Source organism: Coffea arabica, chromosome 10c, assembly GCF_036785885.1.
Source record: "Coffea arabica cultivar ET-39 chromosome 10c, Coffea Arabica ET-39 HiFi, whole genome shotgun sequence".
NCBI classification, from domain to species: domain Eukaryota; kingdom Viridiplantae; phylum Streptophyta; class Magnoliopsida; order Gentianales; family Rubiaceae; genus Coffea; species Coffea arabica.
In genome coordinates this window covers 48,233,681-48,305,769 of record NC_092329.1, presented here as the reverse complement: position 1 = coordinate 48,305,769, position 72,089 = coordinate 48,233,681, and the positions used below count along the sequence as shown (strand labels likewise).

The following is a 72,089-nucleotide window of genomic DNA, read 5'->3' as shown; positions in this document are numbered from 1 at the left end:
ACTGTCCATTTGGAGCATAAAGTTTGGATCAAATATCTTACCTATGGACCCCACCCCTCCAGTTTTAATGAAAATTTAAATATACAAATCCATAACGGATTAGATACATATGAGAGAAAAGGTTGGCATAAACTTAAAGTGGGATTTCCTAAATGGCATTCTCTCTAAAATTGATGTATGATGCTAGTTTATTAAATCGAGTAAATATGCGATAACGTGAATTAAATATGACCTAAAGGAACTCTTTTTATATGCCAAGGTTGGCGTAAAAATGAGGTGCAATATTAAGGTATTAAAATGCAATAACTTATAATTCAAATGTGTAAGAATCTATCTACCAAGGTTGGCTCTTAAAAAAAATCATGTCAGGACTCTTATTTTCTAAAGTTTGTGAATGCAAAAAAAGAGAAAACAAAGAGAAATTAGTTCAATAAATAACACATAACACGTTGGAGTAAGAAAATGATATAAAAGTATAAAGTAACGAAAGAGGGTTAGAATCCCTACCCTTGTGTCTAGTGTTACTAATTGGGTAAGATTGATTCTATCTTAGGTAATTTCTAATATGGATGCATGAGATTGGGTTCACTAATGTATCTAAACTCTTTAAGGTCTTAGACTCCCAAACTTTCAGACTAAAGAGCAAAGAGTCATTAATTTCAAATCCTTCAAACGGTGGGTCAAGTGATCCCTCAAACATTACTACGAGCACATCATGCCACGGCCTATATCCAAGTGGATCGATCATAATTCTAATAGAGAGGAGTGTTGTGACAACCACGAAAAGAAAATAAAATAAGGGTTTAAAAGAAATAACGTATTACGTATGAAGTGCTCTTTTGAGATGAGAGATATTATTAACTACGCATGAAGGCTCTAGGGTGACACTCCCCCACCTCAAATGCAAAAGTAAGATAAATGAAAGTAAACAAGTTATTCATCACATATACGGAGAGCGGGAGGCGATTACGTGTGTGAAATGTAGAAAATCCTAAGAAAAAAAGAAAAATGTAACTTAAACATCCCAATGTGATATATAAAAAGGTTAAAAAAAAACCTACTAAATCAAGTGCATGGACTCTCTTGGGGAATTCCCAGTGGAATCACCATCTCTCGCACACCATTTTTGAAAAAATAAATTTTAGATGTTGAAAAATGAGATTTTAATTTTTAGGGGCCTAATATGGGACTTAGAAAGTGCGATAATTTGAACCCAAAATAGTAGTTTAAAAAGAATTTTTTAAAAAAAAAATAGGAGTCACCACTTGGTATTGAATTTAGATGTACCAAGTCATCTAAAATATATTTTTAAATAAATAAATAAATAAAATTCCTTTTAGACGACTCCAAATCTTTGAAAATAAGAGAAGAGGATTTGGGAGTAACAGTTGAAAAAGGGGAATGCAAAGATTTGGTAGGTTCAAACTTAAGACACCCTTTCAATCTAAGCAAAGATAATTGCAAGATTTAGTCGAAAATTTTTCTAATCTAATTTATAAAACTTATCACATTAGAATGTTTCTATATGGATACGAATCTAGGCATAGGGGTATCGGAAGGGTCGGGATGTCTCTTCAAAATTTAGTTGATATAAATCACATTAATTGCGACGCCTAAGAGTAATTCCTTGAAGATGTTACGAATATGTAAAAGATAAAACTCAAAAGAAATTATAATATATATAGATAAATATATATGACCTAGAAAAATAGCATGCAATACAACGAGTACTGGATGTTAAGATTCATGACTCAAATTTTCCTTCTTATAGAGGGAAAAAAAGCGTGTTAAGCTTAAAAAGTCATACTCGTTCATTCTCCATATTTGAAAAGTGACTTCTCATAACCTAATCAAGTAAATGGACTATCATATTTCTAATTTCGTAAATGGAATGCAAGTCTAAATGTCATGTTTCGCGCACATAGGGATAAGGGAGATAATATATAGAGGAAAGATCATGCAAGATGGGAAAAGAATCCTAAAAATAAAAATATGCATGAAATACAATAAATGTCATGCAAACATGTGATTCTAGCGTATAGATGGTCCTAAGGATCTAGCATTGGACTAACCTATGTCTATAAGTTCTCACTAGCGTTCGACTAGTGAGAAATCAGAAAGAAAGGCCGCAACTGACATAAAATTAGTGTGGTAACATCATGCATTTATTATAAATAAATAAAACACATAAATTATAATTAAAACAAATAAACACTTAAAACATATAGAGCACATTATCACATAGGCATGATATCTAGATACAAAACTCTAAAGAAAACGAATAAACATATAAACACACAACCAAAGCAAATCAATTAAAGATCTAACTATTATATTTGAAACCTCAACTACAATCTAAAGAGGGAATTTGAAAAATAATAAGTTAAATATTACATTCATCTAATTAATTATATTTTAGGCAAAAAATAAAATCTATCTATTACAGAGCCTAACTAAATACATTTCTTGAACATCTATTTATTATAATTTGGCATTTAAATGTCCTCCAAATAATCATGAAAAATTAAATATAATAAATGACAATTTAAAATGAATAGAAATGAGTAAATACCAAAAAAAAAGCACTCAAAACATGCAATCACACTTAAAAACACATAATAGCACATAAAAGGATTCAAAATAATAATAGAAAGTACCTCCCTTGAAATAATGGTTAAATAAGGTAGAATTTGTCCTATTTATACTCCAAAATGAACAAAATAGTCAGAGCACCAATTTAATTAACAATTAAAAAGAAAAATGTAAACATATAGCAAATTCACTTTTACTATAAAGAAATATAAATAACCCTAAGACTCCTAAAATTTTACTAATTAAATGCATTTAAATGAGACATGATTAACAATTAAAGAAGATAAACAACTTATATTTAAGAAATCAAAGCTGTTAAGGATCTAATTGCAAAATAACAAAATTTTTGAGATTTATAATTATTACAAAGATTAGGGGTCAAAATAAAAAAATAAAGTTTAGGGATCAAATTGTAATTCAATTAGGGACCTAATTGAAAGAAATTCAAAATTTGTTGGACCACAATGAAATTATTCAAAAGGTCATAGGCTAAATTGTAATTTTTGTAGTAGATTTCTTTTAAAAAGAAAGGCCACTTGGGCCATTCTTCATTATTTCTTGGGCCAGAGACCATCTTGGCCAAACGAAAGTCCAGAAGCAGAAGAACGGGCTAACCCATCCTTTTACCCAAACAAACCCAACCAAAAAGCATGGGTTTTATCCCCCAAACCCATACCACAAACCCCAAAATAATACCGAATCCTTTAACAAAATCCCAATCAAAATAACATTACCCAAATCCTAACTCATTTTACTAAAACTCAACAAGACATTAAATCTACCAAAAATTATTAAACCTTAATTATGTCCCAAAATCCAGAAATAATTTGCTAAAAAATATGTTAAAAAAATATATAAAAGAAGATCAAAACTTGAAAATGGCATATTTGTTTCATTTTCGCAAACTTTTGAGCTTTAGTGCAATCATGCAAAAGTTGGGGGACGAAAGTGAAATTTTTCTAAGTTCCATGCAAGAGCCAACGAAGGGTTCTGCATTTGGAGGTTCACCAAACCAGCAGACATTCGGGACTGATTTACGCAGTTTTGGACAAGATTGTTCAACCCAAACAATCAATCATCAAATTTTCGTTTCCAAATACAAGATCCAATAGCAAATCATGCGGCAAATCTCAACTAGTAGGCTGCCATAAGAGGAAGAAAAACAGCAAAAGTAGAGAAAAGAACAAAGTGCAGCAAAATCTTTAGTACATCTAGTGAAGGTCTAGGTTTGTGAAGATGAGGAAAACAAAGGGAACTACCTTTGATGCCTTGAACAAGCGTGGTAAACCTCAAAAAAATAGATCCAAAAGCTGATGAAGGAAACTGATGAAGCTTTGTTTCAGAGCTCATGGGTTGTGAGGGTAGCGAGTTTGGGCCTTGATTCAAGAGATTTACAGGCATTTTTTCTAAAAATTTTATGAACAAAAGTTGTCCCTTAATGAATGTAGGTAGTGCAGAAATAAACAACACACCTAAAGGACTAAAATCAAGATCAGATTTTGCTCACGGAAGAGGCAGGATACTCAACCCTAACTCAAGGTTTTCTTTCTCTTTTTTCGGCTCCCTTTTTCCTTCTTTTTCTCTCTCTGTTTTCTCTTTTTCGGCCGTCTCCCCTTTCTCACTTACTCTAATGGCCGCATTTGATGCTATTTAAATGGAGTCAAAACCCCTCAACCCTAAGAATAAAGGTACATATGAAACTGGATTTTTGTGGTTCATTTGGGGTCATTTGATCCAATTTTTCTAGATGTTTCTTGATGATTCTTGTAGAGATTACGTGGCCTTGTACTGGCAAGGCTTGGGGAAGAAGAAAAGTAAAAAAAATCACTTGAAATTTGTTCAAAAATCCAGCTGCAATGTACCATTTCTGGTATAAAAATGCAACTGGAGAGGATCCCGCATGCATATAAAAAATTATTTTATTTTTTTTTACAAAAACTACAGTTTCTCATTCCTATTTTCTTTCTTTTCCTTTCTTCACTTTTCCTAAAAAATAATCAAACAAAAAAATGATTTTGTTTAAATAACTTATTCTTCCTTTTTTTTAAATAAAAGGTAACAATAATAATGAAAATAAAAATGAAATAACTGAAAATAAAAAAAATGAAAGAATTAGCTAAATTTTTGTGTCTATAAATGTCGATTCGAGGGGTGCTAAGTGAAATTTTTTGGATAATTATGCAATAATATTTGTAAATTATAATAAATTGAATTTTGTTTTCTTTTAGTTTTTGTGATTGTGATCAAGCGAGGTATGACTATGCAAGTGTATTTGTTTTTAAATATCATTTTTACTTTTCAAACTTACAGTTTTATGGGGTATAGCATTATGATATAGTAGCACTACAAGAGATTATGTAAATGATGATGGTATTTTTTGAAATGAACAAAGTAGTTTACGAATATTCTTATTTAGTAAGCAAAAGGGTAGGTTAGAAATTTAAAAAATGTTGCTACACAAATAACAAAAGTAAGACAGGTGGGTGATATTTTTAAAACTTTACGGGTGTCAGGTGATATGCAGAGAAACCTCAGGGGAGATTTAGGATATTGAGTTATTGAATACACTTCTTTATGCCACAATACTCTTCTTACTAATTATATTTTTTAACTAAATTACTAATTACACATATTTTAAAACTTCAATTTGAATTGCTATTAACGACATTGAGTTGATGTGTTCATAAATGGGAACTATTTTTTTAATACTTTAATTTGAATTTGGTTTAAAGACATTTAGTGGAGTTTGGACGCATGTTAAGGCACCGATTGATGTATCTTCACACGTACACCTACTGATCACCCTTTGACAAGCGTTAAAGACCTCCAGTATTGCCACCCCTACACACATGTGAAGGGGCAAGGGCCATCACATTTTTGCTCAGTTTAGAGTGCAAAACCTATCCCATTGGAAATGCCACAGACATGTGGGCCAACTGTCATGCAACGCCATTCATGACATCTGGCAGTATTGTTCGATTGAATGGGCAACTACAAGTGACGTTAGCAAATAGAGTGCATCTTCTCCAACAAAAACCACAATGGCACCAAACTTCATGTTATCAGAACACCCAGCAATTGTTACCCATTGTCCCACTAACCAAGTTACACCGACTCAATTCCCGAGTTTGGTAACCATAGTAAAAATTAACCCAATAGCACCTGACCAATCCCCGGACCCTAACTCAAATTTTCATGTCCATGCACGGTATTCTCTCCTATAAGAACTTCACACAAGCGCCTTCGCTTGTGCATGACCATTGAATCGCACCTTCAATTCCTTTCGCTTGGGATTGAAGGAAATCACCTCAAAGCCACAATCAGCTTCTAACTCAACAGCATACCCTCCCCTTGTGTATACACAACCTATCAAGCAAGCCCCCCTCTTTCACTTTTACACAACCTCTCCATAGACACCGCCGGCCATGGCACTCGGATGATTTCTAGAAATCCATGTCCTAAACAATGGTGGAATCATGGGCTACTTTCAGGATGAGCACTTACCACTTCATCACATAGGGGTGAAGTGGATTGTTGAGAAAGCACTTGTGAGGTTGGATAGGTTTTCCGGACAAGAGTTGCCGCAGACCATGTTGGTCTCCTGTATCCCCGTTCGCAGCTCCATAGCCAACGAGGCAGTCTTTCAGTCATTGGTGGAGTGGCACTGTTGATCACTCCTAATTATGCACAAGGTTAAGGCATTTTAGATTATGACGTATAATGCTTCGTATGTGGCAAATGATGAATTTATAGAACACTACCTGGGCCTCAAACCACTGTTGTACACTAACGTGTGGATATTGTTCAAAGCCAATTTCGAAGATTAGTCAATCACCTAGTTTATGGCTGATTAGAGCTACCACACCATTATGACCTGCAACGTGGCCATTGGAGACAACGTGCATACCGCCACTGTTTGCTGGAATCCAATAGCTATCGAGATAACTTTCGAAGAGAGGGATGCAACTGATAGCCTCCTGTTGACTATGAGGCGCAAGAAATACCAGAGCTTTATTAGGGTGGCTGCCACGGTTGCCACCATTAACCCACTATTTGGTCTTATTGTAGAGCGATTTGAGTGAACGTTCATAATTGAAATGGTGTGCTCTTAATTTTGCTTTGCTAATGTTTTGCTGATGGGTTGTTTTTTGTTCGTGGCCTTTGTGTTAATGGCCTTAGGATGGTGGGTTGTACTTGTTAGAGCAAACGGGCATACAGGTTAGGGGCTGATAATATATAATGCTGAAAAATTATGAGTGCACCATTTAGTAATATTGTAAGTGAGAAAAAAATGAAGAACAAATTAAGAAGTAAGTATTTAACTCGCAATTAATACCGTGAGATTTCAATGTTGTTAAGCCTTCTAAGTGTGTTGTTATGAGATCTGGTTTTCGAAGAATTAAGATTTCATTGGTTACTACAAGAACCAGAGATCTGCCTTACTTATTCTTTACATTCCCACTCATACCAGCATTGATTCAAGTATTTCATAACCGTAGAATTCTGTTTCACAAAGCTTTTGGGATAAAAGGGAGAAGAATGGTAAAAGGAGCGCATGAGTAATGAAAGTCCCAGACGTATGTGGAAATCGAACGAGAAAACTTCCCCTTCTGCAGTACCTCATTTCATAATAATCCTTTTCCTGGTATCTGAACTACATCTATATCATGAAGTTTACTTGCAGTTTTGGTTTGTAGAGGAACAAAAAAAAAGTCAGCATAAAATTATTCAGTTCTGATTCAAATATTTTGTGCTGATACAAAAGTCTACCATAACCCAGGAAATGTTAAATAGATATCATGTTCCATCTTCGAAGACATCTGGAACTGCTAAATACTCTCATTACACGATATGGAGAAAGAGCACTTTACTTGTATGGCTAAGCAAGCATTGGCAATTTACATCAAAGCCTTGGCTTAGAGTCAATAAACAATTTCAAAGCTGAATTGCACTTATTTACACGAAGTAAAGCAAACTCTAATGTTCCGAATTCACATAAGCACACACAATTTAAGGGAAAAAATCAATAGGAAGTGAAGATAGGAAACATAATGCACAATATAAAAGAATAGAAAAAGCCATTCCCTCTCGTCATTTCAAGCAATTATACATCCATTCATTGGTTTCCCAAACACATATGCGCCAGTATCCGCCAGAGGAAGAAGGAACAAAAGCCACTGATAGAACACTAAGAACAAAAGCCAACAACCTCCAAATTAAGTTAAATGCCTATTCAGCGTAGGGACACAATATTGGAGTAATGTACAAGAGGAGGGGTGAAATGAAAGCAAACAAAATTAAACCCATTCTTGTAACTACTGACACAAATGACTTAGTAAACCATGTTTTTTAATAACTACTAGCATGTCCTTTTGTAGGCACTTCCATCTCCCTTATTTTGAGGCATTGTCTATCCTGCGAAAACCTTACATCACATCGCCAACTTCACTTCCCAACCCCTACCCCCGTCTCCAAGCCGGAACAAAGCACTTCACATTTTCAAAACCAAAACTACGAGTACTGTCACAACTGCAACCACAACAATGTTAAGGATCATCAGATTAGTTTGCATGCTTTTCAGTTCTGCGACCATGCGGGACAGCTCCGCCACAGATGCAGTTGTGACGAGAGCCTGACTTTGGGGGGAAGGGGACGGGACCGGGAACTTGAAACTCCGTTGATCGCGTGTACTCATCACACCAGGCAATGAACGTGCGACAAGGCCTATGCAATAGAATTATCTTAGAAATGGGATTATTATCTGTGCAATAGAAAAAGCGATTCACTTACCTGGGCATTGGCACACCGATAGTAGTGTCGGCCCCTATTCACTTCCGACTTCCACATAATGCAAACTGCACGGCTGCAAACACAATGGCAATATAATGTCGACCATAGCGTGCTATTGACCGAGCCTGCAGATGAGGATGAAGCCATCGTCGATAATTTAATCTCCTCAACTAAACCGTTTTGGTTGCTTGCCTCAAACACAAGGACACAGCGCTCCTTACTGCCCAACTTGGACACCTTTAAATAAAATTTTGGTTTTGGAGGGAATAGGTTTTGTCCTTTGTCATAAATCAAACTCAAACAAAGGCGGAGATACGTATGCATTTCACAACAAACAGCTTTAAGGTGGATTTTTTTTATTTATTTGCACTTTACTCCCTTATTTTCCATGAATCAGAATGGATTACTTATAAGTTGCATTTGCTTACCTTTTGCTTTGGCTAATTAAAAAATTAGGCATAATTGTAGAAACCTCCTACAAGTTTCTGACATATTCAGAGGCCTTCCCCTAATGTTTGCAAAAGTATACAAACCTCCGAAGAGTCTAAGGTGTATTACAAATTTAGTCCAAGGAAAAAAGTAACATTAAAAAAATTACTTTACATGGGGGAGTGAAGTACAAAAAAGGGAGTATATAAATATCCCTGAAATGTTTATTCAATAAATATTCCTTATACATGTATGTAAGTCGAATTTGTAAAATAATAGAAATAATTTTGGTGTAATAAACCATTTATGGATAACATTTTTTTGGAATTGGACTAAAATTGTTATCAAAGCGTTAACCTCATGGGAGTTTTGTGTAACATTTGAAACTTTGGACAACGCTAGTCAAATTGTCAAAAAACTTAGCAGAGGTTTCTAAAATTACCCCTAATTTTGCATCTATGTATTTTGGCTGAATACCTAAATTATCCATACAATTGGCAGATTTACGTTTAATATAATACTAATAGTAATAGAATTACTATTATTATTTATTAACAAAGCACAATATTATTACGATTCCCTTCTATGTTTTCTGTTCATGCAACACTTCCTCTCGACATTTCTATACTCTTCATTACTCTCTTCTTTGCCATCTTGATCCAAATGGGTATGCGATTTTATTAGTTTCAAATGGGTAATTGAATAAAACTCATTAGGGGGGAGGGTTGGGTTGGGTGGTACGGGGGAAGGAAGTGTAAGTGAGAGGTTTCGGGTTCGAGTCCTCCTACTTACACTAAAAAAAAAAGGCTTATTAAAAAAAAGAATAAAACTCATTAAATAGTGGCTATTAAATGAATAGATTTGGACTACCTATTTATAATTAATTCAATTAGACGTAAATTCAAATTGATTAGTAAGCAAATTAAAATCGCAACCAATACAATAATTATATCATACTTTTTGCAAAGCCATATTTATCCAGTATTTCCTATTCTTTAATTTTCATTTATTAAAAGTTTTGTTAATTTTCATCCTTCTTACTCCCCCATTTCTATCAAAATTTTAGTTAACTCATTCAGTATTAATTGATTTATTGCATTCATACCAAAATTATTTTGAGATTCTTATAGAATACAAAATTTGAAACGCGTCACTATTGGTTTTTTGTTAAAATTTTTAAATTTTTTTCGATAAATTTAAAATATTAATATAATAAGTGAATTTTGGTTCATTACAATAACTTTGGTAAAATACTACTAATTTTTTTTCACGACCACCCAACATTATTGTTTAAAGTAATATTTGTTTTAAAATTTTTATTACGTACTCAACGAACACCCATCCAAATCACCCTATTATTAATTTAAAATTCATATACAAAATTTATTTTATATGCACATTTTTATATACGTGATATGAAAAATTTTGCAAATGGAGTTTTGCGAATGTAAAAAATTATGTACATTATTGTTTTTTTTTGGGTTTAATCACACTTGATAATCAAAATTTGAGAGGGACAACCACTTGATCATGGTTTTTCTGAGCAACAACAACAGTGTAATAGACTATTTCTTCCATATTCTTATTGAAGTCTGTAAATGGGAGTAATTTTTATTCATCTTTTGCATACATACACCACTCAAGAAGACTAATTAATTATCTGTTGCTTCAGCTCTTTCAAATATAGAAACATCTACTTCTTTGACCTGAGATTTCTATCTTAGTTGATCAACTTGGCCGACATGATACATTATAATGTTTGCCTTGGTATTAAAATTCTTTATCAATCGCATGATTAAAAAACATGACTAATTGCATTATTTGAATTGGGGTTGATTACAATTTTTATTAATCAAGAAGTAAAATGGGCTAAATAATAAACTAGTAAAGAGGGGAATGATTTTAAAATGGGAGTAATCAAAGTATCCAAAAGCATTTAATTTTCTTTAATTTTGGAAGCAAAATTGGTTACAGTAAAACAAACTATCAACTATTTATTAAGCAGTCATTTGAAACTATTTTCAAATACCTCTGTCCGCCTAACATTTAAACTAATTTTTTATCATAACTTTTTATTATTACCACACCCATTCGGTGTGCCTTAACCACTTCTCATAATAATTTTGATTTTTCCACCAGAACACACTGTGTCTAACGTTAATTGTTGGGGTTAAATGCAATAAAATCTCTACAAACTATATACCTAGTTGTAGTTTACCTCCTAAACTATATAATAAGCTTTTTCCTCCCTTGAATTATATGTTTAGATAACACTATTGTTATTATCGAACATTTTTTTCTTTTTTTAAATTATTCCTTCTTTCCTTATTTTTTCCACTTTCTCCGCTTTCTTTCTCCTTTTATTGTCTTCTTTTTTCCCCTTCTCTCATCGAACTAACCAATGTTTCCCTCCAATGCAAAAATACTTACAAAGAACTTTGTAATAATTTTTCATTTGCTTTTTCAATTCGTTTATTTGTTCATTTCATTCATAAACTCTTTCTAATTACAAATACATGTAGCTTACATCATCAAATATACTAATCTAGTAATTCAACAAGTGAAGTACCTATAAACCATTTATTATGATACAAATACTCAACTATTTATAACAAAAGAAGTTTATTATATATCACATAACAAAGAAAAGTTAACAATTGTTATTTGAAGTGAAATAAAAAGATAAGAATAAACAATAATAGTAATTAATTTTTTGTTTGTTATTAATACTATATTTCGTAAACTGAAATATTTTTTGTATGCCTCCATATTTCCATATTCCGTATGTCTATCTTTGCAAACTACAATGGACATTACCCCAGTTTTAACACCCAACACACAAAAAAACTTACATTATTTCCACCTCAATGTTAACATGGAAAATTTTATTTTGCAGCATAATAAGCTACGACAGCGATTCCAAATTGTCGAATACCATTTGGCCTGCTCACACTCAAAACAAATTCATATCCAATATACCTGCTGCCACTTCTACAATTTCCCACATGTTTGATTCAACATCCATTTTTGAATACATATTAAGGCCTTTGTAGTTGGGGTACCAAACCACAACTGGCTGTCTGATACATCCCTAACTATAAACAAAATTATTCCTTTGGCTTAACTTTCAATCTTTCAGTCTTCACACCAACCACCCTGCACCCTCATCCATGTTTTCAAACATGGACTGTTCCATTTTGCTCATCTCCCCAATTGCATTGATGAATCTATTTCCCTTCTCAAGTTTATCCTACATACTCAATCATTTATTAGTGATACCATGAGTTTGTTTGGATAAGAGTTTATTTGGATGATTTATTTGAGATAATTACTGTAGCACTTTTTGTGATGTGATGTATGTGAGATAAAAAGGTGATTGGGAAGATAAAAAGGTGATTGAAATTTGTGAAGTAAATTATTTTATTTTAAATCTTGTTTGTCCAAACACACCCATTAAATATCAATGAACGATGTAATTCATGATGAATTAACAACTTTTTCAAACCTCAGCATCGCAACTCATTATTTCTCTTTCTCCTGCACTTCTTTGTTGGCCACTTGTGTCACTTCCATTACTAGCACATCGTTCTACCATAAATGTTTTTCACCTCTATTCGCCAGACTCGCTCTCCCCCATAAGAATTTCAAACGAATTTTCCATCGATTTATCCAAAGAATTTTCCATCCAATCAGGACATGCTACTGAATTGTGCCATTTTTTTTTGTATGGGCATGTTCATTGGTTGTGGCCTGCCTACAATCTTCCGACCAATTGATAACATGTTAAATTATTTATGACTGCAAGTAATCACATCAACTAAGCTGTCAAAACGCTAACATTACACCATTTCAATTTTCTTGCATTGTCCCTAACTTAGTTTACTTTGTATGGATTTTGGATTTAAATTTACATTTTAATTCAAATAATAACATGTTTATAACTACCTATTTTTTCATTATTACCTGCAATGTTCGGTTCATGCTTTAAATCAAATAAGTGTATAACTACCTACTTTTTGGTTACTAGCAATGGCCGCACTTTCTTTTCTTCTTTGCTTCTGGTTGCTTGTGATCACCTTTAGCCCGAGTTAGCCTCAGGTCTAACACTCCAAATGTTCTCTACTTCTATCAGTCCTCACTCTTGAACCCATTACAAATCCGTCTACCCCGTATCCTCTATTAATCCATTTCTCCTTCAGCTCTACCAAACGTTTGTCAAACATCTGCTCCAGTTCATTAAACTCGTCATCCATGTAGGAGGCATAGTACCACATATTATTACAGCTGGACTTTAAAGTACCATATTTGGAGACTTGTGTCATCTGTTCGAGCGCAACAAATGCTATCCTCCCATTATTATTTCTCACTCCCATCGTCCACCGTTTTGAAATACATGATTCTGGGATCCTATGTATTCCTTCTACTACCATCACGTGAAACATTTGAGCACTAGGAATTCCCTTTGACTCAAAATTTCATGCAAGAGCAGATTAGCTTCTCCGTGGACCTATCATAATCCACCGTCCAACTTATTTTATATCCACAACATTTTGAGTAATAATATGTGCGACTTTCTCCTTCCTCGTTCCAACCCTCATAAATTAGAAGCCCTTGCCTGTTCAAATGCTTCCTCACCATGAAGAACACACACCTTGTAAACACATCCGCTGCGCTGCTCTCCAGTTCGGCCAGAATTGTGGTTAACACTGGTTTTGCGTTTTTGCTTCTGTGAACTACTTTGCTCTCAGTATATCGAAGCCATGCTCCTGCTATTGACAAATCAAAACTTCTAACGAATCATATAGCCCCATTTTATCATTCAAGTACTCGTTCAAAAAAGTATTCATTTTCTCACACCTTTGAATACTTCTCATACATGCAAAAAATTGCCCGCGTAAATAGGCCTCTGCTCATAACCTTCTCCTGCGGTACATCTTTTTTACCCAGTCATTCTCTCCTACTCAACATTCATTAACTAAGCTAACCCGCTAATCCTCAAACTTCTGTATGCTACATTTTTTTGCCATCAGGCTAAACAACCTATCATTGAATTCCTCACATCGAATATTGCTCGATGCATTTCTATGCAAGTGCCACAAACATAGGCTATAACAAATGTCAGGGAGAAGATTCTTTATGGCTCTTAGCATTGCATTGTCCCTATCTGTCATCACTACTACTACCTTTTTACTATTCGTAGCCTCTATAAATGTACTAAGGATCCATTCATATGTTTCAATCCTCTCATCTGATAGCAGTGTACATCCAAAAATAGTACTATTCAAATGGTTGTTTACTCCTGCTAGTATAACTAGTGGCTTGCAGTATTTATTTGTTTTGTACGTCACTTCAAACACCAAAACATCTCCAAATGTACTGAAATCAACCCAAGATTTAGAATCTACCCAAAACAACCTTGCCAATCTTCCTTCGTTATCCACATAATATTTATAAAATAACATGTCATCACCATCCTTCTTCGCTGTCAAGAATCGAAGTGTGCTTTCTGCATCACCATTAAAAATATCTTTTCTACGTTTCTCATCCATTCGATTATACAGATCCTTAATGTAAAATCCCATATTACCGTACCCTCTGGCTTGGATAACAAAATGTTTCATTATCTGATAGATTCTGGCCCTAACCATCTTCAAACTTTGGCATGAGCATAGTCTGCATCACTGATTTTTCTATGAGACCTAATATGTTGCATACTTGTCTCTGATGCCAGTGGATAATTGTGCTCTATAATGAACGATGTCACCACATACTTCAGCGATTTTATGTCATATTTCATGCGAAAGCAAGCCCTACACCCGATTTCTTGTGATTGGTTTTGCTTCCTTTTAGCGGTCTTCATACTTAAACAAGTTTTCATCCCTATATCCTTCACAACAACATAGCCATTTTCGAAATCTTGAAATGCCATCCGCATCTCGTTTGCCATTACTTTTACGAATCCCAAATCTGCTTAGTTTTACATACAAAATATAGAATTTCTCAACTTCTTCTTCCGTGTCAAATGTTAATATCATTACATCATCCACGCCTATTGCACCCACCAATTCATCTGCCTCCTCATTTTGATGTCCTCTACTTGAACCACTACTTTCTAGGGTATCTATATCTCTATCACATTCAAGTTCCAGATTAAGGTCAAATAAACTTCTTTTGCCAGCACCGTCCATCCTTAGGCTTCCACCCTGCGTTTCCTCCACCATGTCACAAGTTGGAAAAATAATCATGCCAAATGGATGGTGCACATGTGTGGTTTATTGTTTTTTCTAACGATAGTCAATGTACATTTTTTAGAGGTGCTGGGCTTGGAGAAGAGTACACAATGCTCGGTGAACAAATAAGCAGGGATAATTTTCTTGTATCATTTCTTCTTTGTTCAAAGGCGTTAGGTCTTAGGGCAGCATTTTTTAATCCTTATTTGTCTATCATTGCCATGTTTATGTACTTCAACGGAAGGTCTTACCACAAACGTAACCTTCACGATGCTAGACGTTGCATATTTTATTCGTTATTTAAATAAATTTCCTATTATTAACCCTTCCTTTTTACTATTTGAAAGTAATGAATGAGAGTACTCACATTTGATTTCTCTTCCTCTGCGTTTACACTATATCGGCGCATTCAGCCATTCACTGCAGCTTTTGTTGCTAACTAGCAACCTTGAAACGTCCTTGCTTTATCCACTGTGACCACCTCCGCCTGAGGTTACGCCTACTGCTACCCCCGCCTATGTATTTTGCTTTGCTTTCTTCTTTTCCAAATTGTTTCATCACTTCTGTGCTCACCATTTCTTTTCAGACAAACATACTATTGTTGGTCCCAGCAACGCCGTGTTTAGTACTCCTTACGCTACTTTTTTTATATTTTAATTTTCAACGTCTTTTGCTTGGCCTACTTACTAGGCCCTTTTTATTTACGTCAATTCCATCGCACCCCTATACATTGCCAGCTTCACCAGTATGCCATACGGTCATTGGACCCATCAACAGTTTCAAATCGGCAACACTTGTAATGGACGCATCAACACTTGCTATTTTAAAAATCTTTCCTTCATTCTCCGGTCAGGTGAGCTGCCACGTGCCTGCTTCTATACGCTTCCTTTCACCTTTCCACACCTCTCTTTTATTTGTTGAATACACTTCAAAATTTACCACAAACTAACATTCAAACTGTATCATTTAACTTGCCAAGCCTCTTTTCATAGAATCATAGTGCTGATAAACAATTAAACATTTGCAAAATTGTAGATGGAAACAAATGTAAAACTCCAAGAAATTAGTATTAAAAAAAGCTTTAGAAGAATTCAACTGGGAAACAAATTAACAATAATATAGGTGTTTTAAATTAATCCAGTACATGGACTAAATTTTATTAAATTAAATCAAAAATTACAAAATGAAGGGAACATAAACTTTTTGATTTTACCTCCAAAAAGTACATGGTAACTTAGATTAATCCCATACAAGGAGTGGGATGTCAACCCAAATTTTATTAAAGTAAATTGAATTTTACAAAATGGAGGGATATAAACTTTTTACCTCCACCAAGTACATGTTAACTTAGAAGAAAATTACTAACAAACTTAACTATTACATTTTCGAATAGATCTAATCTATTGAGTCTAATTTTGCCTCTATCAACTCTAAGAAGATCAACTTTAGAAGCAAACATAAGTGGCATGGAGGGTTGGAGCCACAACTTTGGAAAGAACATCAGTCATTGTGTTGGCCTCACAAACAGAATGAGAGGTCTATACAAAATAACCTAATAATTGAATCAATTCGATATCTCAGCAAAAACAACCATAGGTAGCTGTGCTTCCTGCCTGCACATGATAATGACTAAATCTACCTCAATATGCACATAGTTGAAGTCCCAAGACAAACATATCCTGACCTCAATACATTCAAAATTTATTGCTAATTTGATCTATTTAGGGTCTGTTTTGATTGATTGGATTTGAAAACAAGGAGGAATTTTAAATGAATGGATTTGAGATGAATTCATTTGAAATCCACATTTATTCAATTACTTTGTTTGATAAGTATACTAAAAACTCTATAAATTAATAGTTGATAAATTGATGATCTCTATCAATCTAAATTAATAATGTCGATAAAATAATGAGATAATAATTTTTTTTTGAAAACCTCCTGTAACCCTTTGTTCCATTCATATCATAAATTAATAATTTACTAAAATTACATATCATATTTTCCTAAAATATTATTTATGAACCTTTCAAATAGGAAGCCATAATAACAATGAGATACGTAAGAAGACATTATATTTATTTATTAAAAAAAAAGTCTTTCTCGTCATTTATATACATAATATTGTTAATATGATTCATTGTATGCATTTAATAAAATAGAGGTGGACATCTATCTTTTTGACATCTTGATAATAGATGAATGATATCAGTTACATACATTAATAGAATTAAATTATACTTGCAGACCAAGTACATATGGATTAGATTATATTCTAAAGGCTTTTAGTCTTCTTTTATTAATTTATATTTTAAAAAATAAAATAAAAATTTAGTTGATTGATTGAGTGTTTCTTTGAATTGTACACTCGATAAATTAATAAATATCTACATACGTTTTATTGTAATTACTAGATGATAAGGGCAATCACCATTTGAGAAATAAATTAGGTTAAAAAGTGAAAAAATGAAAAAATCAGGGCCTAAGTGATAAATTTTCTAATTTTCCGTTCCTCCATTTGCTGTCTTCTTCATTGGTTGTTTTTGAGATTCATGATGGCTTACCCCCTATACATCGTACCCACACAACTTCGCACACACATTGGGATCTCAAACCATAGTAAATGAGAAGAAGATAAAACTTAAATATTAGTATGGTTTTGTTCTCTATTTTCTACCATCATAACAGGCACAACATACCATGGTGACAGTCGGGCCAAAACGGTAAAAGAATTTTTGAACGGATTGTAATTCAAACTGAGCAGCTTGCACATCCTTATAACAAAGGACGTAATATTATGCATGAGACCCATGTACAAGCTGTTCAATTTGAATTACAATTCGTTCAAAAATTCTTACATTGTTTCGGATAGTTGTCACTGACAATCGTTCGTGCCTCTACTTCGTGACAGCCATGTTTCTAATCTCTAACAATCTTAATGGCGGTAGGCCATGAAGGCTGAGTGACAACAGTCCGTGCCCCTGCTCCATGACAGCCACGTTTTTAATCTCTGACAACCTTAATGGCGACAGGCCATGAAGGCAGCAACAATCAGAGATGATGGATGCTTATACAAAGATGCATAGCTCTGAGGAAAAAAGTGGTGTGAGAGAAAGAGGGAGAATTTGAAATAACAAGTAATTTGGAGGAATTTCAATTCCTTTGGTTCTAACCTTCCAAATACCTCCAACCAAATTGATGGATTTCAAATTCTTCTCTTTTAAATCATTCAAACAAGGTAGAGGACCTTTGTGGAGGATTTCAAGTCAAATCCATCCAAAGCCCTCATTCCACACACTCTTAGGATGCATTTAATAAAAGTTAATTCTAAAAATTGAAATTTGTAATCTAAATCTGTTAAATTATTGAATTATTAAGTACTAAATCTAATATATTTGAGTGTATATCATATTAAATAATAAATGAACAGCTTGTCACTTATTTTTTTAAAGCAAGTTTGTCTAAGAAATTCAGTGTCACTTAATTAATTCAGATGTTCTATTTTTTGTTATTAAACACATATAAACATATGAAGCTCGAAATCTATTAAATTTAAGTACTGAATTAGGTAAATTTAAATGTTGAATTAGATTATCAAACATGGCTGTAATGAATTTCAAATTCAAATTGTCATTTTGCTAAAGACGGGCTAATTGACTTGGTGAAAAATTAATGAATGTTAGTTAGTGAAAAACACACTAAAGGCAAAGGATTGTTGATTTAATTTAACATTTAATAATCAACCAAATTAAAAAAATCATAACAACTAATAAAAATGACATTACAATGATTAAAATAATGGTTAATGACATTTACTTTCCCCAATATTTGACCAAATTACCAATTAACCCTTAAGATTATCCTAAATGACATTCATCCCCTTATCAGCAATGGCATCCATGTTAATGTTAAAGGTAGTAAAATGATAATATCACCCTAGATTCAAATGCATAATTACAAGAAGCTTGATTGGAAGAATCAAAAAAGAAAACTTGAGCTAAAATAAGAAGGAAAGTAAAGAAAAAAAAATGTAGGAATGTAAAACACGAAGAAATTTTAAATTCATGAGATTAAACTTACTTTTTCCTAAAAAATAAGGAACAAATTATATATTTTTCATAACTATATACTTGTTGGTATAAGGAAAAAAATAAAAAAAAAACAAATAAAGGAAAGATAATAATAATAAGACAAAAGGAGCCCCTCAACACCACCATCTAATTCACCAATGTCTTCGTATGGGCCTTTGAAAGAAAAGAAGCCTTCAAAAAAATCACAGTCCAGGCCTGTGAGGAGGTGGACACTATTGGCAGCATAGGCCCAATCCACTTCAATGCCCATTACAAGAGTAGCAATCCAGTCCAACACTATTACCACATTATAATCGCTGTTGCTGCCAGAGCTTTTAACTTGGATAGCTAGCTAGGGTTTTGGAACCTCTGAAAATCAATCGGGAAGGAAAAAGGAGGAGGAAGAAGAAGAAGAAGATGGACAAGAGCATGCTTGGAGACTTGGATTCTCTTCCGGAAGAAGATAAGGTTCGAATGTCGGCTATGATCGATCAACTCCAAATCCGTGACAGGTAATTTTGTCTTCTTTTTTTTTTTCCCAAAATGAAGATTGAAATTTTACTGCTTAAATTTTCTCTTTTTTTTTCTAATGGTTAGTGAATGTGGTGAAGTGGGTTGATTTTTCTTTTTATTATTTTGGCGTTTTGGGTTGTTTACGACCAGAGAAAGAGGAGGTGGTGGTGGAAAGCTGCAGTTTTTCAGTTTTTGCAGTTGTTTACAACCAGAGGAAGAGGGAAACTTGAGGAGCAGATTATTTTTTCTGACTGCAATTTAAGCTCTAAAATTTTCTGGAATTTATTTCATTTTATTTTTGGTCTTCCATTTGCAGTTTAAGCTCTAAAATTTTCTAGAATCTGGATCCAAGATAGGAGACTAGGTTGATTTTGTCAAAATGGTTACTGTTTTATATTACCCAAACATCTCGTGTATTATGGTTCATGATTTGTTTTGTCACCTTGAATCTCAACAGTGTATATTTCTGTAAAAAAATATTTAGTAGAAAAAAAGAAGAATTTTAGTAGCATCTGAAGAATTTTTTTGAGTTAGTTGAAGATTACTAATCAATAATGGACTTGCATATTTCCTGTACTTCTACTTATCCTCTTCTTTTTTTTTTTTTTTTTAATGATGATTGGACATTGTTATTTGTTAGTACTACTTAAGAATTTATTTCGGGATCCAGTTGTACGTGGATTCCCATGTGCAGTTAAAAAAGAAGTTTATGCGTAAATCATAACTTAAGTAACGATTCAGTTATTCCATTAGGCAACCACATAAAATACTTGCTACTTACTAGCTACTACCATGTTCTTCAATCTTCATTCCTAGTGATGAATGAATGTGGTAAAATTGGGAGATTTTTTGTTTGTTCCAGGAAACGCTTAAGGTTGAATTAATTAGCTAGGGCATGATTTAGTAGTGATAATGGTGTTTATTAGCTAATAGGATTTGTTTGAGTCCAGGACAATAGTGTTGTCAGGAGGCTGTAAATTGTGTGTTTATTCTTTGAAAGTAAAGATCGAGAATTTAGTGGTTTTAGGGTTTTTGGTTTCCCATGATCAAACAATGTGGTGAAAGTCTGGATTTTCTGGTGGGATCTGGATTGTTTTGTTTTGGTGAAAAGCAATTGAGCTAAAAGCTTGCGTGAATCATTTGAAGCATTCACTGGTAGTGGTGGTGTAAATTAATACTCTTCTTTGGATGCTGAAAATTGTTTGCAAATAGCCTGATGTATAAGCTATATTCACTTTCTTTTATTCTTTGTTTGGGTCAATGTCCAAGATTTGAATGTTTATCCTATTTTACCCTGTCGTATCTTGATTATCATTTTTTTCGACTAGATTAGTTTGTCTTGCATGGTGAAATTTTGAATTTTATGTGTGGTTGGGTTGCATTCTCAGAAAAAAACCTGTTTCGGTTGTGTCTATGAGATTTTTGTTCCCTCAGCCATGCTTATCTTTTTCCTGCAATTGTCTTAGTTGACTAATATTATTATTATACAATTTTATGTTAATGTGCTTAAACTTTTCATGTATCAAGGCACACATGTTAGAGACTGAAAAGGGCAGCAAGAAAGCGTAGGCTATGGTTAAAATTTGACCAATTGCATATCAGCTCCCTTGTTTTCCTAGTTGTCAGTACTATTTGAAACATTCCCTTGAAATCGATAAGGCCCCATATTAGATCATGACTTGCTCCTATCATGTGTTTTGATGTGACATAAATGACTTCCATGATAAATGGGTCTGAAAAAGTCCAAAGTCAAAGGTAAGAGAACTTATACTTTGGGACAGAGAGTGTATACTCTTTGTCTATATGTCAAAACGATAGGATATAACTGTCAAATAATCAAATATGCAAAGAATCTTGAATAATATAGTCTGGAGTTTAAGTTTGGAAATGTTAACTGGACAAGGAAATTATGATAAAACAGTTTAGTGTATAAAATCAAATTGAAAAATGCATATCAATCTGGATATTTGTTCATTCTTTTAAAAGTTGGTGGCTTTCTGATGGATGGATATTAGCTTTGGCCAATTGGATGATCTATATTGTGATTGACATCCTTTCTGCAATGAAATGTTATCTTTATTTAAAAAGTGAAATGATCTTCTTCATGATTTCTGCATCTGCTGTGGGATGTCAGTGTAATTGAGAATCTGATCTAAAATCTGGTAGTTCCTTTTTCTTCATGAGCCAATTTTAACATGTAATGGAATTTGATGTGCACAGCTTGCTTTGCTTCAAGACAGGCATAGTTTGATCTCCTCTGCTTCTTGATGCTGCAACTTCTGATTTTGGAGTGTTCTTCTCTGTGTTCATCACCGAATTGTGGTTACCTGTTGCTTTTTATGCTTGGAACTCTCAATCTTTGTGCATTTTCTACCTTTGTCGGGTTGTCGGGGTTTTTTTTTTTTTGTTGGGGGAGGGGTAGTAGTGGCAATTGTTGGATAGAGTTTATTATTGTTTCCATCATATATATTGTTTATTCCGCATTGCATAGATCATCAGACCTTTTCTCCTGTATTTTTTCTTATGTAGTGATTGTTATATCTGATTTGCAATTCATCAGCATCATTTTTTTTCCATGTTCACATGATTTTCTAAGTCTTCAAGAGTCTACCTGGAGCTTTGAAGAACCTAATTTAGTGCAAGATTATAATGACGCATGAGAAGCTTTGGAGGAGGTCAAAATCTACTTTTCATGGACAGAATTCAAAATTCACTATTTCTTTGTTACTTGTTAGCTCTCTCTGGGTTTGCTTGTTGATAGTAGTTCTCTTTTGTTGACATTCTCTTTCCCCTGGGGTCCTCTTACGGGTTAATTGTATTTTAACCTTCCCCACCAGAACATGATAAATTATTTTCTTCTTTATAGTTTTTGATGAGCTTTTTGCACTTGTAAATGATGTTTTCTTGGCGAAGGACTTATCTTGATACGAAGGACATGTTGCAACATGTAGTTGTGACAGACCATGGATTAAAGGCCTGGGTTCATTTTAATTCTTAGTCATGGATAGTAGGTATATCTCAGCGCAATTACTGAGTTTGTAATTTCCAATCAAAGTGTTAGTGGGAGTGTTCTATTACTGCTATTTATTAGGCTGAGGAGCTAATTCTTAAAGTGACAGTACTTTTGACACTTTGTCAGCATGTCCGCATCAAATTGCTATTCATAGCTTATACATATCTATATGCGATATACATATGTATATTGTTGCTGTAGTCTAAATTACTTGTTTGATTTGTGCTTGAAACTATGGTGCAGTTTAAGGATGTACAACTCACTGGTGGAAAGATGTTTCACCGATTGTGTAGACACCTTCCGACGGAAAACTTTAGATAAACAAGAGGAGACTTGCGTACGCCGTTGTGCTGAGAAGTTCTTGAAGCACTCGATGCGCGTTGGGATGAGATTTGCAGAACTTAACCAAGGTGCAGCAACACCAGATTAAAAGTACCTCTAAGATGTGTTGTTTTTAAGAGCAAACTATAATCAGTATGCACTATGAGATTTTTTTTTTGTGCTACATTATACATTGGCCGAGGAGCATTCTTAAATTTTGATGCAACTGAGACATTCAATAATAGGGTTAAGTCATTTGCTTTTTGTTAATTAACGTCATTTGCTTCAGCTCTTAGTGTAAGGCGAGGAATGTTATTGGCCTGCTATTGCATAGTTTTATTTATAGCTGAGCTAACATGTTGTTTGTCATCAATTTTTTTTTTAATGAAAAGTGAAATCAACACAATTGTCTAAATGACTACACCTGAAATTTGTGGGTAGACCTGATTTGTGATTTCTAAATTGCGATATTTGCATCCTAAAAAGGCATAAAAAGTGGAAAAGGTTTGGGGTTGTTTTGTTTATAAAACGCACTCAATGCCAGGTACGTATGCTACGAAGACCAAAGGCTACGAAGTTTCACGAATTATTTTTAACGGGTTTTCCATGCACCAGTAAGTTTGTATAAATGCAATGTTGTTGGCCATGGTTTATATGAAAATTGGTTCGGCATTCAATTTAGTAGATTGGTAGTATGGAAGCTATGACAAAAATAGATGAAGCTACTGCTTACTGCGAGGGATGCATAACTTGGCTAAACAATTTGATGTTCTAAGCAAATTATTTAGCTTTAGTTACTTCAAACATTAACTAATGCAAATCATATGGAAGACATAATAGGCTACACCACAATTAATGAGACACATCACCTACAACAAAAACAAGCAAGTTAAAACAAATAAATCAAAACTACACACATCAATATCAGAAGATGTTGGATAATAGTGCTAATCATTCACTACCAAGTGAAGGTGGCAAGTCACCGGTGATAAGTGATATAATACTACATTGCACACAGTGTACATAATATTTTTCTTCATTGATGTCACATTGGTAGAATTGCCTTATAAATAGTGCTTTTTTATCAAGCGATTATCCTGTAATTCTTGCTAAATAAATGGTTGGCCCTTTTGTGTCAATTGGGCTGCTTCATTTGGTTCCAGTTGCTTCTTCTTCTCCGTGAATATATGTGTTTTCTTCAAATTTTATCCTTCTATTGTCCTTTTTGCCCTCTCCTGCTGGTTTTACTGTAATTTTAGGGTATTATGTGCTTTAACAATTATCCAAATGCCATGTTATAATGCAATTATAATCAACTTTCTACCCTCCTTTTGTCATTCCACTCTTTCCATTTTTAGTGGTTTGGAACTCCTTGGTGTAGCCACCCAGCCATAAGTTTTCTACTCTGAATTTTTTTCAACTTCTCTCCTCTCTTTTCTCATCTTGTTTGTCATCCGGGTTACTCCTTTTGTTTATCTCAACAGGATACATAAAGTTATTTTTGAATCAAACTCCCATCTCCCCCACTTTTTTGGAATCTTAGAATTGTATAAGAAGATAGAAAGGGAAAGTTAACTGTTACAGTGAAAATTCTTATATTTTGTTTGTATAAAACTCACCAATTCTCCAAAAAAAAAAAAAAAAAAAAAAAAACTAGCTATGTAGGATTTGCATTCAACATTTTTTAATTGACTTTATTGAGTGTCATGAGGATTAGGTTCTCTTTAATGCTTGAACTCAGTATGTAGGGATGGCACTGGGGCGGGGGTGCGGCGGGGTTCCTTCCCCCATCCCCCGCCCCATTGTCAAATAACTCCCCCCGCCCCCAGCCCCTAGCCCCCCATCTCCCGCCGCGCCCCCGCCCCGTTTTCCCTGCGGTCCCCCACGAGAAAAGAAATCAACTTATCATAAAATGTTCATTTACAATAATTCACTGAATTTTTTATTAGGTTGCACTTGATTGCTCCTCTTTGTATATCTGACTTTTCAGTTACCAGCCCATCTCCTGATCGAAATATATCATTTGGAGTCATTTTAGCATGATACATATATCTATGACTATCTTTTTTTTTATAATACTAAAATCTTAAACCATTTAATTGCCGTAAAACGAGTATTAGTACACAAGATGCCAGAGATTCATATCCAAAACCACAGCATAGCTTTACAACAACATAGAGCTTTTCCCATTAAGTAATAGCATTCACAGGTCTCTTGAACTAATTAGCTAAAGATAACCCCCACCATAATAAATTATATCCATGGCTATCTAAAAGGATTGAACAACTCAGAAATTTATGTACACAAAAGCCTAGCACATGAAGCAAAAAAAAATCAGAAGCAAGCCTATACGAAAAGCAAAACTCTCCTACTATCTCCAAGCATTTTTTAGAACTAACAGGAGAGAGAAAGAATTTCCAAACACTAATCAAAAATACCTTGAACAGTTTGGGGTTTTGTTACTTTTGTGTGTGTGTATATATATATATATATATATATATATATATATATATATATATATATATATATATATATATATATATTTTTTTTTTTTTTCATGCGGGGGACGGGGCGGGGGATGGGGTGGATGTATGTTGTCCCATCCCCCGCCCCTTTTTAAGTCAGGGGTAAATATTTTGCCCTCGCCCATCCCCCGCCCCATTTGTACCCCCGCGGGACAGGTGCCTGCGGGTGCCCGCCCCCATTGCCATCCTTATCAGTATGTTTAGAAGAACTTATCTTTAAGGGTTAATTCCACTTTGTCCTCTCAAACTATATCCGAAATCTCACTTCGGTCCCTAAACTTCAAAATGGGACATTTAAATCCTTAAACTACAAAACTTGTCCCACTTTAGTCCAAATTTTGACGGAATGCACAAAACCTAACAGAATGGTTGCCAATTCCATTATGTTATTATTATAATTAAAGTTAGCCAAATCTAATAGGAACATAAATGCAATTTTAATGAGACCCAAAACAAGAAAAAACAAAAAGATAGGGACATAAAGATAATTTTACCCCCTTTTCTCCTTCTTCTTCATTCTTCTTTTTTTCCTCTTCTTCTTTTTCCTGTTCTTCTCATTCTCTTTTCCTCTATTTCTTCCTTATTGTTTTAATCTTTAATTTTTAATGGAGAAATCCTGAAACTAATAAGAACCCAAATGCAAAATAAATCTTCAAAGCCACAAAGCTTAATGTCAATTGACCATCTATATATCGGAATTTATAATAAATAGATCCGACCCAAATTCTTAGATGTAGGAAAACTAACACTGCCAGGAAGAAATTTGAGACTCTTTCACAACATCCCCACAACTAGGAGAGGTAATTTGGACTGATCTCTTTGGAATTCTTAATGCATAAAAGCAGCATTACGAGTGTTGTGAACATCAACCTCAATTTGAGCTGTAGCTTTAGCTTTCACCACATCCGTTGACACAGATCAGGGCATAGTTTCTGCATAAACTCCACAAGGCCTCTTTGAACCAAGCTTTATTCAAATTGGTCAACTAGCATAGCCTCCACAACAATAATATCCGCAATTGAATTTGGGTGTATAAATGCAAATTGATCATCTACCTCAGCCTCCACATCAACCACGATTTGAGCTTCAGCTTTCTCCACATTTATTGATGGTGAGTTTGCAAGGGATGGCGGATGGCGTCGGAGGTCAAGTAGTCTTAGAAGCTGACGGTGTCCTCGGAGGCTTGATGTTTGGGATAGTCAATATCCAAGACTCCACGAACTTGGCATCAACGAGAGTCTCAGTCGGAACATCAATGAAGAATGGGTGGCACCAACTCATCACAGAGGAGGTGACTCTTGAAAGCAATTGGGGTTTCGAGATAGATTTTTCACTTTCCAACAACAAAAATTGAATATTTGCATCATGTAAAAAATATCGACTAAAGATGAGGTAGTAAAGAGGGAAGGAATCTAGTTGGGCATAGCCATAGTTAGGAGTCAAGATGGGAGTATCTTATAGCTTTTACGGAATGGAAATTGTAGAGAGGAAAATGCAGACGGGATCCTCTATCTAATTTTCTGTGTCCAATTTCTTGTCCAACACAAAATTACATAGTTCTACTTATTCTTGTGGCTGACATGACACATAAAAATAAATGCCTGTTTGGCTCAAGCACCAAGCAACAGCCCTGTCAAATTGTAACCATTCACCGTGAATTCCTCCAAAGCAAACCACTAGCCTAACGGAAAGACATAGCAAAATTTGAGACATACAGAGAGACAATCAAATCCTTGGAAGTACAAGGCAAAATTTGCAGCTGGGCCTAACGCAAAGAATAATCTAAAAAATTAGTGAAGGAAAACAAATTGTCCTTCTCGCTTTCTTTGAAGGAAAACAAATTGTGTTTTAACATTCTCAGATAGAAAAAGTGTTTCTTGTACCTTTTGCAATCTATTTTTTTATTCTGGTAAATTGATTCCTCTTTTTGTTTTTTAAGTAGAATTATGTCTTCATTGATACAGTGTTCATTTAATTTATAATCCATCTCTTGGGGAAATATGGTTAAAAACTGACATATTTCATTGGCTTGGTTGACAAAGTTGCTAATTGAATGAAAAACCATGTGATGGATAAAAATTGAAAACCTTTAAATATCATGGAGACCTCTGCTATTTTAAGATGTAATAGCTGTTTTCTTTTCTTACCACCACCCCTTTCCCAGAAAAAAAACACACCACCGCACCCACATACACACATTTTATAAGGCATACGGATTGCGGTGGTAAACAAATATATGTGCTGCAATTTGGTTCACGATGATTGTTGTTTCAGATGTCAATGCCTAGAAGATTATATGCTTAGCCAGTTTTTTTATTTTTTTATTTTTGGTTTTATGGAATTATATATTTCCTTTTCACATACAGTGATTTTTGTGATCACTGCTAAACCGGGGGATCTGCTATGCTTTTGCGTTTTGCACCACTCGTATAGAATAAAGTAAATTCTTGTAACCTTTTCCCATAACTATCAAAAATAGATAACTAGAATAATGGTTCTTGAAGTTCCAACTTGAAATGAAAAAGTTATCTCTTTAAAGATCCTGAACATTGTTGCCACCTTGACATGGAATTTGACACCAACATAAGATGCCACCTTGACATGGAATTTGACAGCCACTGTAGTTATTGCATCTAACACCAGCAACGGTTGTTTCAGTAACACGGCCATCACTTACACTTGCAAAGCTAATCACATTGTTATGTTCCCCTAAGTTGTTCTTTACTAAACTTTCAACGCCACGTGCTTGTTGTTCCTATAACCAAAATGAATAATGATAAATACAATATTGCATTAGATAAATGTTAGTAAATATGGCCATAAACTATGAAAAATTCTTTGGCTAAGAAGCCAAAATACCTCCAGTAACCTAGTCACACTAATTGAATGTTGTGCATCCTTTTTTAAATTTTCAACATTCATTGATTGACTTGAATCAGCCTACCAATAAAAATTAGGAAAAAAAATAAATTTACAACAACATCAATATAATCAATGCATAATATATAGATAATAGATTGGAAACTTTAGGTAAAGAATTATACCTGTGTTGATGATAATGGTGGTCCTGAGGTTGTAACTTTTGCTCCACCTCGACTTTTATTTGTTGATTTTCTCTTATTTGAAACCTTTTCTAAACTACTTCTCAACCTTTTACCAGAAGTAGTTTTTGCCTTAGCTTTGATCCCTTTGATTTTATTACCACTTTCTTCCCCAACTGCTTTCCCGGATTGGCTCATGCGATTAGTAGTTTCATTTGATTTTTGAGAGGCTACTTCATCCTGTAATTTTGCATCCACCTCTTCAAGCATCTTAAGAAGACTATCTTTTGCAATTTTGTATGTTTCCTCTGTTTCCGCTGCTCGTGTAGCTAATTGAACATATATCCTGCACAATTCTCTATGCCGCATGCTTGAGACCAATTTAGGATCTAAATTGTTGGTGTCAACAGTAGAATCTTCATCTCCAAAAAATCCAGTTTTTGCTTTGCGCGTCCATCTCTTTAATATGTATTCACTTGGAATCTTGACAATATTTCTCATCATAAAAACTTTCAAAATACGAGAACAAAAAATTCCAGTAAATTGAAATTTTCTACAACTGCAATCAAACTTGTCATTTAACAAGTCATGAAAAACAGTATGATAGTAACTTTTTTTAAAAAGGGTAATCTCATACTTTCTCACAGATTCAACTTCACCACAATCATGAAATTTAGCATCTAAAGACTTGCACCATTCAGTTTGAAAGCACTTGAAAGCTTCAGGCGTGTAGATATTTGCTGCATGTTTCAAGAGCTCACAAGGATACTGTAATACTAAAAAGCTTATATTTGCCCTAAAATCAGCTTTTAACTCTTCATAACGGCGATCTTCAAGTAGCCTCTGAAAATGATTAAAAAACTCAAGAAAATTGTGTTTATAATTCACATACCTTTTGAGGACACTGTTCATACTCTCACTTCTTTGAGTTGTAGTCATGTTCTGCACAAAAATATTGGCGCGCATATACTAATGCCCACTTCTCCTTTATTCCGAATAATTGTTTCAACCAATCATTATTTTGAAGATCATATTTTTCTAACATTCTGTTCCATTCTGCAACAAAATCTTCTTCTTCCTCGAAATCATATATGCATGTACTAAAATCATGAGCAAAACTTTTGACTTCAGTAAAAACACTACTCAAATGAATGGCAGCATTCTGATAGATGTGCCAAATACAAAGGCGATGATGTGTGTCAGGCCATTTAGAAGCTAATGCCTTAGCCATTGCTGCATCTTGGTCTGTGAGAATTGTCATAGGCTTTTTCCCAGACATAGCTCTAGTAAAAGTATCAAATAACCACTCAAAAGTCATTGAAGTTTCGTCATATAACAAAGCAGCACCAAAAATAGTAGTTTGCTTATGATGGTTTACACCCACAAATAATGCAATTGGTCGGCCTTCTTTATTTTTCCTGTAAGTTGTGTCAAAGCAGATAACATCTCCAAAATTTGCATAATTTGCTTTCATCTTTCCATCAGACCAGAATATGTTAGTTATCAGATCATCTTCATCAACTTGTATCGTATAAAAAAAGTTAGGGTCCTCAAATTGCATTTTTTGTAAATATTCAAGAACCCCTCCTGTATCCCCTATCTTCACATCTCTTGTTCTCTTAGAACGCAAATAATTTTTATAATCTTCAGGAATAAAACCTACATTCTCTCATCCACCAGCTTGCCTAGCCATAAGCTCATGAGCTACTTTTGGTGCTATTCCAACATTATGTGCCATTTCAATGTCAACAGCTAAGTTAGAAGTAATACTCCTGTGGCTTCTATATAGATGAGTTTTATTTGGACTTGAAAGGTAATGATTATGCTCTACCACAAATTCAATCACACGGAACTTGCCAGTTTGGCGACTATTAACTTTCATTCGTGCCAAACAACCACACCTTGTTTTTGGGCGAGGGGCTTTCACGCTACCATCTTGTTTATCTTTTCCCCGTTTTCCTTCAGCGCTGCAACAAAATGTCCTAGCAATCAATTTGCCATACTTGTCATTGTGGCTTTTACTTTTTCTAACACCAAATCCAACTAGTTTGGCATATGCCAAATAGTATTGCCAAGCCTGATCTTCAGTTTCAAACTCCATGCCTATGTGTGGAATAGTTTCATTAGGGATAGATGAGTGGATTTTATTCAAGTCCTTAACAGAGTTGAGCCCACTCGTCTCCTCAATATCATGTATGTTGCCTTCATTAACAATGTCAAAGTCCTCCTCTTGCTCTTTGAATTCTTCAAAGTGTAATTGACGGCAAGGTGAAGGTTTGCTTCCCATATAACTTGAGTTTAGAGCCTAATATATATAACAATTTATTTTTTTGTTAATATTTAAAACTGCAAGAACAATTTACATATCATCAAAATTTAATAGGCTAACACTAATAAATAATTGATCTTATTTTATATTAAATAAGATATTATCCACCATGTTTTGTTCATGGTCCAATTCAAGTAATTAAATGATCTTTAAGAACCATATTGAACCATTGAAGCATTAGATGCGCTAAAATTTCCAAACTATGTATCTAATGTCAAAAAAATGTTTAATGAATTTTCTCCAGTCCTATATTTGATAAATTATAGTGGCTACTATCTCATGCTTGAAAATCCATATTCAGAACCAAAAGAGATAAATTAAGTATTCACTAATATGGAATATATGATTAAATATGAGACATACAAAGAGACAATCAAATCCTTGGAAGTACAAAGCAAAATTTGCAGCTGGGCCTAACGGAAAGAATAATCTAAAAAATTGGTGAAACGAATGCATTAAAGACATTTCAAATCTAAAGTTACACTGTAGTAACTTCATATAAATTGTAGACAAAAGACGGCATAAAGACAACAGACCTACTATACCTTCATGGGTCCCTACTACATAGACGAAAGACGGTATAAAAAACTTATAAATTGATGCCAAGCAAAGGAACATCGACAACCGATACATTGTAAGTCAGCCAGAAACAATTGTGCAGATGAATATTATTTTTTTCTTACCATCGGCAAAGAAGTCCCAAATCTTCTTGACGCTCACGGCAACAGGTCTTGGGAATTGTTATGGTAGTAATAGGGTTTTGGGAATTGTAATAAAGATATGTAAATAAAGGAAATCCAAAAAAGAAGAGAGATCCAAAAGTGTAATGGAGCCAAACAGGCATTTATTTTTATGTGCCACGTCAGCCACAAGAATAAGTGGAACTACGTAGTTTTGTGTTGGACAAGAAATTGAACACAGAAAATTGGACAGAGGATCCCGTCTGATAAAGCAGATAGTCACATTTTCCTCAGACGGGATCCTCTATCCAATTTTTTGTGTCCAATTTTCTGTCCAACACAAAACTACGTAGTTCCACTTATTCTTGTGGCTGACGTGGCACATAAAAATAAATGCCTGTTTGGCTCCATTATACTTTTGGATCTCTCTTCTTTTTGGATTTCCTTTATTTACATATCTTTATTACAATTCACAAAACCCTATTACTACCAAACAGGCATTTATTTTTATGTGCCACGTCAACCACAAGAATAAGTGGAACTACGTAGTTTTGTGTTGGACAAGAAATTGGACACAGAAAATTGGACAGAGGATCCCGTCTGCTACTTTATGGCCCTGAAGAAAAATCTGAAGAATTTGATGTTGTGCTCCTAAGGAAGAACATGGGCTTTTGATTTCTGATGATGTGCTTCTGGGGAGAAGGAAAACGAAGGAGGAAGAAGACGCAAGATAAATAGAAGGAAAAAGGAGAAGAAAAGAAAATTTTGTTTAATTACAAATTTCTAAGATTTTTTTTTGTCTTAGGTCTCGTGAAATTATATTTATATCTTGTTAGATTTGGTTAACTTTAGTTATAATAATAACTAATGGAATTGACAACCATTCTGCTAGGTTTTGTGCATTCCGTAAAAATTTGGACTACGGTGGGACGAATTTTGTAGTTTAGAGACTGAAGTGGGATTTTGGATATAGTTTGAGGGGACAAAGTAGAATTAACCTTATGTTTAATTATAAATAATTTTTTTTCCAATTGTATTTGTTCAAGATACATATAAATTTTTAATCCCTTTTTTTGTTCAATTTTGTCCTATTTACTGTGCTCCCCTGTCTTCATGTTTTCTTATTCTTTGTCACTCTTGCACATCTTATCCCTCCAATCTTCATTTCAATCGGTCATCTAGAGTAATACTGCCACATTTTCTATTTTAAATTTCTAGAATATTTGTATATAAATAAAATCAAGTTTACTTTTCCTATTATGCATATGAGTAGCCGAGTAGGGCTAGTCACTTTCTTAATTTTCAGCTAATTAATAATGCCTTTTTTTTTCAATTTAGAGTAATTTAATTTCACTTCTTTTATAATGGGATTTTTTTTAGGTTGTCATTTGAATGTGAAAATAAATTGTCAGAGATTCGGGTCAGAAAGTTGATTGCTTTGATTAGATTGACACGTCGTTTAATTTGGGTTTGTTTGGTTACGTGCTTAATTAGCGGTGATTAATTTTTAGTAATGTCAAGTTTTATGGTTTAAGTGCTTAATTGACTTGCGGAGTCCCTGTTTTTTGTGTCAACAATGATTAATACTCTTTTGGGAATCATTCACTTTATAATTTTCTAATTATCCTGATCCAAATGCAAAATAACTTCGCCCTTATGCATTCTATATAAGCACCCTCATGCATTCTATATATATTATTGTCCTCATGCATTCGATATATTTCATAATTGTTAACCTTTAACAAAAACAATAATTTCCTAATGATCCACATGAATTAGATAATAACAAAGATGTATACTAATAAACCCGCACAATAAAACACAGTTAACATGGAAAATATTAGTCACCTGCACATCGCGCAGGCCATCTCACTAGTGACATTTATATGCCAATGATAGTTTTTATGTGGGATGTTACACTCATCTAATTTACAATCAAAACTTAATTTTAGGATAATTTACCCATTTTATCTAATGGTCTGAATAAAAAGCTTACCTCTAATAGGATCTATATCTATATCTATACTATATATTGTTCACTAGTTGATATGTTTTAGAAGATTTCCAATAATATGACATGTGTCATTTCCCAAGATTTTTGGACTATTTATTCTTGAATAACTTCAATTAATGTTATCTAAAGCTTATCTATTCAAATGTTTAAATTCGATATGAAAAAGTTTGGTTAAACTAACTTATCAAAAAACATATTTATGTGTTACTTTAGTTCAAATGTTTAAATCAATAAAAAAAAAAACCGTCTAAGTAAAATTCTTTACTTTAACAATTCCTATAGGTAGTGAAAACCGTACTTAAACTAACTTATCAATATAGGTATTAAAACTGTAGTTAAAGTAACTTATCCGTGAACATCCTTAATCCACCATTTATTAGTTGAGATATTCTAGAAGTTTTCTAATAGTGACAATTTGGTACACGTCTTATAATCTTTTCGAATGTTTCAAAAATTTTAAAGTTATCACTTAACATTTTCCAATACCAAACCATATCTACCAACTAGATAAGAGAACAACTCAAGTTCTCCATTGATGCCAATTGTCAATGTCTCATTTGAGGAAACAAATTTCATTTCTTTATTTTGGACATTAAAGAGAGAGAAATGTCTATTTGAGACTTGGTATCCAAATTCAAAGACTTAATAGTTCCTTACTATTTAGGGGCTAATTGGTAACAATGGTTTAATTATTTTCATTTGTTCCTTTTGTTTGGTTTTTAATTGGTCAGAAAGGTCAATTGAATCCGTTTATGAAAACTAGCTCTTTAAATAGTTGCTAACTATTTAGGCTATTTTTGTACATTTCAAATTATTTCTTTTATAATTTCCTGGTCAAATGCAAATAATTGTGGACTATTTATGGGCTCCTTTTATCACATGAGTTGTTTTTGAATTATTGATTGGAATTAAAATATTGCTGTGTCATGCCCATTACAACTGGTTGCTCTGTCATGTAAGTTAGTGAATACCACCTAATGGTCTTATTAGTCAGTGAAGTGAAGTTCCTTTCCCCTTCTTTCCGTTGGATAGGTAGATAGAACTTCCTTCCCCTTTCTAATTGTCCTTCCTGCAAAATTTTCACTTTTCTACCAATTCCTCCAACAACTAATTGTCCTTTCTTTTGATTGCAGCCCAGAAAATCCTCGACATGCACATGAAGTTTTCTTTTGCCCGAAAATTCAGCTCAGTTAAATTTCTCTTCCCCCAATATCTATTAGCCTGCAAAATCTTCAATTTTCTACCAATCCTCCAACAATTAATTGTACCTTCTTTCAATTGCCACCGAAAAAATCCTCCGCATGCATCTAAAGTTTTCTTTTGTCCCGGAAATCGGCTCACTGAAATTTCTTTTCCTCCAAAATCTGTTCACTTTAGGGATTTAGGGATGACTACTGTACCGAGTTATCATCTATGGTACAGCTTCCAAAACCTACTATTGCCAGCATTATATATACTTATGTTTCTGAGTTTTGCCAGCATTCAGCCGAGCAAAGAAAACATAGGTACGCTTCTATATTCTCTCATCCTATTTTGAACTGCAATTTTTTTTTAATGTTCCTGCCTTCTGTTTATATTGTCTTCCATTAATTAAAGACTGCTATGTGTTTGATGTTATGCATAAAAGAATACAATTATGATGATAATTTTTCGGATTAACTTATCTTTGCTTTTTCTTCTGTTTTTTAATTTGAAGGGTTGCCCGACTTTTGCTACCACTCAGAGGAGCAAAGCAAATATAGGTATGTTTCTATTTTCTCTCATTCTGTTTTAAATTGCAATTTTTTTGTTCCAACGTTGTTGCTTTTTGTTTATTGCCTTCGATTAATTAAGGACTGCCATGTTGTTCCAATGTTGTTGCTTTTTCCTGTGTTTTTAATTTCAAATGTTGCATGATGATGTCAGCTGTTTATTTATTCAATAATTATTATTACATAATTTAGTATGATTGTAGTATGGGTTATTAAGGTGGTCATTTTATATGTATTAGTCAGTTTTAGCTATTCTAGGATGCTTTCATGTTGTCAATGTTGTGTGGCTTTCGCTTACTATCTTTCTTTCTTTATAGTAAAATTAGCTTCTGATCTTTTGTGTTCCAAAATGAAGAAAAAACGAAAAGTTAGTACAGGTTTTAGATTGATAGATGAGATGTTTGATGATGCTTTTGATCTAAGAGTGTTAGGAAATAACAAAAAACCAAACTTAAATATGCTCACAGAGCATATGAAGGTTACTGTCAATTCTTCTGTTTCTCAAGCATATTCGCCTTTTGTAATCAACAGTGAGAATGGCATTCATGAAAATCACTTTGTTGAAGCATGTGTTTCACAAAGTCACATCGATAGGAATCTAATTCTGCCAAATAACTACAGAGGTAAAAATGTTTGCTTTAGTCCAGAAAATGTTGGAGAAGTTCATTATACCTCTGATTTTACTGACAATCATTCGTTTCCTACAATGACTTCATGTTTAATCAACCTCTCTGATGTTGAACCTGCTGGTTCATCACAAGTGAACTGCAATGAGCAATCATTTGTTATACAAAATCAATTTCAGAGTGAACTAGTGACTGGTTCATCACAAGTGAACTACAATGAGCAATTATTTGTTATACAAAATCAACTTCAGAGTGAACCAGTGACAAGCGTTAAAGGGAAAAATAGTTGCTCTGAAATATCAAATCTAGATATTGAAGTAACTAATTATACTCTTCCCCCTCTCTGTCAATAATAAGCATATACCTATAACAGGCAGTACTCCTATTATATCTTATGCTAAGAGACCTCTTGAATATTCTAAAATATATCATCAAGAGGTAATAAGTAAGAAAAAATATAGGAGACAAGCCTACTTTAGATGGAAAAAGAAAAGATTGAGAGTCAAGTCTGCATCAAGTGCTTCTACAAATATAACTGAAAATCGAACAAGCATCACAATTGTTGATGGCTGTTCCTCAGTTGTTAATATTCAACATAGTTCTCCATGTCGTTCCAAGCGTCGTAGATCATCTCTCAAAAAAACTCAGCTAGGTCAATAGTTAATACTTTTAAGTTTTCTAATATCTGTTTTTACACTAGCATTAAATCAATTCAATGATTTGACTACTAAATGCTCTAAAATAATTATATTTTAGGAAGAGGGTGCAAAACAGGAAAAGCTTTGTTGGATATAATTCCTGACAAAGTTGATATACTGCCACACCAATTAGATTGTCCTCATTGTGAAGCCAAGAAGTTTTTTTTCTGAGACAACATATATTTGTTGCCAAGATGGTGAAGTTGTTTTAGCTAAAAATAAAATTTCAGATATCTTTAAAGAGTTATTAACTTCATCTTCACAAGAGGCACAATCTTTTAGAACTCTTATTAGAACATATAATATTCATTTTGGATTCACTTCCTTCGGTGTCAAAGCTGATCTAACTCTCTCAAAAAGGAATAAAGGAATTTACACTTTTAGAATTCAAGGACAAGTTTATCATTTTCTGAATGATTTCAATTCAAACAATGGTCAGAATAATAATTTGCAGTTATATTTCAATGACTTTGAAACTGAAGTAAGCAATCGTTTGGCAGCTTGTCCTATACTATCTAAAAGTGTAATTGGAAAAATTATGCAAGTTCTTGAGTATAATCCATATGCAAAAATTCTTTAGAAATTTGAGAGAGATACCTAATTTAGATAATTACTATATTGTGTTAAAAACTCTGCCTGGTGTTGACCAGAGAGTTTATAACAAACCAACAACTTCACAAGTTGCAGCGTTGTGGGTTGAGGGGCAAGAAAATGGAGAGACTAGCAAGCGTGATATTAGAGTTCATACCCATAGTGGTACTTCAAAAAATATACAATACTATTATGGATGTTATGATCCACTCCAATATCCAATACTTTTCCCTTTTGGTGATTTTGGCTGGCACCAAGGAATACCAAAGAAAGGAGCAAAAGTATTTGGACAGAAGGGAAAAAAAAGCAACCTGTAGCAGATTTGATTTCCCCTGTAAATGCTGCTACAGCAGAACAACTAATCCAAAATGAAGAACTTGGTTAGCACAATAACTATATACCATTGTCTTTCATTTTACGTATTTAATATTTATGATTACATGCTTAATAATGTACTGTTATTATTTCCACAGCAATGGAAAGCATACATGAAGATCCAAATTTTGTGTCTCTACGAGAATATTATTGTTATAAACTTCAGATTAGGGACAATGATGAATCTTGGTTATTGCATTTTGCTAGACTTCTACAACAATATATTGTTGATCAATATGTGAAACTTGAGACACAAAGACTCGACTTCTATAAATTACAACAAGAAAAAATTAGGAGAGAGTTCTTGAAAGGCATAATAGATGCTTTAGGATCATGTGAGAGTCAAGCATGTAATATTGGCCATGTATCATATTACCACCATCCTTTATTGGAGGGCCAAGAAATATGAGACGTAAATACATGGATGCAATGACATTAGTACAGAAATATGGGAAATCAGATATTTTTCTGACCATGACTTGCAATCCTAATTGGCCAGAAATAAAAGAACACTTAATAGACAAAGAAGAAGTACAAAACAGACCAGATTTGCTTGCTAGAGTGTTTCATGCTAAATTAGAACAGCTTAAAGACGAACTTTTGAAAAAATGCATCTTTGGTGAAGTGGCAGCTTACACTTCTGTCATTGAATACCAAAAGCGTGGACTGCCACATGCACATTTCTTGCTAATTTTAAAGTCAAAATTCAAGATGTATACCCTTGAAGAATATGATAAAATTGTTTGTGCTAAGATACCAAATAAAGAGGAAAATGAACACCTATATAATCTGGTCATCAAACACATGCTTCATGGACCATGTGGTTCACTTGATCCAACAAGTGTATGCATGAGAAAAATGGAACTTGCAAGAATAATTTTCCTAAAAATTTTTGTGAGGAAACTATCCAAACTATTAATGCATATCCTGAATATCGAAGAAGAGATGATGGAGTTCAAATTAAGATCAAATCAGCTCTTTTAGATAACAGATGGGTTGTACCATACAATCCATATCTTTTGGCTAAATTTGATTGCCATCTTAATGTTGAAATATGCTCTACAATTAAGGCAGTCAAATACATTTACAAGTATATCTATAAAGATCATGATAAAACTATCTTTTGTGTGGTAAATAATAAACCTGATTCAGAAATTGATGAAATTAAACAATATGTATCAGCTCGGTGGGTTTCTCCACTTGAGGCAGCATGGAGAATTTTTAGATTCTGTATGAGTGAAATAAAACCAGCTATTATTCATTTACAATTACATTTGGAGAATTATCAGTCAATGAGTTTCAAAAAAAAACATCTAATCTTCAAAATGTTGTCAATAACTATCATTTGAAAAAAACAATGCTCATTGAATTTTTTTACATAAATAGGACAGATAAAGCAGCTCAGGATCTAAATTGTACTTATGTAGAGTTTGCTAATCATTTTGTCTGGTTACCTAAGCAAAAATACTAGAAATTAAGAGAAAAATGTGAATCGATAGGTCGAATAATGACTGCTCATCCTTCTAAAGGAGAACGATACTACTTGAGATTACTCTTATCAAAGGTTCGATGCCCAACTTCATTTTATGACTTAATAACCTTTAATGGAGTTCAAGTAGAAACATTTCAAGAAGCAGCATTAATTCGAGACTTGTTACAAAATGATAACAGCCACGAAATTTGTTTACAGGAAGCCTCAATGTTTCGTATGCCCTATGAAATGAGGCGACTTTTTGCAACACTTTTGGTTTATTCTTGCCCCAATGATCCAAAGGCACTGTGGCAAAATTTTGAATCTTCTATGTCAGAAGATTTTGCCAAGTGTTCAGCAATAACACCTGCACAAGTAAAAAGAAATGTCTTGCAACAAATTGATGGATTTTTGCAATCCATGGGAAAAAGTATACATTCATATAATTTGATTCCCACTGGATTCTCTTATGAAAATATAGAGAATGAAACTCGAGAATTAAGAGCAGAAAGAAACATTGTCATTTCAGAAACTAACTTGAATTCAATTAAGCTACTCAATGAAAAACAGAAAAAAGCATTCATAGTCATATATGAGAGAATTTACTCAGATAGACCTGGTGTTTTTTTCATTGACGGTCCAGGTGGTACGGGAAAAACATTCCTGTACAGAGCTTTGTTAGCTGATGTTAGATCCAAAGGCTATCTTGTACTTGCTACAGCTACATCAGGAATTGCAGCTTCCATTTTACCAGGTGGAAGAATTGCATATTCCAGATTTAAAATTTTAATAGATATCTTTGATGGTACAACATGTCGAGTCAGTAAACAAACTTCTTTAGTCGCAATGATCAAAGAAGCAAAACTAATAATTTGGAATGAAGCACCAATGTCTAAAAAAGCAGCAATTGAAGCTTTAGATGATCTCTTAAGAGATTTAATGAATTCAGAGGAAGTATTTGGGGGGAAAGTAGTTGTGCTTGGTGGAGATTTTAGACAAACATTGCCAGTTGTTCAGAAAGGAACAAAAGCTGAAATGATAAATGCATGTTTGATAAATTCTCCATTATGGCACAAATTAGAAAAATTGCAATTAACAGAGAACATGAGAGCAAAATTAGATCCTTCATTCACTCAGTTTCTTTTAAAAATTGGACATGGAACACAAGAAACATGTGAGAATGATATGGTAAAACTTCCATCTTCAATTATAGTTAACTATAATAATGAGACTGATGCAATTGAACAGCTTATTAATATTGTATATCCTGAATTCAAAGATCCTTCAAAGACACTGCATTGCTCACAAAATAGAGCAATTTTAACTACAAAGAATAATTTTGTAGATGAAATAACTGATCAATTGATCCAAAAATTTCCAGGAGATTTGGCTGAGTATTTAAGCTTTGATGAAACGTTGAATGAAAATCATCAGTCTGAATATATTGATCTCCTGAATACTCTCACACCTAGCAACTTACCTCCACATAGGTTACTGTTAAAATCCAATGCCCCAATAATTCTTTTAAGAAATCTTGATCCTACTGAAGGATTATGTAATGGAACAAGACTGATAATAAAGAGCTTGAGCAAGAATGTTATTTGTGCTAAAATTGCAGTTGGTGATTTTTGTGGCAAAGAAGTTTTTATATATAGAATTTCCATGCAACCACCAAGTGATGAACAATATCCAGTTCCATATAAAAGAATACAATTTCCAATTCGTTTGTGTTTTGCAATGACAATAAACAAAACACAAGGTCAAACACTAGATTTTGTTGGTATTTATTTGAAAGAACCTGTGTTTTCACATAACCAATTCTATGTTGCACTTTCAAGAGCCAAAATAGCTTCATCTGTAAAAGTGCTTATCATGCCAACTTATTTTGATGAATCATGCACTGATCATACTAAAAATATAATATTTAAAGAAATTCTTGAAACTTCCCACATTACATTACCAGGTTTCAATATTCATGGCCTCTTGTGTTTACAATTTTATTATTTTCTTTAATTGACTATCTAATTTCTCTACGAATATAGGTTATCATGTCTAGACATATATCTTCAGTGCTAGACATTCAGAAAGGAGCAGAAAAATGGACTGTTCTAGCCCAGGTTGTTCATAGAGGCCACAATCAACTGACTCGTGAAGTTCCACCTAGGCGAATACTGAGGTTAGCAAGTACTTTCCTATTTCTCTGCTCGTTATTAAATTCATGTATGAGAACATTTCACGATCTGTATAAGAACATTTCATGATTTGCCTACTGATTACATTTGCTTAAGAAAAAATCCTTAGTATTCAAGTAAGTTTGTAATACAAAACATGCTTGGCTTTCTCTTATGAGTTTAAAGCAAACACATTATTGTGATTGATGGAAAAGACCAAAGCCTGATCAATGATCATAATTTGTTTGTGAATTGTTTTGTTTCTCTCCCTATTGAATAGATAGGTTATGTCCTCATCTGCAAATAATCTGCAGATAGTTAAGCTTGAATGACTTTGAATCAATAAGATTGGAGAGTTGAATTTTTATTCTACAATAGTTGCTATAATGTTCAATATATCATGTTTCTCTATCTCCATATCCACAAATACAACTTATAAGCCAAGGATCCATTTCATTTGGAGGATGACCATCATCATAGTCATACAGAAGAAATTCCATAAGAATGATAATAAAAATCCAATTAGTGTTATATAGTTCTATGAGAATAAAAATAAAAATTTAGAATTATGCTTGAAGCCTAAAGAGGTTATTTATGAACATGAAAGGGGTTCGGATAATGCAGTACCATTAGTTCCAAAACACCATAAAATCAGAAGATTGACTTGGGATCCTGGCATTCATGGTTTGTTTCTCAATTGTTTCAATAAGCTTTTGCTTACTTTGTGCATGAAATAGATGATTAATTCTTATCTGAGTTTAGATGATATTTGTTGTAACCAAAGTTACTGGGAACTAACTTAGTGAGTATACATACTATGATTGCACAACTATAGTTTCATTGTCAGTGAATAGTCACCTAACTAGCATTCATACCTATACTTTTACTTTCTGTGTGATAAATATGATGTTTGCCATCAACATGACACTTACGGTTTTAACTCATAATACATATAAAACTGACTTTTTGTAATCCTAATCAGGGAACAAAAGTTTCTGTTGTGACCTATGAACAACACATCAAGGTCTTCAGTAAAATTCTCCAGTCTTATCAAAGATATTATGTTTCCAATGCAACTGTCATTGCTGCTGACCCAGCATACAGAGTTGGGACCTATGAATGCTCCTGGATTCTGAACTACAAGACTTTGGTTGAAAATTATACTGAACTTGTGCCACCTATGTTGCCTTGCATATTTGAGCTGACAAACTTCTCTGATGTGCACAAATATGCTGACTCAGATAATCTTTGCAGTAATTTTTCTTACATTATTTTTTAATTTACTTGACAATCATTTGATATTTTATTGATTGCTTACATTCATATCAATATCTTTATTTAAGATATTATAGGCTTTGTCATTCAAGCATTACCAGTAAAACAAGTAGATCCATATTGTATTTCTAGAGACATTATAATAGTGAATGAAGAGTAAATCAAAACTGATTACTACTTTTTTATTAAGTCACTTTAGATTAATGAAACCAATTACAACTTTTTGTTATACCAGACAGGAAAAGACTCATGCTTATGACTCTTTGGAATGAATTTGAACATGCTGAAGGGAGCAAAATAGCAGATATGATTAGCACTGTCCCTTTAATCATAGCTCTCCGTGTCAAAGTGACCACATTCAATAGTAAAATTTCAATTCTGCATTGTGATTTCTTTACTGGTTAACTTCTAAATACTTCATATATTATATTACTAAAAATTTTCATCATTTTTACAGCTCTGTCATTCACTACAAGGTATTCATCTGGTATTCTGATAATTCCTCCACTCCCAGATGACCTCTCTTTCAGGCAATGGTAAATATAATTGTCTTTTTAATTTTTACTACAGATTTTCAATTTATTTTACTGGTAACTTTCTTATTTGTACTCTAAACATAACTATTCAGGTTAGTTCAAACAAGGAAGAAATCAAAAATTTGCTTGATGCTAAAACATACAATGATCCAAACTGTTTACTTCCTCCAAATGAAGAAGATATCAAAGCAATCAGCAATTTTCAAGCATAATTTTCAGTTGCAAGTGCCATTTGTTATTTAAAAATTTCGCTTAAATATAACTATTTTGTCTCTGACTTACATTCAAATACCATTCATGCTTGGTTGACTCAGCAAAAGACAGCTTGGGTGCAAGGAACTATCAAACTTGCATATGGATTCACCAAATATTGGACTACTGCTTGTGTCAGTTGTCACAAAATTGTAAATGCTGACATTGACTGGATCATCCATTGTCCTTCATGCAAACAACAAAGTGAAGTTGAACTGAGGTTAGACTATTAACTTACACTTTTAAATTAAACATAATTCTGAGTTATTACCATATATTAATCTTAATTCCTTCACTGAATTAAAGGGCTCACATTCCAATTATTATAACTGATGCTTCAAGCTCAATACATTGCATTATATCTGGAGAAGATGCTGAAAAACTGATTGAGTTCACTCCACTGCAACTTAAGCAAGCACAAGAAGATGTAAGGAAAAAATTTTTTGTCTTGTACTCAATCATGAATACAAATATACATACAAAATTATTCACTGAATCTAAACAAAAAAAATTTCTGGTGCAGGGCTTTAGAATAGACACTGAACTTAATGATGCCCTGAAAAAGTACACAGTGGTCTGTTTTCTGAAATCCTATGAGACTCCCTTTCAAGGTCAACTCCAAAGAAAGAATACTGTCGTTAAGGCTTACAATGCAGCAGAACTATTGTATAATCCACCTCCACTAGCACTTCCAGAAAACACCGAAGTTTCTTCTGTAGTTGGCAGTTCATCAGCAAAGTTGGCAGTTGGCAGTTCATCAAAGGATCAAATGTTCTCACACCAACCACAAAGTTGGTACTTGAAGAAATTGCTGGAGCCACATCTTGCAAAGAGAGCCGCACATGTACAACTAGTGGAACAAAAAGAAGCCTTGAGTTTCTAGAAAGTCCATCTCAAAATGAAGCTTTACCAACAGACACTCCTCCTAAACGTGCAACAAAAGCTGGCAATATCAAAGACAGCCCAGCAAAGAAAGCTAAGCCTAAGCAAGACTGATATGCCCTCATTCTGGACTTTTGTTAAATCTTTTGTTCATTGCCTTCATGCCTGCCTTCATTGCTTAGACAATATGTTTTGAATTATATTATGATCCATCATTCTTTTGACTTAAAAAGTAATGGATCCTAATATGACTATTAATAGTTGTTGTAACTCAATAGGCAATGAAGCACTCAAATATGTATTCTACTAAGACATGAATGACTTAGTTTATGTAATGTATGGTTTTCATTTGCATATTATTTACCTCTTAAACCTTAGCAAATTATCCTCATTGTTACAGATTTAGTTGCTCTTGAACCTTAGCAAATTATCCTCATTATTACAGTTTTAGTTGATCATATCAGTGGGTGGGCCGCTGCGTAGCACGGTCAAAACCATACTAGTTATGTTATATAAGGTTAACATGTCCAATTTTCGTATAATTCTACTATATAAATTCTAATATAATAATTTTCACTACCGAATCCAATCTAGTTTGCTTTCATGTTCAACAAACCAATTAAAGTCTATTCAAACTTGTTTATACTACTATGTTCTGTTTTAATAGTACAATCTGTTAGACTTAATAGTTAACCTTTATTTTTACATATTTTGAATTCTATAGCCAAATCTAATCTACTTTCAAATTCAACAAACCAGTTAAATTCTACCCAAATTTTATTACTTTAAATACTACGTTAATCTAACAATTCCAAATTTAAAAAAATCTAATCTACTTTCAAATTCAACAAGGCAGTTAAATTCTATCCAAATTTTATTACTTTAAATACTACGTTAATCTAACAATTCCAAATTTAAAAAAATCTAATCTACTTTCAAATTCAACAAGGCAGTTAAATTCTATGTTAACCTAACAATAGCTGGTTAAACTTTTCCCTATTTCTCAATTTCTCTATCTAACTAATTTATCATCCTTTTTCCATTTGCTATCCATAACTTAAGGGCTACTTCAATAAGTTTCATTGTATTACCACTTATGCATAAATTTAATTTTTTCTTTTTTGTTATATTTTTGTCTATTACTTCATGCACAATATTTAACAATTATATGTTTCAATATGACTTTTATTCACATATTCAAAATGACAGGAAAAAAATCTCACTATTCTTTTTTGTGTTTTTTTTTATGTTCATCTTTTATGAGGTGACTGGGTATTCAGATGTCTTTTGGAAATAACATAGAATGATTTTACCACCTTGTTTAGGTAGGCCTCTATGTACATTGCTATCAATGGCTTTCTTTTGTACTTTTAAATTTAAGAAAAACTTCCATATTTCTTTTTTCAAAGTCTAGAAATACATCAATACGATAATTAGTGTTTCAAGTATGAGCTTTGAGATGTTAATTGTCTTTCATAACTTATTTGTGTCATAGTTATTTAAGAGTATCATATACTAAAAATTTAAAATATGTTTCTTTTTCTTTTGGCAAATTTTATTAGGTTTTTTTTTGTACTATAATGATGGACAGCTTTAACTTTGGTCAAAAAAGGTAAAGAATGAAATTTCTTAGTGGGTTCAAGTTATGAAAAAACAAAATATTGTGCAACAATATTGAAGTTAAGCATGTTTTGGAAAGGATACTATCAGATCATATAGTGAGCTAGCATGTTTCATGTTATGAAACTATTAAATATTTATATAAGTATGTTTACAAATGCCCAAAAAAGCTGAAGAAACCTTGGTCCAATGGGTAAGATAGAGGCTTTAAGATTTACAGTTCTTGGGTTTACCCTAACCCCTGTTAGAAAATTAAAAATGTTATGTAGTCTACTTCTTAAACTCTACCCTTTCCCTAATCCCTACTAGAAAAAAAAAGGTTAGATAGCCTACTTCTTAAACTCTACTCTATCCCTAATCCCTATTAGAAATATTAAAAAAAATTATGTAGATTGTTAGTTTGTTATAATAAAATAATCTAATTTAATATTTTAAATATTCATCTTATTCTTGACTTCTTATTTTCTAATGAATTAAAAATTATTTAAACAAATTTACATTAGTGGTACCTTTTATTAAAAGTTTTGATAAATTACAATATATTTTGGATTGTTATTTTTATTTCAATAAATTCGATCAAGTGTATCCCTATGTAAACACGGGATTGAAGTAAGTATGCATATTTTTAATTATATATGTAAGGGTCCTGAAAAGAGTTGTAACTATAATTATTGAAAATTAAATGTTAAAGAAAAATATGCCTACGTCTTTAAGCATAATCACAAATTTAGATGAGAATTAATATTTATACAATTGTACAAAAATTTCATCCACTCTTAGTTTTAATTGTGTTTCATTGTAAGGATTTTAGATAATTTTTTGTTAACTATTATATATTTATTTTAAATTTTAATTATTTTTAAAATTTTATAATTCATGTGTATGGCACAGATTATAACACTAGTTTGAACATACACCAAAGTTTTACAACATCTCTGTCCTATCTAATAGACTATGCATGTTTTGAAGATTGAATGCTTCTAGAGATGTTATTTCAAATATTCATTGGTTATGTCTGAACTCTGTTTCGTTACTTTTGGTCTCTTTGAGAGTGAACTATATAATTTTAAGTTTTTGTGTTAGAATTTTACAAATGCAACTTATGGGTGATTTTTTAGGATTGTATTAATCATATGACTGTAGACACCAAATTTTTAGCATTTAGTTTTTATTTGTCGTGTTAGTTTTATTCACTTTTTAGTTTTAGTTTTTTAGTTTTTATTTTATTTTTACTTTTAAGTTTTAGCATAGAATTTCTCGAAAAAAAAAGAAAAAAAAGCATTCAAAAAATATGCTTTAGTTGTTTTTTAAATTCAATGTTTTCTTGAAAAAAAAAGAAGAAAAACGATGAAAATGGAAAATGAAAAAAAAAAGGGAAAATGGATTTTGCACTTTATTGTTTCTAGTTTATTTATTTTTATCCAATGTTAATTAAATGGTTTTTATTATTTATTTTTATTATTATCAATTTTGTTTTAATTAATCTCAAAAAAAAAAAGGGATACGCGACATGCAAGCTGCGTTTTTTCGCAGCTTGCAAAGAAAGGCTCGGTCAGCCCTTGGGTTGCAAATATAGAAGAAAGGACTGAAGGTTTAGGGTTATGAGTCCGGTATAAAAAGAAAGAAAGGCAAGAGGGGGAGTAAGGGAGGTAAGTGGCGGCTGCTAGAAAGGATATCGGCAAGTTTTTTGTGAGAGAGAACGGCTGGAAAAACAGAGAGGCGGGGAAGAGAGAAAACTGAGAAGAGGTGAGCCGAGAGCAAGAGGGAGCCTCATGAAACTAGGTGGAGAAGAAAAGCCATAAGAAACAAGAAACGACAGAAAGAGAGAAGGAGCAAGGGACCAAGGCTGAGTGGAGGAATCTCACCACCACCTGCGACTGTTCTTTGAAGGGAAACCACCACTGAAATCCATTAGAAAATAGCACTGTCAAGTTCCTTTCCCTTTCCTGTAGATAATTTTTATTGAATGAACATGAAACTATGCTAAATTATGAATCGATGAACGGGGTCAAAAGTTTCGGTTATGATCTGAGATTATAGCTAAAGGTGGTGCCTTTTTGCTGTCACGATATGCGATGGTTATGTTGTTTGTTTGGTGTGGATTGTGTTTCGTCCTTAGGCTATAGCTCAGTAACAAGACCCCAGCTTTGAAAAGAAAAGACGTTCGCATGGCCTGTCCATTTGAGTTGTCGAATAAATCATGAAGAAAAGTCGCTTGTTTCGTTTCTTAATTGTCTTGGTTTGTTCGGATGTTGGAGCATTGTCTTGGTTGTTGTTGGAACTTTTTGTTTGGACTGAAATCTGGGATTTGTCGCTCAATTCATACACCATATGCATACCCAAACTAAAATTCTGATATTCGGCCTGTGTTGATGAAATGATAAGAGAGTTATAGCAGTTTTTGTTCTTCCTTTTCTGCATTTTTCCAGAATTTTCGTATGATATCTTTCCAAGTTTCTGGTCATTGGATTGTGATCATCATGAATTTTTGTTGCTCAGTTTAAAGTTGTGATGTTGAGATGAAGAATATCTCATCAAAGCTGTGCATTTGAATCAAAATCTGGTCTTCATGATGAAAAATGGAAAGAAAGGCCGTGACTGAAATTTTGCTGCAAGTGTCATCCTTTCTTTTGCTGCATTTCTACCCAGTCATTTTGGTTTAGAGTGTTTGTTAACAACATGGGTTAAGAGCTGTAGTATTTGAGTTAAGAGGGTAAAATTGATAGGCTTCATGGGCATGAATGTGTTCTAGCTGAGAGGGAAATATCGAAGAAAGAATGGTGGCTGGAGTTTGCAGAAATGCATGAGTTTCTTCGTGATTTTTGCATCAGTTTCTGTCTAAGTTTTTACTTGTTTGGATGTTGAAGTTGTGTGTTGTTTGTTTAACTCAAAGTTTATACATTGGTTTGAGAGAGTTTGGTTGAGGTTTGTGTTGGTTTTTCTGAAATCTGTGGTTGAAAAAAATGCAGCAGACTTTCATTCTCGGTAGCAGAAACTGGTTTTGTGGTTGTTTGTTGGCATGAAATTTTTCCGTGAATTGCATTGTTAAGGAATGTTAGCCATGTTCAGCTGGAATTAATTCAAAAAAAAAAATGTTGTATGAAACTCATTGCTGGAAGTTGTTTGATTGCAGTAAGCTTTCATCAGTACTGAGTTTGGTTTGCAAGAAATGTTCACGGTGATTGCATGAAATTTGCATGGAAATTGTTTCAAAATTGCCTCTTAACCCCCTCAAGTTTCCCCTTATGCCACTATGACCCGGAAAATTGGGAAAACTAATCAATTTGATCCCTGTGATTTTGCAACAATGCTACAAAGGCCAAATTACATTCCAATCTCTTGCAATTAAGTCCTAAACTGATTGCATTTTCAATCATTACTTGACATTTTCTTGCTCTTAGACCTTTAAAGTTCCTAAAATGTTTCAATTAGCCTTGATTGATTGATTAACGGTTGCTATTGGGTCTTTAGTCATTTGGCTATTTTAGAAATTTGATCACTGTTTCACTTTTGCTTGGAAATTATGCAATACTTGATCATTTTTAAGTTGCAAGTGAGGAAGGATTTGATGTTTGATGGATTCCGATTGTCTTATTTACATTTTACCATTAAATTGGTGCATTAATCCTTTGCTTTGAATGATTTTAGCCCAATTTATCCCTTCCTTTGGTGACTTTAACCCAAGTTAGGTCTTGTTCACTTTACTAATATCACCAACGGGGAGGTATAATTTCTTTTATCCCTTTTTGTCTCTCTCCTATGTGATCCAATGTGCTAAATGAGAATTGCATGTCTACTTGCTTTCCTAGCCTTTCCTTAGTTCCTTTCATTTATCTCGTTTACTTTTGCTTTTTATTAAGTCATTCTTTACGGGGTATGTGTACACCTCTTGGCTTGTAATAGATAGGGCCTAGAGAGCAACTTTGTCCATTTTCCCTTTCCCCTTTTCTTTTAGATAGCAAATGTAATAGGTTCATTAGCTTGGTTATTTGCCTTTGTTGCTATGTGTTAATTTGCTTTATTAGATTCTTGCATCTAGTCGAGCATGCTAGGTGTTATGTGCTATGTGTTTATAGGTGATTGACATGTCTACTCGCTTTCCATAGCCATGAATGAATGTGATGGATGAATGTACGTCACCACACTAGTCCAACGCTAGTTGTGGCCCCCTTTCCCGTCACCACACTAGTCCAACGCTAGTTGTGGCTCATTGTCCGTTTCCACTAGTCCAACGCTAGTAGGAATTCATAGAAAGGGCTAGTCCAACGCTAGACCCAATAGGCTGTCCCTCTTTCGTTAGTGCATATTTGCATGTTCACTACATTTCATGCATTTTTCTTAGTTTTTATCATTTGGCATGCTCCTCGAACTCCTTTTCCCCTCATTTTAGGTTTTTGCATCCTCATGCTAGTTGTAGGGTACATTTGCTTGAGAGTCCCCTTTCGATAAGGGAAACGAGCGAGTTTGGCTACAAAATAGCCTTAGCACGCTAGTTCTTCCTTCTAATCCAAGGGAAAATCAAAGTCGTAAAGTTAGGAGTCCTTCCCGTGCCCGACTTGATGCATTCCTTTAGGGTCATACACTTTCATTTTTATCATATCACCTCCTCACTCTTTTAACCACATTTTCTCAAATCCACACTTTCTCACCACCTTTTTCCTATCCCTCACTTGTTTTTCTACTTCACAAATTGCACCCAATTGCATTTATATGTATCTACTATCATATTTTCATCCATTTGCACACAAGCACCTTTATTTTCCCAATTTGCACACATGCACTTGTGTTACATACGCACACATGCACGTTTTCTTACATTTTCACACTTGCACTCATATTTGAGTTTTCATTTGCATCGTTCGCGACCTCTATGAGGACTTTCCTTATTGGCCACCACAACTCATGTGGTTGGGACAAAAAAGCCTCGTAAGAGACATTTTAGATTTAGAATTGCATTTATTTTCCATATCCATTAGTCATATCCAACATGCGATACATACTTTGGGTAGAAGAATTAGGAAACGTGGGGCTAAATCACGCAACTAGCTTTGGCTAGGGTAAGGGAGTACCTTAGGCTTTGCCTTTGCCTTCTCCCTTATCAAATGTGACCCCCGATCCCTTTCTTTGGTTACGTAGACCTAAAAGTTCTGTAAAAGGGTTTATTTACTTTTTCTTTAAAAAACAAAAAATCATTCTTTTAGGTGACTTGGTACACCCTAACTCTATACCAAGTGGCGACTCCATATTTTCTATTCAAAAACTCTTTTTGAACTTTATTTGGCCAAACCGTCGCATTTTACAAACCCACGGCCTTTATTTTCACTTTCACACACGATCACACATATCTCACACACTACTCACTACACCACATTTCAAAAAGTGGGGCGCGACAATGACATTCGGTGGATAAGATATCTTTAACGGAGCAAAGCAGGAGGTCATGCATTACACACAGTTTAACATCGAGTTCCAATTATATTCACTGGCATTGGGAGATATTTACATTTGCCCATTATTTTCAGTTGTCTCTATTTATTTGTCTAACCCAAATTTTGTGGTTTTAGATTTGTTGAATTGAACATTGACATTGGGACAAATTGCTCAAGGACCTTGTAGACACCCAAATTTCATTTATTTTATTCAATTTTAGCTTTATTCTTTTGTTATTATTATTATTATTATTATTATTCTTGTTTTATTTTATTTTATTTTATTTCAATTGATTAAATGATAGTTAGTATTTATTTTTTGCTTATTTTTATAAATTAGGTTCATCATTTTTTATTTTTAAGATATTTTTGCATTAAATTTTTGAAAAGGAAAATTTTCACAAAAATACGTTTTAATTCTCTTAGATTCAATTTCCTTAAAATAAATGAAAATTTTGCAGCACATTTTACAATTAGTAATTAACATTTTTGTTTACCTAAATTAATTTTGAAAAACAAAAATATAATAAATAAACAAAAAATAAGAAGATAGGTGGGAGGCTTGCATGTTGGACAAGTGTGTTAAAGGAGCATTAGACAAGTGGGGTACATGCAAAACGGACAAATTTCTCTATTTTTCTTTGGACACCACAACAAAGGAAGGAGGTAGGTGGCAAGACACTTGGAAGCTTAGGAAAATTTGAAGGAAAAAACAAACAAAAGAAAAGAGGTGGCGGCGAGAACTTGGGATTCTCGGTGACATGTTTTCTATGCCAACCCAATGCCACCAATAGTGTTGCGCCAAGTGTTTTGTTATTATTTACACTTCAATTTTCTAATAATTCAACTTGGCTTGATTTAACACAAGTTTAAATAATAACATGACACTTGGCGCAACACTATTGGTGGCATTGGATTGGCATAGAAAACATATCACCGAGGATCCCAAGTGGGCGGCGAGAAGGAAAAAGAAAGCCAGAGAAACCAAGCAAAAGAAAGGTAGCGACGGGATGAGGAAAAGGGGTTTTTGGGGGTTGAGAAAAACGAAAACCTGAGAAAAGGGAAGCTCTGGGGAGATTGAGGGAAAAGGGAAGCAACCAAAAAGGAAAAAGGGAAACAACTGAACAAGAAAAAGCAAGAAAAACTAGGAAAAGAAAGGGAACAAGAAAGGAGGGTTTCTGGGGGGAATACAGAAAGAGATAGAAGGGACAAGAGAAAAAAAAGAGGAAGGAAACCAAGCTTCGGAAAAAGCAAGGCTGAGGAGCAGAAGGACAAATGGCTGCCACCACCTCACCGAAATCCACCATCATTGCCGTCAATCATCACTAGAAAGCACTGTAATGCTTTCTTTCTCCTTTCTCACCCTTAACCTCTGCTAGTGAATATATGGGAGTAAGAATTACTGACCTGTTTGTTACTCCCCTCTTTCTATCAGTAAAATTTCTTGTCTTTTCCTGATGTTCATGCGTTCATGTTGTGATATAATCTCTGTGGTTGGTGAAGAAGTTTGTTGGGTTGCTGTTTGTCATTGCGATGGAGTCGGTTCAATCTTACTAGTGCATCTGACCTGTTGAATAAAAGGCTTCTATGCAAACTTAAGCGAAGGAAATCAGGATGGTAAAGTTTTGTATGTATGTGAAGAGCTCTGACCAGTCCAGAGTTGGTCGAAGCCCATGAGTGTAGCCGAAAAGTTGGAAGAGACAGTCCACTTTTTGCTATTTCCTTGCACTTTTTCTCGCGTTTTTACAGTCCAAAGTTACGTCCTTTTTGCTGTTTACTATCATTTCTAGGCATGACAGTGTCTGATGGTTGAGTAAATTCTTAAGTTATTATGAAAAAAAAAATTGTTCTGCAAGAGGGGTTATTTTTTAAGCTAATTCTAAGACTAGAATCTTCGCATTTGTGAAATGCGAGTTCAAGGACTTCGCATTTGACAAATGCGAGGTTAGTGCTTTCAGAAATGTCTTTGGCCAAAAAAAAAACTACAAAGCTCGCATTTGTAAAATGCGAGCTTTGTGAGCTATCTTCCCAAATAGCCGGTGAATGTTCAAAACAGAGCAGCTCTAACATTCTAAATCCCTAACGCGATTTCGATTTGGGAACACCAAAACGAAGACGAAATTGAGGCCAATACCAAGAGTCAAACCGCTACAAACATAGCATTTTAGCATCAGCTTTCAAACATTTGAAGAAGTTCCAGATTTTTTCCCAATAGCTGCAAAAACTCACTCCATCTCCGGAAAAGTAGTCGCTGGAAAGCTTGAAAACGTCGACGTGCTTGAGATAGGTGTTGTTCATGATTTGCTGTCATAACTGTGTGTTTCTCTAATTTGTTATTGTTCCTTCCGTTGTCTACTGGAAATGCATCAGCCCTGCTGCATCACTAGGAATTGCATCTGCTGTTTCAACAGCAGAAAGCTAGAAAAAGGAAAATGACCATCTCGGACCAGTGAAAGTTAGTGTAGCTAGCTAAATAGTAGCTTTTTAAAATATTGCTTCAGACACCGGGAAAAACTAGTTCAAAAAATGACCTAGTAGCGCAGAAAAGATAACAATAGCATAACCGGTAGTGCAGAAAAGTAAGCATAACTAGTAGTACAGAAACTGAGAAATGTGACCTCGCATTTGACAAATGCGAGGTCGGGCTCTTCTCTCTCTTTTTTTTTCGATTTTGTGGGTCAAAAATTTTAAGTGACTTCGCATTCAACAAATGCGAGCTCAGGAGTTCGCATTTATTGAATGTGAAGACCCCTTGGACAGAATTCTATACTCAAAATGCCTCCTTTGCAGAAATTTTTTAAATTTCATCATCATTTTGGAAATTTCTCCAGAATCTTATGTGGGAAAAGGAAAAGAAAGCTTTGTGTTCTTAATACATTAAGTCAATTCTTGGTTGAGCATATTAAAACTCTTATAAGGGGCCGAGAGTTGCTGCAACAAGGTTGGAGCTTCTGCTTTGTTGCAGCCGTGGTGACTGAGGCATTGTCTGGTCACATGAAGTCTTAGTTTGCTTTGAACTTTCAGTTTGCTGGCTATTAGAATGTGTTATAACTTGAAACAATGTGCGGTATAACAGCAGGCCGCAACATGGCATTTGTTTGTCGCAGCAACAGGCATTGTCTGCAATTTTGAAACATTAGTTACTTCAGCTGAAGTTTTGTGTTCATAGGCAGTAGCTCTGGGTGTAGTTTTCATTCTGAGTGTGCATAGCCTCTCCCCTTTCCTCTCACTTTGAGTTCAATGTTTGAAGGTGAGTAAGCTTGTAGTGTTGGAATAATTTTTTCCTTGATCAGAAATTCGAAAGGAACCTGAGATTTTAAAGTTTCCTTGTTCTTTCTCTTGCCTTTTTGTCATACTCTCAACCCAAGTCTTGTGACTTATAATCAACGTTGGGTTCTGAAGTTTTTGTTGGGAACTTATGAACAAGGATCATCAGTTCTTTCTCATCCATGGAGGTGAAGGGATGTGAACCACGGATTTTGTATTTCGTTATCTTGTTTGTTTCATGATTTGGGGTCTGTTTCCTTGAAGATTTGAGGTTTGATGTTTCAGCAAAATGTTAATGTTTCTTTGCTGCATTTTTATGTCCAGCTGCTTTGATTGGATCTTCTGGGGATAGATGATTGCGTTTGGGTAATGTTAATAACAATGGGTTGAAGCTCGCATTGGGGGTTTGGTTGTCAAATTAGTAGAATTCGTTTCAGTTCTTGCGCACAAACATATCTAGGCTGAAGTAAAAAGAAAGCTGCGAAGAAAAGTGCTGAAGAAGAAAGCTTTGTAGGCTTGCATGAAATAATTCTGAAATTGCATTTTAACCCCTCTAGTTTCCTCTTATTCTACTATGGCTTAAAAAATTGAAACATTTAATCAATTTTATCCTTTTAAAATGTTATTTTTCTCTGACAAGTTTTTATGTGATTTTTTGATAGATTATTGGCAAGTTTTAGGAGAAAATTTGAAGTTTTAATAATTTTTGCTAGATTTATAATTTTATATGGATTTTTAGTAAAACAATTAAATATTTCGGTAATATTTTTATTTTGGGGTTTGATGAGAGAATTTTGATTTATTTTGTGAATTTTAGCATTTGATTTTGGTAGGTTTCATCTTAAGCCATTAATTTTATTATTATTTTAATTTAGACCCTTAATATTTATAATAATAATGATTTGACCCCTCAAACTTCTTTAATTCTTTCAATTAGATCCTTGCTTGCTTTAATTGTTTGAATATGGTTTGTTTACTTTTATTTAAAAACTTTGATTGATTCAATTTCGTGTTTATTTCCATTTCTTGTGATTATTTGTTAATTAAAAATGATGCCTTGACCTTTTTCCTTGTTTTGGAGGGTAAATAAAAAATTTTCATTTCATTAGACAACCAATTCAAGGGAGGTACACTCTACTCCTTTATTTTGATTTTATTTGATCCTATGTGCTCCTATGTGATCTTATGAGTATAATTGCATGCTTTTTAAATGTTTTAGTTTGTTTCATTCATCTATTTATTTGTTTAATTTTTGTATATTTATTTTTAATTGAATTATTTGAAAGGCAATTAAAAGCCAAAATTGTAATAGTTAGGTTAGTATTTCATTTCATTTCATTTCCCCCTAGATTGTAATTAGGGTCCCCTAATGTAATAGTTAGGTATTTATTTGCTTTATTTGCTTTTTGTGTTTTGCATGCCTATGTGTTACGTGTTATTCGTTTTCTTAGGGCCTTGCATCTAGATATCATGGTTATATGCTATGCGTTTTATGTGATATTATGTGCTTACTTGTTTTTATTATGTTTATATGAATAGTTTAGTTATAATTAATGGATGACGTCACCACACTAGTCCAATGCTAGTTGTGGCACTTTTTTCCGATTCCACACTAGTCCAACGCTAGTTGTGGCCTTCTTTTCCATTTCTTACTAGTCCAACGCTAGTGAGAACTTATAGACATGGGTTAGTCCAATGCTAGACCCTTAGAGACCATCCAAGTTCTAGATCATATTTGTGTGACAATCACTACATTTGCATGCATATTTTCTATCTTTTAGGGTTTTTTATCATATTGCATGACATTTCCCTTATATATACATCCCTTATCCTATATTTCCCTTATATGTATATTTCTTATCCCTACGTGTGAAACATGATATTAGACTTGCATTCATTTACGAAAATTAGAACTAGGTTAGATCATTCGCTTGACTAGATAGGAAATACCCCTCAAATATGGGATATGGACGAGTATGACTCTCTAACCTTAACACGCTCGTATTCCCTCTATTAAAGGGAAAATTAAAGTCACGAATTTTTAGTTTCCCGCACCAATTATGATGCATTCCCTTAAGACATATATATATTTGTATATTATTATCTTTCTTCGAGTCTCACTTTTGCAAATTTCATGACCTCTTCAAAGAGTTATTTTTGAGCATCGCATTTAATGCGATTTGCCTCAATCAAGTTTTTGAAGAGATATTTCGACCCTTCCGATATACATAGGGTCTAGGTTTGCATTCATATAGTGACATCCAAATGTGATAATTTCTTAGGTTAAAATAAGAAAATTTTTGTTTAAATCACGCAACTAGTTTTGGCTAGGTTGAAAGGGTGTTTTGGATTTTATTCTTGCCTTCCCTTTCTTCAAATGTGAGTCCTGACCCCTTTTGTCTGATTTTCGAAGACTTGGAGTCTTTTAAAAAGGGTTTTTTCTACTTTTTCTTTAAAAACTCATTTTAGGTGACTTGGTACATCTTAACTCAATACCAAGTGACGACTCCTATTTTTCATTAAAAACTCTTTTTAAACTATTATTTTTGGGTCAAAATCATCCCACTTTTTAGTCTCATTTAGGTCCATTTTCTTTATTTATTTTCTAAAATTCAAAATCCATTTTCAATCAAAATTAAATCAAAATTCATTTTTACAAAATACTCGTATTTTATTTTATTTTTAAAAAAAAATAGGGTGCGATAGACCTTAGCTATTATAGCAAGCTATGCTAGAGATTCGGTAGGGAATGTCTTTCATTAAAAGACTTTATATATAATATTAGATCACTCCGCCAATTAAAGTAACCTGTCAATTGTATGGGATCTGGAGACTGTAAAGTATGCAGCTAAATATAGATTGAAAAACATGGTGATCGAGACCGATAATTTGGAAGATAGGAGGATGTTCACCAAAGATGCCAAAATTGGAAAGGATTATTGCCATAGGTAAATTATTCTAATTAGTTTCATTTTCATAATTTTATACATTGTTCATCTTATTATCAGTCTCTCAATTTTTTCAAGTGTTACCATTGTCATTTTGAGTTGTTTAATTATAATTTGCATAGAAATCCTTCAATTGAGTGGGGAGTTTGAAAAGTTGCATGTCTCTTGGACTCCAAGCACAATAAATGCCTTTGTGACTATGCATTTGCTCTCCACAAAGCTGGTAAATCCGATAGGACTTTAGAGAAGGAAGAATAAGATCTTGTGCAACGACTGTGCTAAAATTTCATATTGTGTTTATGTCAGAGAAGTTTCAACTAGAACTACAAAAAATGGCTAACATAAAAATTCACTTTTCTTAAAGAAATTTGCCGCCCACTATTCTACTATCGAGTTTGCAACAATTCTCTGCAAGAATAACAAACCCAACCAAAATTTTCACACAGTAGTATGAAGAAATTCTCTCAAGAACAATTTAGAGAATAATTATTTTGATAAGAAGTAGAAGTACAGTAAATCTAGAAGTAAAAAAAGTGAGTTTTCTTAATATCTGAACATCTTTATTTATAACGTTCAAACAAACCAAAAGAAATGTCATGCCTTTTGGAAACAAACTTCTTCCTGAATAGGCCCCTTGTAGACACCAAATTTTTGTCAATTTTTAATGTTTTCTCAAATTTTTTTTATTCAATGAGTTATTTATCTTCTTGCATTTTAATGTGCATTTTTCTCATTTTTGCAGGTTTGTTTTAGGAAAAGAAGCAAAAACAACAAAAAAAATCAAGAAATCAAGAATCTTCTCCTAATTATTTCTCGGGAGAACTGCACAAGTAGTCCCTCACATATTGTAAATGTGAAAATTTAGTCCCTTAGATCGAAAATAATCAATTTTAGTCCTTAGCAAATAAAAAAGGATCAATTTAAGTCCCTTTTCATTTTTCCGACTGATTTTTGCCCGGAATATCTCACGGGCACACCATGTGGCCAACTTTTCAAGGGTAAAAATGCCAAACCACTTATCTGTTGACCAAAACCAAAATGTAAAGGACGAATACTTCCCAAAATTCTTCTTCTCCTTCATTTCAACCAAACCCAAAAGCAAAGCTTCATCTCCATGGCAGAACCACCAACTTGTAATTGCGGTGTACCAGCTAGGGTGAAGACATCGTGGACAGCTGAAAATCCAGGAAAGAGGTTCTATGGTTGCGCTTACTACGAAGTAAGTGTGCCTGATTTCTGTTTCTTTTTTCTTTTAGAAAATGTGAAATTTGAAGAGGTAATTTTGAACAGCATAATGTGGCGGCGGTTGTGGCTATTTCAAGTGGTATGATACAAATAGTTGTGAGAGGTGCGATAAATTAATGAGACACACAAGAAGATTGACGAAGAGATTAAGAGAGTTGGAGGCAAAGTTGGAAGAAACAAGACGCAAGGAGAAAATGATGAAATTGTTGTGTTTGTGGCCTTTGTTTTTGTAGTGCAGAATTTGTTGAGCAAAGATGAGTTGTAACTGGCATTTGTTGGTGCAGGTGGTGAACTGGGAACTGGGTAGCTTTTATTTGCTGTATTTAGGTTGGATTATGTTTAGTGGCCCTGTTGATTGTACAAATGGGAGTTAGAATGCAATTATGAAGCTTAAGTTCTCTTTGGTATATTGTCATTTTTTCTTGAATATGAGCTTACAACATAAAATGGAATAAAAGTCTAACTTGACAGATAATGAAGATGATAATGGCGATATTATAAGCGAAAAAAGAGTAAAAAGTGAACCAATAATCAGTCCCTTCAAAAATAAGAAGAGTATGCATTCCATTGCAATGAAAAAATGGCACATAACCGAGCCAAGTACATTCATTACAATACGCCTCTTATAAAAAAAAATGCAATGAACTAAGAAGTCAATTTCATTGCTTCAAAAAAAGGTCTGCTGAAGTCAAATACAAGACAAAAAAATGAAAAATAATCCATTTGCAGCACTTTCAGAAGTAGATATCTTTGCAGTCACCCCTCCTTGCAATAACATGCCGTAGTCATCTAGGTCTTTTTAGCCCTCTTTGCAGCACTTTTAGAAGTAGATATCTTTGCAGTCTTCTTAGGCCTCTGATACAAACAAAACAATGAGGAGGTCATTACTTACAGTCAAGATCAATTTTTGCAGTCTTAGAAGTAGATATCTTTGCAGTCTTCTTTAGATTATGCATGCAGTAGACAATACTTACAACCAATCCAGGTGGTTTCCATGGGTGTCTCCTATAGAGAGACGCCAATGTTGAATCACAACTACTTCGAGTATGTTCAAATCTCCGACATACACCACATCTGTACTTGATTTTCTTACCCTGACAATTGGCAACCAGAAATTCAAGTAAATAATAGTATAGAAAGAAGTCAACATGCTATTATTAGTATGAACAAATAGAGAAACATGAACTGGAGATGTTGCATTCTTTGTTGTCGATGTTGGAGTAGGTGGTTGGCTTGTTGTAGGTTGATCTGGGATTTGACTGATAAGATCAAATAAGACTTGGTCACTTGTATCAGTCTCTAAGCCACTTGCACCAAAAATGCTTCAGGTATGAAATTGGACTGCTTGTTTGCAATAGGAGTAGCATTTTGAGGCAGGTAATCTATTTAGGAATGCTGAGCTTGGGACTGCTGAGGTTGGGACTGCTGAGATTGGGACTGCTTGTTTGCACTAGAATTCACAGTGTTAGGAGTCTACTGTTGTGGTTGAGAGCTACTTGTAACCGCAGTAGCTTGTTGCTGGACATTCCCTTGATCATGACTGCTTGGACACTTCCTACTATTGTGGCCCTTCTATTTACACTTTCTTTACTTATAATCCATTAGACAAACTCTAGATAGTCTCTTTGTTTGTCCTCGAGAAGTTGTTACAGCCGGTGGCTCATCTGGTTCTCTCCTTCTTACCTTCTTTGGCCGGCCAGGAAGCTTGATGGTTTTAGGTGGCAAGACAGGCCCTTGTTTCAAATCCTTCCACAAATGCTCACCATTGAGAGAATATATTATAGGCCTATATGCCCTCATATAGGCCTCTTTTGAGTAGCATTCATGAACAAAGTTCTCGAGAGGCTTCTTTGTCAAAGCAATGGCACTCATTGCATGAGCACAAGGAATGCTATTTAGTTTCCACCTTCTACAACTACAAGTTTTGCTAGCCAAATTCACAGTGTACCTATCCCCATACATACATCTCACCTCATAATTTTAGTCCCCTGAAGGTGTAGCTATACATGCACTAGAAGCAGTTTTTACCTTTTCCAACTTTTTTAAAATTTTGGGACATACCTTTCCTGTATACTTCTTCATTCACTCCCTCTTATTCTCCATTCTAACCATTAATAAAGTCATATTGTTTCCAACATACCTAGTATAGGCCTCTCCCTTACTTCTAAAATGCTGGAGTTGAAACTCTCACAAAGATTGTTCAATAAAATGTGACATTTAGGGGAGGTTCTAAAGTAAGCTTTGGACCATTGCTGCGGTGTTGTGTTGTCAAGCAATCATTGAAATGCACCCTCATCAACTGCTTTCAAAGCTTCCATCAAAGCCTTGAACAAACTTTTGTAAGGAACTTTTACAAGTGCCCAAATTCTTTCCTTTAATGTCAAACCACCATGCAGCTTTTTAAAGTTATTGTACATGTGTCTCACACACATCCTATGCTCCACATCTGGAAGCAACTCTTGAATAGTTTGAATCAGTCCCTTCAACAAATAAAAAGGTGAAAACAAATCATCAAATTAAAACTAGCAAACTCAGCTAAAAAAAATCCCAGAAAAATACACTAACATATCTTTTGTTTATCAATAATAATTGTCCAATAATTTTCATCTCTAATTTGGAGGTCATTCAGCAATTCACCCACGAACCATTTCCAAGTCAGCTTATTTTCTATTTCCACCACAGCATCGGCAATGGGGTACAACTGATCATTGGGGTCAATTCCTACAGCTGTAAGCAACACATCTTTGTGGGGCCCTCTAAGGTGGCAGCCATCTAACCTGACAACAGGCCTACAACCACTTAAAAAGCCTGTCTTGCATGCATTGAGACAAATATACAACCTCTCAAACCTATCTTCTCCCTCATCATTTTCAACAGTGGTCATGAAAACATTTGAGCCAGGATTATCCCTCTTTACTTCCTTACAATAGTTTCTTAGTTTGTTGTATTGGGTTTCGTGTTCACCATTAACTAAACTCGCTGCCTTTTTCTTGGTTCTATAAGCTTGCCACCTAGAAATGTTGACATTAACATCAGTCTTCATTTTATCTGTGAGTGTACTCACCTTCATGTCAGCCATAGCAGCCAACTCCTTTTTGTATCTATCAACCAGAAAAGTTGAGTTTGCTAGTCTGTGGTCAAATGTCCTCCCACAATTGTGTTCATCTTGCATGCTCCTGATTTGAAAAGTCTTTTTGTCTAGCATAACAGCTGTAGAAACTTTCCAGCTACAGTTCTTGCAATAAGTTGTAGCTCTTCTGCCATCATTTTTACTGAACTTTATCTTCTTTCCGTGAACCACTCCATGCTCTTGCATGCCTTTATGGACAACTGCTTACAAGTAAAAATCTACCTAACCTCAAATTTGGGATCGACCATATCAGTTTCAGGGTTAAATTTTGGAAACATAGTTCTTTTTCTTGGCTGATCTTCTTCTTCTAAGTCACACCAACTATCAAATTCATCTGAGTCAATAGCATCTTCTTCCATCTCAGCACCCTCCACTTGACATGTTCTCTCCTTTGTACTCTTTTTTGATTCACAATTTTTGACAATTTTCTCCCATTCAGCTTTTCTGTCTTTAACAGATTTTACTATGTCCTTTTCATCACTAAACTCATAGTCACTATCAATGAATTTGTCACCATCACCAAGTTTCTCATCTTCCTCAATATGTGTCTCCTTCTTACTCTTCTTCTTTCTCTCAACTTTTTTAGCCTGCTCTTTATTTGTTAAGGATTTTTTCTTTAATGATTTCTCTTTTGGTGATTTTCTAGTAGAAGGTGCATTTTTTTCTGCATTCTGTACTTCTGAGTTTGTCCTATCTTGTTTTTTTTCTAAAATTCTGATTAGACCCTCCTATATCTGCTGCATTATCTCCTTTATCAGCAACTCTAATGTCAACTTCTGAAAGCATTTCACCTAAATTCTCCTTTCTTATAGTTGCTTCATCTATGTGTTTATTAGCCCCTGACTCACCAGCACCTATGCTATCCTTTTCACTCTCATTTTCAGATTGAGTTACAGGAATATTAGTCATCACTGTAAGTGCCCGGTGCAACCCAATGAGTACAAACAATTTCACAATGATGCACAAAGATATATCAAATTTAAGCACAATAAAGAAAACTTAATTAAAGAGAAAAGATAAGAAATGCAAACCAAATATCAATCCAATAGTCTCTTCAATTGATGGCGATGCTAACCAAGATGTACAAGTGAGGGTTCACTCCTTCCTCACCCCAAATACTCTTTGGTTGAGCCAAGGAGTTTTACAACAATTCTAGTTAACCCTCAACAACCTACACTTGAAAGATCACTCACCCAATTAAGAACTATTTTATACAAATGAGGCAACCTTCACCAAAGTTTTACCACTCCAAGTGATAGGTTCACCTTCACCAAGGTTTTACTCCTCCTAGAGAATAACCTTCACTTGAGCAACCTCACAACCCAACTTTCCCAACCCCTTATACAACCAACAAAGAATCTTTCTACTCAAAAATCTCACTTGTAAGCTTGTATTTTGTGTTGGCAAAAGTCTCTAGTCTTCTTGTGCTTTGGGGTTTTTATAGAAGGTGAGAAATGGCTCCAAAAGACTCTCCAACGGTCAAATATTAAATGCTGTCAAAACTAGCCGTTGGCCTGTCGGACGTCCGACAGGTGCCTGTCGGACGTCCGAACCACCTGTCGGACGTCCGAACCCTGCGTCCGAACGTAGGCAGAGAGTCATCAAATCTTTGCGAAATTTCTCGGACGTCCGATGCGATCAATGAGCGTCCGACAGAGTTTTCTTCTTGATGTTCTTCATCCTTTCGGACGTCCGATAGCATCCTTTTGGCCTTCCGACATGAGTGACCTGATTTTGCTTCTTCATTTGGTTGGTTTTCTTTCCTTGACACCATTGAACCTGATTCTAACAAATTTCTCACATAAAAACATTAGACCAAATCTACATTTTGGTTTGTTAAACATCAAAACCAAGGATTGATCGACCAAGGTCAACAATCTCCCCCTTTTTGATGATGACAAACAAAATGAAGATTTCTTTTATCAAATAAGTTCAAATAAAGCTGCCCCTTAGAAAGTGCCAACATGCAAAGAAATTTCAATAAATCCTACTCCCCCTTTTGGCATCAATCAAAAAGCAAACTCCCCCTTTATTTTTCAAGTCAAGACCATAATAGGGTCCTTGGGAGTTATTACAACATGATCTAGCAATCCACATGGATTTCATACCTTTTCTCATATTTTTCTTTACATAGCAATCATTTTGCATATGTCCAAATTGGCAACAAAAGTGACACATGATAGAAGTATTTTGCACATAAGTGGATTTAATGCAACTGATTTTCTTAGCAAACTTATTTGTGCCTTGAAAAGATTTGCTTTCTTTTGTTTGAGAAAACTTTTGTTTTTCATTTTGGAGAATCTCGTTCAAGTCATTAATTCTTTTCTTTAACAAATTTTGTTCCTCCAACATTTTTTCATAAAACTTTGTTTTCTCTTCCAACTTCCTTTTCAAATTATTTTTGCAATCAAAAACACCTTTTTGATTTTTTAAATCATCATTTTCCATTCTCAAACATTTGTTTTCTTGAAAAAGTTTGGAGTTTTCTTCCAACAAATCATTTATTTTTGTTTTCAAATCTTTATTTTTAGCATAAGATTTTTTCAAACTTTTATGCATTTTAATCATAAGAGTTTTCACATCATCATCTTCATTATCTTCATCACAAGAAGAGTGATAAGAACTTACCTCATCTTCTCCAACGGCCATTAGTGCCATTTGGGCCAACTCTTCTTTTTCTCTTTTTGAATTGCATTCATCCCATGTAATTTTGCAATCTCCTCTTGAGCATCTCTTGTTGAAGATCTTCTTGAAACTTTTGATGTGAGAAGTTATATCATTGTCCACTTCCATGATTTCATTACCCATGAAGGATGGGTTATCCCCCACTTGAGATGCTTTAAAAGCTATGCCTCTCTTATACATTCTTTCATTTTCTTCCTCTTGCACTTTGAATTCCAGCTTTAATTCATAAGAGGTTAGGGTATCCACAAGAGATTCAATGGACATAGAATTTAAATCCTTTGCCTCTTCTATAGCATTTATTTTGTTTTCCCATTCTTTTGGCAAGGCATTGAAAATCTTTCTATTTTTCTCACCCAAAGAATATTCTTTTCCAAGCAATTTAAGATCTTCAATAATGTCACAAAATTTACTACACATCTTATCAACATTTTCAAGAGAATGCATTTTGAAAAATTCATATTGAGAAACAAGCAAAGATTTCTTTTGTTCTTTAATATCTTGGTTACCTTCATGAAATACACACAATTTATCCCAAATATCTTTAATTGATTTACAACCTTTAATCCTACCAGATTCATTTACATCTAATGCATTGTACAATATACACATGGCCTTGGCATTCAAAGAAAGGTATCTCTTGTCTTTTTCATTCAATTCTTGTCTAGTTTTTAATCTACTCAAATTGGTGATAGAGTCAACTATTCTAGCTTCATAAGGACCATCTTCTACCACATACCATAATTCAATGTAAACAGATTGTAAGAAAATCATCATTCTTTGTTTCCACATGCTAAAATGAGAACCATTAAACATAGGTGGTCTATCAATAGATTGCCCTTCTAAAAAAGAAACTTTTATGGTTGCCATGATCTTTACTCTAAGCGGTTAAGCTTGATCAAAAGAAACCAAGCTCTGATACCAATTGTAAGTGCCAGATGCAACCCAATGAGTACAAACAATTTCACAATGATGCACAAAGATATATCAAATTTAAGCACAATAAAGAAAACTTAATTAAAGAGAAAAGATAAGAAATGCAAACCAAATATCAATCCAATAGTCTCTTCAATTGATGGCGATGCTAACCAAGATGTACAAGTGAGGGTTCACTCCTTCCTCACCCCAAATACTCTTTGGTTGAGCCAAGGAGTTTTACAACAATTCTAGTTAACCCTCAACAACCTACACTTGAAAGATCACTCACCCAATTAAGAACTATTTTATACAAATGAGGCAACCTTCACCAAAGTTTTACTCCTCCTAGAGAATAACCTTCACTTGAGCAACCTCACAACCCAACTTTCCCAACCCCTTATACAACCAACAAAGAATCTTTCTACTCAAAAATCTCACTTGTAAGCTTGTATTTTGTGTTGGCAAAAGTCTCTAGTCTTCTTGTGCTTTGGGGTTTTTATAGAAGGTGAGAAATGGCTCCAAAAGACTCTCCAACGGTCAAATATTAAATGCTGTCAAAACTAGCCGTTGGCCTGTCGGACGTCCGACAGGTGCCTGTCGGACGTCCGAACCCTGCGTCCGAACGTAGGCAGAGAGTTATCAAATCGTTGCGAAATTTCTCGGACGTCCGATGCGATCAATGAGCGTCCGACAGAGTTTTCTTCTTGATGTTCTTCATCCTTTCGGACGTCCGATAGCGTCCTTTTGGCCTTCCGACATGAGTGACCTGATTTTGCTTCTTCATTTGGTTGGTTTTCTTTCCTTGACACCATTGAACCTGATTTTAACAAATTTCTCACATAAAAACATTAGACCAAATCTACATTTTGGTTTGTTAAACATCAAAACCAAGGATTGATCGACCAAGGTCAACAATCACTATTTTTTCTACATCAGAAGATTCTTCATGCACCTTACCACCCTGTTGATTTTTCTTAGGATCAGTCCTCTCTTTTGGTTTATATGGTCCAGCTTCACATTCACTTATGGAGTAGGTTCTTAAGTGCACAAAGTATTCATCAACCAAACCATATTTCAGTCCGTTTCTAGCCAAATCTTGAGCAACATCTTCACATAACACATACACTAACCCATCTTCCATATTCTTCCCGTGTATTAAATAATAGTATATTACACTAAACTCAGGATAACCTAGTTTTTCTGCAACCCTATCAAGTGTACATATAGACCATCTGTCAGGATTGCAATAGTCAACAATTTTTACACTACCCCCACGGTATTCTTTGTTCGGCAACTCAGTGAATTCACCTCCATAGTGGACCCTAATGGAAAATCGATTCATACCATCTGCCAACCATTTAAGAGATAGTTAACAACAAAAAAATTGTTTTGGGACCGACCGCCCATCTATGTAAAGCGACAACACAATACAATACAAGGGACCACATGTACTTACAACAATTTAATACATAAAATTGACCACCAGCAACCCTAATCAATATAATAATACTTCTTAACTGCACAAATCATGCTTATTGCAACTGTATTTAAACTATTCACATAGTATCTAACATCATTCCATAAATTTTACAACTTAGGGTTTAGAAATACATACAGTAATTTGGGATCCATTGAATGTTTTCTTCGTCCATTATTCTGGTATGCTTGTTTCTTCTTCGCTTCAATCACCAACGCTCCTTTTCATCAAAATCAGTCCACTACTGGGTAGTGATAATTAAATTTCTTTTTGGGTTGAGAGGAACGGAGATGGAACGGTGAGTTAGTACCAAAATGGAGGTTTTTTTGGGAAGTATTCGTCCTTTACATTTTGGTTTTGGTCGACAGATAAGTGGTTTGGCATTTTTACCCTTGAAAAGTTGGCCACGTGGTGTGCGAGTGAGATATTCCGAGTAAAAATCAGTCAGAAAAGTGAAAAGGGACTTAAATTGATCATTTTTTATTTGCTAAGGACTAAAATTGATTATTTTCGATCTGAGGGACTAAATTTTCACATTTGCAATATGTGAGGGACTACTTGTGCAGTTCTCTCTTATTTGTCTTTCATCAAATACACTATTGATCCATTTTTGCACTCAAAATCTCCATGCATCTTTCTTTTTATTTGGGAAAAACCATCATTTCTATCCCATGTACCTTTCTTTTCATTTGGTAAGAAAATCATCATTTTGGCAAAACTAACACACAAGCTCCACTTTTACTCCCAACATACATCTCTCGGCTTTTCTTTTGCTCTGAACTAGACAAACACACACAAAGACAAAAGACTTCACTCATTTCTTCTTTTGAACCTCTCGGCTCCCTCTACACATTTCCTTCCACAAAATCAAAACACAAAAGGGGAGGCAGCAACCGTTGGAAATTTGGTCAAAAAACTTTAGCCAACAGACCATAATCCTAGTTGAGGTATTTTTCCTTTCTTTTTCCGATTCTTTTTCTTTCTTTTTTTTTTAGTTATATTTAAAGCATGTTTAGTCGCTGATTTGTCCCTTTCTCTTGTTGGTTTTATTGTTGTGGTGTTGTTAGGCAAGTCCAAGACTAGGTTGAGGAAAAGAAAGATGATTTTTGTATATGCATGTTAACTGTTTGACAAAATGCCATGATGAAAAACGAATTAAGCTAGTCTTTTTTTTTTTTGTGCTTATTCCTAGTGAAAGAGATTGTTATGTGGTTTGAAAAATGTGAAATTATTTAAGTATTTTAAAGTTTGGAGCATTAGAAGCATGTAAATATTTTTTTTATTTTATTTTTGGTTGTTTTATTTTGATTCATGGTTTTATTGTTGTTTTCTTGTTAAACTAAGATCATAGTTATGTTGTAAGAATCATAAGGAGTGTTTTGGTATAATTTTTATGATTTTAGTAGTGATTATAGTGGTTTAAAAAAATAAAAACTGGACTGTTTTCTTGGTATTTTGCCCACTTTTGGGTTATTTTTTGTAAAAACTAACTTCAAAAACGGATTCAACGCGAAAAATCGAATTGGGGTGTACATTTTGGTAATTTTTCGCGGCCGGAGAGGTCGCCGGCGGCGGTGGTGGCCACCAGCTGAAGCTCCTTTAGTAGGCCAGACAAGAAGAAGAAGAAACGGAAGTGGAAAGAAGAAGAAAAAAGAAAAGAAAGAACGAAAGATGGAATGGGCTAATGTTTTTTTTTCTGGTGGGTTTATGGTTATTTTTGGTTGGGTTTTGGGGATAGGTTTTGGTTTGTTTCTTTTGGGTTCGGTTTGGGTTAGGAGATCAGAGTCCATGTTTTTTTGGTCGGGTTTGAGTGATGAAAGGATGGGCTGGACCGCTTATTTCTTTTGGGTTTCGGCTGGGTTTAGGTAGTATTCGGCCCAAATAAATAAAAATGATGGCCCGATGGCCTTTTCTTGCCCAAATTAGAAACCAAAATTTTCACTTTAGCCCCTAATCGTTGGAGTAATTTTACTATGGCCCAGAAAATTTTAAATTTCGTTCACTTGGGCCCTTCAAATAGTTTCACTTTGGTCCTTGAACTTTATTTTTTATTAATTTTGACCTCTAAACTTTAGAAAAATTATATTTTGACCTCAAAAGTTTTTCAATTTTTGTAATTTAGTCCCTAGTGAATTTTGACTCTTTTTATTATGATTGTTTCTTTTCTTTAATAGCCAATTGTGTTACTTTTGAATATATTTAACTTGTAATTTTTAGATGTTCTTAAGTTTCTTTATATTTGACATATTAATGTGAATTTAGTATTTTTTATTATTATTATTATTTTCAATTAAATTGGTGCCATGATTCTTTTGTTCATTTTGAATATAAATAGGGCAATTTGACTTCCATTTAGTCACCACTTCAAAAGGGAGGTACCCCTATTATTATTTAAATGTCAATTACGTGCTCCTATGTGCTCTTATGTGTCTATATATTTTTATATGTTTTGTTATTTATTTGATTCAAATGTTTATTCTGATTTTCTTATATTTGTTTAGTTAATTTTTTAATTATTTGAGAGGTGTTTAAATACCTCAAGATGTAATAGATAGGTAATATTTTTTACAAAAATTGTAATTAGATAGATCAATGTAATAGATAGGATAGGTAGGTTTATTTTATCATACTTTCCCCATTTTTAGATTATAGTTAGGCTCCCCGATGTAATAGGTAGGTTGAGTGCTTATGTGGTTTATGTGTTATATGCTTTACCCGCTTTCCTTAAAACTTTTGCATCTAGATATTATGTTTACGTGTTACGTGGTGCTCTTATGTGTTTATTTGTTTTAATTTATACCTTATTTGTTTTATTATGTATTATTAATGCATGACTTCACCACACTAGTCCAACATTAGTTGTGGCTTCTCTCTCCATTTACTTGCTAGTCCAACGCTAGTAAGGATTTTTAGAAATGGGTTAGTCCAACTCTAGACCCTAAGATTGTTCATACGTTAGATTCATCTTTATGTGATATTCATTACATTTTCATGCATATTTTCATTTTAGGATGTTTTTTCATTTGCATGATATTTTCTATTATATTATCCTCTACCCCTCTATATGTGTTAATTATGTCATTTAAAATTGCATTACATTTAAACTAGTTCATTTTGCTTGTCTATGTTAGGAAAATTGTTTTTCAAACATGGGAAATGGGGTGATTATAACTTTTTAGTTTAAATACTCCATTAATCTCTGTATAAGAAAATTATGTTACGAGTTTTTGCGTCCCATACCCATTATGTTGCATTCCCTATTCTTTGGCCATTTATATCTATATATATATAATTTAATTTTCTTTTCTTTTTAATTTCATTATTTGTATACTCGTGACCCCTTCAAGAAATTATTTTGATTTTCGCAATTAATGCAATTGGTATCAATTAAATCCTTGAATGGATATTTCGTCCCTTTCGATATTTTATAAATCTAGATTTGCATTAATGTAGGAAACATCCAAATGTGATAAAATTAAGGGTTAAATTAGAAAAATTTTGACTAAACCTCGTAACTAGTTTAGACTAGGTTGAAAAGGTGCCTTAAGTTTGAGTTAATTAAACCTTTGCTTTCCCTTTCTTCAATCGTGATTCCCGAACCTATTTTCTCTTGTTTTTCAAAGATCTGGAGTTGTCGAAAAGGGTTTTATTTTATTTTATTTTTGTCAAAAATATTTTTGGTGTGACTTGGTACGTCCAAACTCAATATCAAGTGGTAACTCCTATTTTTTCTTAAAAACCCTTTTTGACTAAATTTTGGACCTAAACTGTCGCATTTTTTAAAGTCCCATTTTAGGTCATTTTTCCCTTATTTTTCAATAAAATCACATCTTTTATAAATACCGATTTTCATCACGAAAAAATGGGGCGCGACACCTCTTTTAAATGAATAGGCACAATTCAAATGACAAGACACTTCCTTAAGAATTGTACTAGTTTACATTAAACAAAACTCTTAGAACATCCCAAATATCATGACACTTGAATTGGTGTGCAAAGCTTTCCATTGTCCTCTAACTTCCAATGAAGAGTCATCACTAACCATATTCAACAATCCCCCACTTAGTTAGTGATGAATCAAAATCAAAACATTTTTAAGATCTATGCACAAAATAGGTGTCTTTTGACTTAAAGCTATTATTAGTATAATTATTTCAAAACCTTGTTGAAATTGATGGTAATTATAAGTTTTAAACTACAATTCCTACATAACAAGATTGGAAATAACTATACACATAAATCTTACTTATTTCTAGTAAAACATTCATCGAGAGCCTTAGCATTGTATTATGAACTTGTGCTACTTCCTGATTAATGAACTCTTACAAAAGTTTTAGTCCAAACTTTTGATAGAAGTGGCACCATCTCTTGAATTCATATAGGTGAAATCTATCTTGGAGTCCTATAATTAGACTACCTTGTTCTTATACCAAACGTGTTTACTTCATTAAGAATAATTTATTCAACCTCCTTATTTCATAAGTACTTTTAATTACTAGTACTTACTAACATTCAAACGATAACTTGTTATTACCTATTAAACCTTTAGAATTATTTGGTAATAAGAAAGGTTAGGTTACCATTACCATTGACAATTTAGAATGGTTTTAGACCCATAGCACTCGTAGTGCTTTTGCTCATTTCTCTTGAAAGTCCTTTAGTTAAAGGATCAGCGAGATTATTACCAGATTTTACATATACAATTATTATAATTCCATCAGAAATTAATTGTCTTATATATTCATGTTTTAAAACAATATGTCTAGATTCACCATTATTAATCTTGCTAAATGCCCTAGACATAATTGCTTCACTATCGTAGTGAAAAGAGATGGCAGACATCAGTTGTGACCACAACTCTATATCTAGCAATAAATTTCTTAGCCATTCTGCTTCTTTGCCTGCTGCTGCAAGTGCAACAAATTCTGATTCCATAGTCAAATGAGTAATACACGTCTGTTTCTTAGAAGCCCATGAGATGGCTCCTCCGCTTATTTGAAAAATCCAGCCAGATGTTGATTTATTATCATTTACACTAGTTATCCAACTAGCATCACAGTAACTTTCAGGTACCGATGGAAACTTATTATAATACAATCCAAAAGACTTTGTCTTTTTAAGGTAACCTAGTACTCGTCCAATTGCTTTCCAATTTAAGGTAACCTAGTACGTGTCCAATTACTTTTCAATGGTCAGTA

At 33.9% G+C, this 72,089-nt stretch overlaps 4 protein-coding genes across 4 annotated transcripts; 1 reads left to right on the top strand and 3 right to left on the bottom strand.

Annotated features, from left to right (window-relative positions):
- The first annotated feature begins 19,425 nt into the window (after positions 1-19,425).
- On the top strand, positions 19,426-23,228 carry LOC113713456 (mitochondrial import inner membrane translocase subunit Tim9). The gene is made up of 2 exons (XM_027237184.2): positions 19,426-19,623; positions 22,881-23,228. Exons 1-2 carry the CDS (start codon positions 19,529-19,531, stop codon positions 23,065-23,067), a joined length of 282 nt encoding a protein of 93 aa, XP_027092985.1. The 5' UTR covers positions 19,426-19,528; the 3' UTR covers positions 23,068-23,228.
- A 4,788-nt stretch (positions 23,229-28,016) lies between these two features.
- On the bottom strand, positions 28,017-30,085 carry LOC113714151 (protein FAR1-RELATED SEQUENCE 5-like). Its single transcript, XM_027237947.1, has 5 exons — positions 29,495-30,085; positions 29,162-29,367; positions 28,528-29,083; positions 28,343-28,423; positions 28,017-28,238 (listed from the first exon to the last, which is right to left on the bottom strand). The coding sequence occupies exons 1-5, from the start codon at positions 30,083-30,085 to the stop codon at positions 28,017-28,019; spliced, it is 1,656 nt and encodes a 551-aa protein (XP_027093748.1).
- Positions 30,086-30,193: 108 nt separating this feature from the next.
- LOC113714150 (protein FAR1-RELATED SEQUENCE 5-like) lies at positions 30,194-30,811 on the bottom strand. The gene has a single exon (XM_027237946.1). It carries the CDS (start codon positions 30,809-30,811, stop codon positions 30,194-30,196), a length of 618 nt encoding a protein of 205 aa, XP_027093747.1.
- A 30,149-nt stretch (positions 30,812-60,960) lies between these two features.
- On the bottom strand, positions 60,961-62,000 carry LOC113714149 (uncharacterized). The gene is made up of 2 exons (XM_027237945.1): positions 61,362-62,000; positions 60,961-61,164 (listed from the first exon to the last, which is right to left on the bottom strand). The coding sequence occupies exons 1-2, from the start codon at positions 61,998-62,000 to the stop codon at positions 60,961-60,963; spliced, it is 843 nt and encodes a 280-aa protein (XP_027093746.1).
- Positions 62,001-72,089: the final 10,089 nt, after the last annotated feature.

Coding starts and splice junctions, on each gene's coding strand:
- LOC113713456 (XM_027237184.2), top strand. CDS start 19,529: ATGGACAAGAGCATGCTTGGAGACTTGGATTCTCTTCCGGAAGAAGAT. Junction 19,624..22,880: donor CAACTCCAAATCCGTGACAG/GTAATTTTGTCT, acceptor ACTATGGTGCAG/TTTAAGGATGTACAACTCAC.
- LOC113714151 (XM_027237947.1), bottom strand. CDS start 30,085: ATGCAATTTGAGGACCCTAACTTTTTTTATACGATACAAGTTGATGAA. Junction 28,424..28,527: donor CACCATTATCATCAACACAG/GTATAATTCTTT, acceptor TTTTATTGGTAG/GCTGATTCAAGTCAATCAAT. Junction 28,239..28,342: donor GTGTGACTAGGTTACTGGAG/GTATTTTGGCTT, acceptor TTTTGGTTATAG/GAACAACAAGCACGTGGCGT.
- LOC113714150 (XM_027237946.1), bottom strand. CDS start 30,811: ATGGGAAGCAAACCTTCACCTTGCCGTCAATTACACTTTGAAGAATTC.
- LOC113714149 (XM_027237945.1), bottom strand. CDS start 62,000: ATGCAAGAGCATGGAGTGGTTCACGGAAAGAAGATAAAGTTCAGTAAA. Junction 61,165..61,361: donor ACCCCATTGCCGATGCTGTG/GTGGAAATAGAA, acceptor TATTTGTTGAAG/GGACTGATTCAAACTATTCA.